Source organism: Gossypium hirsutum, chromosome A11, assembly GCF_007990345.1.
Source record: "Gossypium hirsutum isolate 1008001.06 chromosome A11, Gossypium_hirsutum_v2.1, whole genome shotgun sequence".
Lineage (NCBI taxonomy): Eukaryota > Viridiplantae > Streptophyta > Magnoliopsida > Malvales > Malvaceae > Gossypium > Gossypium hirsutum.
The window spans coordinates 32,132,427-32,204,142 of NC_053434.1; the positions used below are offsets into that span (position 1 = coordinate 32,132,427).

The following is a 71,716-nucleotide window of genomic DNA, read 5'->3' on the forward strand; positions in this document are numbered from 1 at the left end:
ACCCGGACTTTGACGGATACACGGATTCTAACCCAAACACACCAGTACGGCACATTGTGCCTAAAACGGTACATAGTACCTGATCAGTATACGACACATAAAGTGCCTAAAACGACACATAAAGTGCCTAAAACGACACACGAGGTACCTGATACGACACACGAGGTGCCTGAAATACGACACATAAAGTGCCTGATCAATAAAGCCGGCAAATCCCGTATACTTCCAGATCCTATGGCATGCCAATTATATCCGACTCAGCCCGACTAGTTAATAGGGTATTTCATCCACTTTCTCAATTTAATAATTCTTTCATCAATATACCATTCTGATAATCACATATATTCACCCATTTTCACAATTCATACAATTTCATTCAATTCAATAATATATTTCAATTATTCACATTAATTCATAATTCAATACAATTCAGTTTACTTTTCAATATCAAATATTCAAATATCACAATCTCATATATTCATATCAATTTCCTCATATTTCTAATCAATATATTTTTCAATATAATATTCATTCAATATTAAAATTTCTACATAAATCGTATATATTATATAATTCAATCAGTATAAATTCAATCAAAATAATTTCAATCAATATAAATTCAATAAATTCATCGCATACCAAAATCAATCCATTCCAATTGTAAAACATCATAATTCTAACACTAACAATTGCCATATGTATATAAATATAACAAATAATAACTAAGTTCGGATTATAGAAATACAAACCGTAATTTTTGAGCTAACTCCCGTTGACTTTGTCTTGTCCTTTCTTAGCCGAGATTTCTGGTACCACATTGACTACGAAATTAATACAATTCATAATCATTAATACATTACTAATTCATATCTTGAGTTATAGAATTCTAAATTAAGATCCGCTAATTTTTCCTGAAACTAGACTCACAAATCTTCTTACAATAAAATTTTCAGAATTTTTGGTTTAGCCATTAAGTACAGTTTATTCTTTAAATTCACCCCTATTCTGCTGTCTGACAGTTTCGTCCCTTCTTCACTAAAAATTAATTATCTCACAGTACAGAACTCAGATAATATTACCATTGTTTCTCCTGAAAATAGACTCATTAGGCATTCTAAACATATAACTTTAAGCCTCTAATTATTTTTCTTCAATTTTTGGTGATTTTCCAAAGTCAGAACAGGGGAACCCGAATTCATTCTGACCTTGTCTCACAAAATTCATTATATATCATAATTTACAATTCAATTGCTTATATAGTTTCTTCTATAAGAAACTAGACTCAATAATATTTAATTTCATATTTTATTCATCCTATAATTCAATTTCTACAATTTTTGGTGATTTTTCAAACTTAGACTACTGCTGCTGTCCAAAATAGTCTTAGTACAAAATGTTGATTTACTTTAATTTCAATTTAATTCTAACTAAATTCACTTACTTTTCTATCTTAATTCATACTTTATTTCTACTCAATTTTTAACCAAACTTAGACATAATTATCTATTTTTCATCATAAAACCATAATTTTGAAATTCTTTCAATTTAGTCCTTAAAGCATAAAACTTATGAATCACTTTACAATTCAATCCTTGTATCATTTTTTAACTTGAATTTCCATCAATTTAGCCCTTAATTCATCATTTTATTTAACATGGACAATATCTAGAAATCTAATAACTATCAAAATATCAACTTAATTTCATCAAAACTTTGTTCTAAAACTTCTAAAACATCAAAATTAAGTAAAAAGGGCTTGATTGACTTACCTATTAAAGCTTAAAGCTTCAAACCTTCAATTTTCCCTTTTCTCCCCTTCTTTTTTTCTTTTTCTCCACTGCTCTCTGTTTCGTTTCATTCTGTTTCTATTTCCTTTCATTTGCTTCTTTAGTTTATATATATAATATAATATAATATAATATAATATAATATAATTAAAACATAAATTATCTTTATTATATAATAATATAATAATATACTAAACATAAAAAAAATCTTAGATTTTCTTCACGGTAAACTGTCTCAATTTATACTTTTTGTATAATTGCCCTTTTAGTCCTTTTTATTTTCTTTTAATCTATAATTCAACTTTCACACTTTATTCAATTTGGTCCTTTTACTTAATTACTCTTAATTAAATTTAAATTCACTTAATTAAACTCTAATTAACCACTCATTTTACTTCGTAAATATTTTTAATAAATATTTACGAATCCATTTTTCAGAAACGGAGACCCGAAAATACACTTTTTCAGTAACGGTAAAATTCGGGTCATTACACAACCCAACGACGCTGCCTAAGATTTAACTCCTTCTGAGTGAGGAGATACTTGAGGCTCTTCTGATCAGTGTAGATGATACACTTCTCATTATACAGATAATGCCTCCAGATCTTAAGAGCAAAAACCACCGCTGCTAACTCCAAATCGTGCGTCGGATAATTAGCCCCGTGAGTCTTGAGCTGACGAGATGCATATACAACCATTTTAGCATCTTGCATCAAGACGCAACCCAAACCCACATGTGAAGCATCACTGTAAACCATGAAATCCTTGCCAAACTCAAGTTGTATCAGAACTAGAGCCTAAGTCAAGACTGTCTTGAGCTTCTCAAAGCTTTCCTACTGTGAGTCTTTCCAAACAAAGAGAACTCCCTTACGCAGTAACTTACTCAACGACGCTGTGATCATCGAGAACCCTTCTACAAAACGTCAGTAATATCTTGCCAATCTCAAAAAACTGCAAACCTCTGACATATTCTTAGGCTGTTTCCAATCCAACACAGCCTCAACCTTACGAGAGTCCACTCTAATCCCCTCTGTAGAAACTACATGTCCAAGAAATGTCACTTCTCGAAGCCAGAATTCACACTTACTGAACTTCGCATATAGCTGTTTCTTATGAAGAATCTGCAGAACCACTCGCAGATGCATATCGTGCTCATCCTCAGTCCTAGAGTATACCAAGATGTCGTTAATGAACACTACCACAAACTGATCCAAGTAGGGCTGAAACACACGGTTCATCAGATCTATGAATGCCGCTACTACATTAGTCAACCCAAAAGGCATAACTAGGAACTCGTAATGTCCATAACGAGTCCTAAATACTGTCTCATGCACATCGTCCTCCTTTACTCTTAACTGAAGGTAACCTGACCGCAGATCAATCTTAGAAAACACTGAAGCCCCTCTGAATTGATCGAATAAGTCGTCAATCCTCGGAAGTGGTACTTATTCTTAATCATCAACTTGCTCAATTGACGGTAGTCGATATACATCCTCATTGTACCATTCTTCTTCTTTACGAACAGAACAGGTGCTCCCCACGGAGACACACTGGGACGAATAAACCCACGATCCAACAGCTCCTGAATCTGAGCCTTCAGTTCTACCAGCTCCTTCAATGCTATTTGATAATGAGCTATAGACACCGGATTTGTACCAGGAATCAACTCGATCCCAAATTTTACCTCACGGCTCAGAGGCAATCCTGGAAATTCCTCTGGGAAAACATCTAGAAAGTCCCTCACCATTCGGATGTCCTTAACCGAAGAGTTCCTAGAATCCGAGACACTGATGTAGGCCAAAAATGCCTCACATCCTTTTCTCATCAGCTTCTCTGCTACCATCACAGATATCACATTACTTAGATAATTTCGTCATTCTCCAATCACGACTATCTTATTATCCTCCTCGGTTCCTAAAAACACTCTCTTTTCAGCATAATCCAAACTTACACGATGCTTCACCAACCAGTCCATACCCATAATTAAATCGAACTCCCCAAACGGAAGTTCCATCAGATCAGCCAGAAATACCATTCCTCGGACTTTCAACGGAACGTCTCTGAACAGTTTACAAACCCTAACAGACTGCCCTAACGGACTCACCATAGAAATTTCACTAGAAGTGCTCTCGTACTGTATTTCCAAAGTCTCAGACACCGAACATGCAACGTAGGAATGTGTAAAGCCTATGTCTATCAGTGCAACATAAGGTACATTAAGAATTAAGAACGTACCCGTGATGACATTCGGAGCATATCCATCCTCACGACGATGTGCAGCATAAGCAAGTGCAGGCTGCCTCGCCTCAGTCGACCCAGCACATCGGCCCGGTACTCTCTGTCCTCGACTCATACGTTACCACATTTAGCCTGGCCTCAGCCCTTAGGTGGCTGCTGAACTACCCTCGGTAGCTGTGCAATCTCAGTAGCTGGAGCTTGTATCTGGTTACCCCTCAGTGGAAAATCCTTAACTCGATGCTCAGTTGACCCACACCTCAAACAAGCTCCAATAAACCTCCAACACTCGCCCAGATGGTGTCTGTTGCAAAGCTGACAAATCATCACCCCAGCAGGTGCAACAGTAGGCCCAACTCTCACGGGCCCATTAGAGCTGGCCTTTTTTCTAGGCCTCATCCCAGTACCAGCAGACTCAGAATCCCTCTTAACCTTTCCTTTCTCATGGTTTTGGCACTCAGCGCGCTTGACCTCCTCAGCAATCTTGGCCTTCTCAACTAACATGGCAAACTCATATTTCCTCTGCGGAGCTATCAAGACCCTCAAGTTACCCCTAAGGTCGTCCTCAAAACGAACACAGTGCTCATACTCAGTCTCCACCATGCCTCGTGCATAACGGCTCAACCTCAGAAAGTCGCCTCATACTCGGCCACTGAACGATCTCCCTGAGTAAGATTTAGAGACTCATGCCTCCTAGCATCGATATAACTAGCCCTCACATACTTGCTCTAGAAGGCAGTCTTAAACAAATCCCACGTCAGACTGTCATGTTGAGTGTCATCCCTGACTATCAGCCACCACTAATACACTTCATTGCGAAGCAACGAAACAGCCCTCTTGAGCTTCTGCTCAGCAGTAAAATCCAGATCATCCATAATACACTCCGTGGCCTCCATCCAGTACTCAGCCACATTAGGAGCAACTCCAGCGATGCCCCTAAATACCTCAGCCCCATTGGACCAGAGTCGTTCCGTAACCGACCCAAAGCCTTCAGATCCAGCATTAGCCCCAGCAACCCTCTCCAGGATTCACAACATGGCCTAGGACAATGCGTCGTCCCCAGCTGCACGGTCTTGAGACTCAACACCAGTCTCACGAACAGGTGACACCGGTATCTCGCTAGTGTCCAAATTAGGGATTGTATCAGATGCGAAGGACTCAACTCGAATCCCTCTACGGCCTCTACCTCGGCCTCTAGTACCCCGTCCACGAGTACCAGGTGTGCTCATCGTAATTATCAAATTAATTTGTATTTATAAGTTTTATGTACATTAGTTTATAGCTTCGATAATTATTAGCAGATATTTTATGCAAAACAGTATCAGAGTTTCAGAGTCAGTTATCGCGAATAGCAAGTCTCACTATGGTTTCAGGTTACACTACCTAAGGTGTCTCAGTAAAATACTACCTACAGTAGTCTCAATATACAGCATAGCATATCAGACAAATACATATAAAACTTAATTTAGGCATGCTTCCAAATAATATACATCAGAGTTTCAGAGAACTTACAAGATCAGCGACGGAGACTCGGTGAACCACTTATTTATCAAAAATAATTTCTAATTATTTTTATTACTGATTTCCAAAACCATTTCTTTTTACCGCCCAGAACCACAGCCAAGTTTTTTACCCTCGCTTTGATACCACTAAATGTAACACCCCAAACCCGGCCCAGACGTTATGGCCGAATTTGGTGGTGTCACATGAGAGTGCTTTCATAAAAGCTTAGTAAGTCAAAATCATTCAAATTATTACCTTTACTTAAATCGTGAAATCTTTATTCCATTAATTATTTGAAAACAGTTCCTTTACACTTAAGCTAAAACATAGTTAATTCATATAACGATAATTTAATAGTTTAAAATCCCAAAATATCTATAAAAAAATAGTTTAAGTCCAAAGACATAATGATACTCCCAAAATTTAATATTTAGAATAAAACATATAAAATAAATGTTGCTCAAAATCTATAAAGTATCCAACGGTGGTCACCATCGAGCCCTCTGTTGCACCTATCCATCTACTACTGAGGATTACCTGACATAAAATAAATAAAAGGGGTGAGCTTTCGCAAACTCAGTGTGTACATCTCCCCAAACAACATGCATACAAGCAGATAACAGATTACAGATATTCGACGTTAGCCATACAAATATCGCATGCAGATCAAATTAGGTATCAGAGAACAGAAATCATGCCCACCAACCCTGTACGCCATCTCTGTCCAACCCAACATACCATGTAAGGATAAAATTGACCCACCCAGCCCTACACACTGAGTATGGGGATAAAATTGACTCATCTAGCCCTACACACCAAGTGGTACTATAAAACAGTACATAACAGATATATGCAGCGTAGCTACCCAATAATAGGCTATTCGCCTCTCAGAATTCCTTCTCTTCACAACAACCCAACCCAATGCAATGCATCATAAATATCGTGGCATGCTTATATGCAAAAATCAGATCATATCATAGTAGAACAAATATATGAAATCAGGCAGATATACATGCTTATTGTAACATGCTTTACATACAACACAGTAATCGTTCATAGTATGGGGTCTAAATAACGCTTACTGACCCTACAGGTAGGTCACAGTCGACTTAGGTGACCTGTGCAACCTTACAGAATATTTTAATAAAATTTGGCTCACACGTCCGTGTGTCTTGCCTGTGTGGGTCCACACACCCGTGTGGCCAACATATCCCAAATTAGCCTTGCCCATGTGGGCCCACCGCTCGTGTGGCCTACATAGCTTAAATTAGCCTTGCCCGTGTGGATCACACGGCCTGGCCCAAGGCCCACATGGCTGTGTGGTTCACTCATGTGACCCATACACCCGTGCGGCCTACTAAGCCCGTGCCTCGCACACGGCCTCACCAGCCTCACACGCCCGTGTTCGTCGCGCCCATGTGGCGCGCGCACAGCCTGGCTCGTCTATCACAAGCCCGTGTCTCGCGATGCAAGCTACCACACGGGCAAACCACACTCTCGTGTGGCATCGACATATTGGTTTTTTAGCTTTCACCAAAACTCGTTTTATGTTCAATTGGAGTACACACCTGATTCGTTTTCGCTACTAATCCAACCACGAGTACTCTAAAGCCTAAGATTGATAAAATTGAACCCAAATCAATCACTTAAATCATTTTACCTAAGAATAAACAAATCTCAAAACGCGAGATCTACTTACCTTGACGAAGAACGGTATTTCCTGGTTTGCTAAGAACTCGATTACTGATCTACTGAGCCTTGATTAATCCCTAAACAACAACCAAAGTCACTCTTAACAATCTCCAACAGAAAACACTTAACTTAATTTAAACGCTACTTACCGAATCGACAGAACCGCTTGAACACGCCTAATCTTATCGAAAAAGAAAAGCAAAACGAAGGAGAAGGGAAAGAAAGCAAAGAATTTTCGGTACAAGGTAAATTGGGAAAAAAAAGAGAAAAACGACAGAAAAAGCAACTGTTGATAGAAAAGAGGAAAAGAAGAAAACCCTAGGTTTTCCCTTAAGCCCTCAACTCAAAATTTACTAAAGCCCATCGCTTACTGGAACTTGCAGCAAAAATAATCCCATCACTACTACAAGGAATCGAACCCCTAACCCTAAGCATAATCCCTTACCACTTAACCACTAGACCAACAGGCCCATTCTATTAAGTCTTTACTAACAACACCTTAAAAGCCCACTGATCTCAAGTCAGGCTTTATTCCAATAAAACCCAAATTTAGCCTAAATTACAACTTGAACTTAGGACCTCCCAGACACACCCCAGAGCTTAAAATTACTTAACCCAACACATATTTAAGCCAGAAATAACATTAACCACCAATTCAGACACTTTCCAAGCCTAAAAATCGTAAAAAGTCGAAAATCAAAAATTTGGGGCGTTACATGAATTTTCAATTTTTTAAAATTTTCATTGTGACTAAAACTATTTTCTAAACTAGATTTTTCCAACAAAAACCCTATCATTTTGTTCGATATAAGGTAAAAGAAAGGTTGAAGTTTGTGAGAGTATGTTCAATGATTTAACATTGTTACAAAAGGGAATCAATGGCTTAATAGATGAAGGGGCAATCTAGGCCTTCATGGCTAGAATAAACCATGAGCATTTGAGGTACACATTAATAAAGCATCAATGAGAAAAGTTGTATACCTTAAATGAAAATAAACATCGATATGTAGAAACTAAATATTTGAGTGACTTTAGCCAATGATTTACAGTAATGACAAGAAAAAAGAGATCCAGAGTCGATAATAAGGGGAATAGATATATCTCAAAAAGGTTCACTTAAAAGGTCAAGAAGGAACCTTAACCTTAAATTCAATTTGGGAAAGCAACCCTTCTTAGGGAATTTTCAGGCAAGGAAGCAATCGTTGTGGCAAAGCGATGAATTCCACAACAAGAATGATCTCCCATACAATAGATTCCAATGGTATACTCCTCTAAATATTGCTCGAGTACACATCTTAAACCAAGTATCTTGAGAAGGGATATTAAAAGCTCTCATACCAATGAAACCTTTAGACACCTACATGCAATTGAGGGAAAGATACATATTTCCTAGAAAAGTCAGACATAACGCAAAAGAATGCCTGAACTTTATGAATTCCATAGAAAGGGCTAGTAGCTAAGGCTAACTAAAATAGTTGGTAGAGATGCAACCTAACCAGTCGAAGTGTCAAAAGGAAGAGGGATATAGAAGAGGAAAAGCATGTATAAAAAGCAATTGAAAGGGACTATCAACATGATAGTAGGTGCTATGAAGATGTGGGGTATTTGAACATATAGAAAAAGTCCTGAGTCGGAAACAACATGTCTACAGAAGCTCCTATCAAAAAGCCTAAAGGAGAACACAAATGGAGAGTAAACTTTGACGAGAGCAATAATAGGGCAATGGTTGATGAAGATGGTAATAATATTTTGGTAATAAAGGCCACCATTCCTAATCATATGGTGAAAAAGATCTTTATGGACAATGGGAGCGCATAGAAGTGTTGTTGGTGTTGCTAAATATGGTGGTGAAAATAGTAACAAAATAATATATAATTACAAGAATATAATTCTACTACTCGAAAGTATATGAAATCATTGTTGAGTAATAAATTACAAGAATATAATTCTATTGGATGAAGTATTCTAGGAATCGAACTCACGAAGAGATTATAATCACATTGAATAAACCAATAACTAACACAACTTAAGTAATTAAATTTACTAACTGCTAAATATAAAACTAAATAAGATTAACCAAATCAAAGAAGAGAAATTTTTACTAGACTAATTTAATCTAAAGAATCTAACAAAGATAATAATAAAAAATGAAAAGTAATTCTAGAAGAAAATTCGCAAAGATGTAATTGTGAAGAATTATTTTGTTAATGGAACTTAATAATTGATTTCAATAGATCTAGGATTCATAACTAAGATAGTCATCAAGGTGCAGATATCTTGAGTTGGTATATAGCTTACAAGTTTCTAAAGATTTCCTAAGTTAGTGTGTAGCTTATAGGAATTAACTAAATTGTTGGCTATCACTATCATTAATCCCCCATTACCTAAGTTGGATCTTGTAGGTAGCCTCGCAGTTGGTGTATATGTTAGTGAGTTGGGTAACTATCCAATTAGATCACTAATGTTAAGCCAACATCTCATTGCACTCTCCTTTAATTTTTTCCTTAACGTATCTGCCATCTATATTAATTACGAAGAATGATTTGAAATATTAATTTAGTTACAATATAAAACCATATTTAATCTACTTCAATTACTAATCCATAAACTTACAATATCTTTGCCACTTAGAGCAAATAGCTCATAGTGAAATTGAAATCAACACCAAACATAAATAAGAACATAAGCAAATCAAAGAAAACTATTAAAGAAAAGAGAAAAAAACCTTATTCGATTGAAGTAGGAGTCTATTTAATGATATGATTCAAGAGTTGATTGACTCTACAAACAAATTTAAGTCAATGAATTATTAAATTTGAGAGAAAAATGATGAATTTGAATGTAAATAAATTAATTAAAATTTCATATGAAAATTTTATTAAATTTGAAGTAGATTAATATAATGGTAACTCTATTTTTAGATATTAATTCATATAAACTTAAATAAAATAATATTTTTAATTTAAAAATAAAAGTTTTAGTAATTGAGACACAAAAAGAATGTTGAAATAAATTTGTTAGCAATTGAAGTAGGTGTTTTCCGTTAGGTTTGTCAAACTTTTGTGTTAGAAGGGAGTATCAAAGTTTGGTCCACATTTGAAAGGAAACAGTACATGATTTTGGTTCATTTTTATATCTTAAAAAAATATATATAAGTAATATGATTTTGACATTTCGATTCCAGTGCATCTCATCCCAATATTCTTTTGGATAAAAACACTATGTGGGAGTAAAGAGAAACAGGATGAAGGCTTGGTAGATATAATTTGGTCACCAAAACAATGAACACCAAATAATTGCACAGTAAATAACAATGGTTTGGTTTTCATCTTTCATACCACCTTCCATACATGTGCATCCAATAATTACATCTGACAATAACCCAATTATTATATCCAAAATATGAAACTTACAAGAAACCGTCCATCCCATGTGTTGTGAAGAACACGCCATTTAATGCTCCAACGGTCACTGAACGCCACCATCCACCACCTGAACCGACCGCCACCACCGCTTTCACGTGAGCTAGCAGAAGTGGTGCATGCAATGAGGTGGGAGTGGGACAGCAGGCATGTTGTGGTGGGATTTTAATTTCAGTAAGAGAAATGGATGTTTTGGTGAAACTTGGCCTCAATTTATGTCTAACACTTCACCTATATACATCATATAAGTATAAGATGAGAGTTGAATTAATTTGTGTATCTGGAGTGGCTCCTACAAGAACAAGTTCTGGAAAGGGTAGTACTGCGTCTTAACCCTTTACGATGACACTATCAACTCATTCAATATTCAACCGTCTTTTATTTTCCATTTAGAGTTATTTTAATATCACTATTGAGAATTGTTGTGAAAAAGTAATGTTAACAAGTGTTTTTAAAAAATTTAATTTAAGATTCAAGTGTTTAGTATTATTGTTAAAAAAGTATTTTTAAAAAATAAAATATTCATTTTAGATATAGTGTTATAAAATAATAAATAATATTTAAATAATGTTTAAATTAATTAATATTATGATGTTTTAATAAGAATATAAAAAATAATTTATTATAATTTGTTGTTAATATTCTAATAAAAAATAAAAGAAAAAGAAAAAAGAATATTTTGACTTTTTGGGTTAAAAAAGCGCTTCTAAATTGAAAGATTGTATGTTTGGTATTACTTATAAAATAACGGTAAACTAAAAAAGTGGACCCTCCCTAATGCGATAGAAGATAGATTACTAATGGACACAAAACACATGGGGGATTCACTTTCAAGCCTCCAGTTTGTCACAAACAATGAATACCCACCTTACATTCTCATTACTCTATTTGTTGGGTACATCCAACTTTTTAAAATTTTAAAAAAATTATTTATTTTTTTAATTTTTAAGGGGTGAAGGCTTTGACTCTAGTGCTGCCCTAAGCACTTCATCGTCAATAAATTATGAATTGATAGGTGTAGATACTTTACTAAATAAAAATAAAAATTTGGAAGATAAAAATGGAAAGAGTTGAAAGATTTCTCTAATTTATTACATTTAATGACTTAATGTAATGGATTTTAGATTGAGCCTTGTGTGGAATAACTGAGAAAAGTGTGAAAATTTTAGGGATGTATGATGAAAAATTGAATATATTGATTCAAGAGAAGGAGCGAATGAAGTTATTAGTTGATTGGTTTGAAAATGTAGGTTTTGAATGATATTGCAAACTTTTCATACAGAGGAAACTTAGAAAAGGAAAACAATTAATGGGTTTCTGATGGACTTCAGCCCACATAGTTTAAGTTAGAGTAGGGCCAGGCAATTGATGTTTTTTTGCTTTACATATTCATTGCAAAATTAGGGAAATAGTTGGTAGGAGCTGATGGGATTAAAAGCACGTAAAATGAGAGTAAGAGGTACCACATGCCCATTCTTTAACTAAGTCCCATCTCTTTTAGCTTATATTATGTTAAAAGAGAAGGATTGAATTGGTGCCTCAAGACATTAGAGTGTTTTTAACTTTTTACCATTTCTACCAATTGTTTTGTATGTAAATTTTTTATAGATATATTAGGTACATGATTTTTTTTCACCTACATCTAGAGTCTGCCACATTATCAATCCTCAAAATGCTATACAATTGCAATAAATTAGAGAACAAGAACTTCATAAAATCTTCACACAGCCTGAAGAAGTTGACCCTCTTCGTTATAGGCGATCTTTGGAGGCGATCTCATCACCTTTACCCGCAATGCTGCCTGCAAATTTTGCTCCAAACGTGAAACGGGGTTCATGTAGTAGCTTAGAGAATACATATAAATATGTTATTTATTACCTTCTTATCGGAACCAAACTCAATAACATCCGAGGGTCGAAGTCGAGTAGCAACATTTGAAGGTACCCTAGATCTTCTCCCTTCATGCCTGTATATACAGTTGTTTAGTTTTAGAGAAATTTAACGTTAAATAAAGATGGTTCCTCTCTGCTCATCACTTACTCGATATAGGTCCCATGTTCACTCTGCATGTCAATTAGGAAGAATGCACCTTCTTTATAGATGATTTGAGCATGCGTTTTTGATACCTGAGGTGAACGTATCACCACTGATTTTCCTGGAAAATTCTCATTCTTTTCACTTCTGCAATGACCAAAAGTGTATCAACAGAAATAAATTAGAATGAAAGAAAATATTACAGTAATCAGTGGGATTGATTAATGTGTAACCAAACACATACCCTATCACAAACGATTTGTTCTCATCCCTACTTAAACAAATATGTTGTGAGGCAGCTGCTTCGTCCCCAACTGACAATAAGAACCACCTGAAAACAGACAAGAAAGAGAAGAGATATTATAGTGTTGAAAAAACTTTCAGAAAATATGACGAAATTCACATATTTAAGAACTATCATACGCACTCTCCATTAATAGTCTGCTCGAGTGCGTCATTGTCTTCAAACCATGTCCGCAATTGGTCACTTGCCTGAAGAAATTATAAAAATATGTTTCAAATAATTTCCATAGCCATTTATGCAGAATCAGTAGGATGAAAGGCAGCATACCTTGTCTGAGAGTCTGCAACTTAAGGACCTCCCTTCAAGATTTGAGCTGCAAATGAATCGGTTTGAGTTTGAGAAGGAAGAAGAAAAAGACAGAAGACATGCATTTACAAGGTCTAACCTGTTACCACCTAAGACCCAATTGAGCATTATGGGCATTGCTAAGTTGATAAAAAATCTTCCACCAACTCTTCCTGGATGTGGTATCCGAAATTTTGTCAAAAACTGTAAAGCAGGTCAGACGCCATGGTGAATTGGTGATTATCCGTTCAGTTGTTAACTTCAATCATTTTTGCTTACACAAAACGGATTCTTACCGAGAAGGGACCTAGCCCTACACCTAAATAAGCCTTGTAAGTTGAAGCCATGATTGCAGCCATTCTTGCCATTCCATGGATGATGGCAACTCGCAGTCTTCTAGCTCTCTCATAGCTGTGAAATTGAGTCACATGGTAGAATCAGTTTTAGATTGTAGAAAGTAAATGTAGTGGACCAGTGACATCCACTGCATAGGAAATTCTCAGTTCATGAAAATTTTGATGAGTGAATCCATTGACCTTAATAAATTTCAAGGATACAAAAAGTATTACAGACACCAGAACTAATCCTTAAGTTACTCAGCTAATGGTTTACTTAAGAAAATCAGGGAATGCTTAGCTCCAATGTCCAGTCTGATAGTATTTTCTTGATATATTTTGTTGATTCAATATGTTTTCACATCTTTAAAATTTACCCTTTATGAAGTATCTAGAGAAAAGGGAAAAATTTGATATAATACCTCCTTAAAGAGGAAACAACATCAATAGGAGTCCCTGACTCAACACCTTGTTTCCATGCATTATCAAGTTCCAATGCTAATTGGTAACTGTCCTGCAAAGATGATGGAGTAAAAAGTGCATAACTCGGCATCCTTCTGATTACAGGGAAAACATGATAACACTATCCAATTTACATGGTTTTAATTGATATATATATATGTTTATCTTAGGTCTATAAATTGGAACATCGTTTGATCTAGGGCAATGCTTGAAGCCATACCTAAATGGCTTGAACTAGGGACAGGAAAGTGGCTAGAAGTCATACCTCGATGGCCATGCATCCCCCTTGACCCATATTTGGCTGCATTGCATGGATAGAATCCCCAAGCAAGGTTACACGCCCTCTTCCCCAAGTTAGTGAGGGTGTTCGGTCATATATGTCTCGTCGAAGAATTGCATCTTCATCAGTAGCATGTAACAAATCTGTCACATTGTCACACCAATCCCCGAATATGTTAAGTAGCCTCTCCTTTTTACCTGAAAAAGATAAAAAAGAATGTAAAACTTAAATATACTATACCATCTTTGAAATTAACAATCAAGCCTGTATTAGATAGAGAGCATTCAAAAGGAGCATTTCTTTTAGTTGAAAATTTAACAGAAAAATGCATGCATTTAACACTTAAGCAAAAAAAAAAAAAAAAAAAAAACAAAACAAGCATTTGAAATTATCTACCATGGCTATCCACACCACCAGCTGGTTCCTTGTAAAATGCATACCACTGCATCTTTCCAGCACCAACATCTGAGGAAACAAAGTACTGCTTGTGTCCCAAAAATACACGGTACCTTCACAAGAGAATGTTCCAATTAAAAAACTACAAGTAGCAAAGCCCCAAGACAGTCTAATCATATCCCAAGGTTTGACCAAGTGAACACACACTTAACAAATTTAAGTCAATATAGGCAAAAATACATGGAACTTACCCGACAGACTCAATATCAGCAGGCACAAAATCTGCAATACCGGTATAGCAAGTGTAGCCAGAATATACAGCTTCCTTTGGTCCGAACAAGTTCTTCCTCACCTGAAAAGGAACGTTCAACATTTCAAAGGCTGAACAACTAGTTTAGTGAAAGCTTCAAGTTGCATTCAGAAGCTGATTTGATTCGATTACAGAAGATTGAATAAAATAAATTCATGTAGCTAATGAAAGCTCATGCTCTTAACAAACACAGACTATGTCTTGCACATACAATAAATTAAACAAAAAAATGGCACCTTGGACCATATTCCATCAGCTCCAACTAGAAGATCACCATCATAGCGGTTTCCATTTTCCAGTACCACAGTGACCTGAAGAGGCACAAAGGAAAAAACTTACCAAAACCGAACATAAAAGGAAGACTAATAAACTACAAGATTTAAGGGTATAATCTTCATCTATTAGCAACTCATATTACCTTATCTCCATCATCCTGAAAATCAACAACATTGCTCTCATTAAAAATTACGTCTTCCCCAACTGCACGAGCCAGGATTTGTTGCAAAGTCATCCTACTAATAACTCTTGTTACTGGAAGCCCCCTTTCTGCCGCAGGTGTGAACGTATCAAACTTGACATACCTGTTTTAAACCATATATATACCAATACCAATATCAACCTCAACTTTTCTCTTGGAATTCTACCTTTGTTAGTAGAAAGATAACATTCAATTTCAGATTATGCATAAACTGAGTCAAATATATAGGATATAGCAAGCATTAAGCAATTGCAAAGAATAACAGTAGATATTCAAGGCAAACAACAGTAAACAACTCACCAAGTACCGGAAACCCCGTCAACTAATCCATTGATTCTATCACCTGTGACGCACCCTGCTTCCATGAGTTCCTCAGCAACTTCCATATCGATAGCCTCTAAAGCAGCCAATGCATTGCTTTGTATCTGAATTGGACCCCTATATTGCCCCTCACCTCTTATAGCACTCAAATCCTTCTCAAACACCACTACATCAAAACCTTTCTTTTTTGCAGCCAATGCAAAAACCAACCCTCCAATACCACCCCCAGCAATCAATATCTTCAGCTTCGTCTTCTTCTCCAACTGGTTTCCATCCAAATCTTTCGTCTCACTTGATTTGGAAACACTCTGGGTTCCAGCTCCCACTGTAGCTTTGACTTGTAAAAGCCCCTTCTTTTGGTTGTTTGCTTTGCTTCTAAAATGGTAATTGAAATGTATACAAGGAGAGGGTTCTATTGGAATATCCTTAGAAATGGAAACTGGAAACTGAGTTCCTGTGAAAAGAATTGCTGAAGGCTTTTGAAACAAACTTGCTGCCATTCTGCAACCCAAAAAAAAAGACTTTTCAACTTTTAAGGCCAAAATACCAAGAAATTTGGCTTTGCTTATGTTCAAGGTAAATGGAACAGATAGATACTGGACATGGAGAGATACAGAGGGAAGTGACAGATTATAATCAAATTAGTCACCAATGTTAAGCAGAGAAATTGTGGTGAAGCAGCACCGATCATGGAGATCCCACCACATACCCACCATCGGGGGAAGAAATATCTTACACAAATATTAATTTTTTCTGTGGCTGTCTTTCGGTTCTAAAATTATTAAAATATTTCCACTACATAAAAAATTACGGCTTAATGTCAGATTTGGTACTGAACTTTAACAAATCTTTTAATGTGGTACCTAAATTTTCAAAAATTCGGATTTGGTACTTAAACTTTAAATCTGTTTATAATATGGTACCTTTGAATAACGGTGTTAATTTTAAACTTGTCAGAACTTGTGGCCCAACTGCAATGTGCCACATGTCACCATTTGATAGAAAATTTGAATAGTCATGTTAAGGGACCTGAAAATAATTATAACAAGTATTGATAAAAATATTATTATTAATATAAGAAATTTATTATTTTCTTTGGAAAAAAATCTATTACTCGAGGAAGCCTCTATTCTTCTGCAGTATACAACCAACTTTCATAATGACAAGAAATGAAACAGATGGACAGAGTTTGCTAGAGCAAAAATGGAAGCTAATAGTAATGTCGGCATCAAACTCATCCAACTTTGGAAGATTGCTTTGAAGCCCTTTGATGTAGTGCCACAAACAATCTGGAACAAACCCATAAGAAAATTCAAACAAAATTATTCTCATGTTCAAATAAACTGGAACAAATCCAGAAGTGTTCATTAGCAAATCTGAGATTGAAGATTAAAGAAAGAGGGGGGGGGACCCAGAAATGTTCTTTCCTGCTAAACCCAGAACTTTTCTACCCAAAAATGATTACTTAAATCGATTCGTTGTATAAAGGGCTGCTTACAAAATATTACCAAGAATTGTCCAAAAAAAAATTGATGAAATTAGGATTTGAATTAGGCGAAAATAATATAGAAGATGAATTTTAAGAAATTTAAGGAAAAAAAGGATTAACATGATTTATAATGGGAAGAAGAAACATGGTTGAGGGCTTCTTGGACGGTGGTTTCTTCAATTTTTGCAACAAAACCATTCAAAGAGGGTATATTTATTATCAGGTCCTTGATGGAATTGAAATGAGGAAATATCTGACATTAACTGCCACGTGTCACTTTCTAAGTAGGTCACGTGTATTGAGAATATCAACTAAGACAGGTACCACTTAGTAAAACGGACTCAAAATTCAGGTACCAAAATCAAATTTTTAAAAGTTTAGGCACCACGATAAAAGATTTGTCAAAATTCAAGCCCCTAGGCCGTTCCCATTTCTAATGATACATATATAACTTACAAGTTTTGGAAGCAATAAGTCTGTCTCCGCAGAAAATTGGGTGATAGTTTATTATTTAAGAAAAAAATGAATGGTTTAACTTCTTCAGCAATGAGAGTTTTCAAGTAGCAAGAAATAATACGTGGAAGACTATCAACAAATCCCTGTCGCATAATTAGTTATTCCTCAACATTTAATGTAGCATTTGGCATTTTGCAAATGCCATCTCAAATCTCAATGGAGCAAAGCGACCCTTGCCTGAGACGCAAACAAAAAATGGATAATTTTCCTTGCAAGGAATAAATTAACTTGAAAAAGAAAAGAAAATTCAGCTCTCAAAAAAAGTCTAAATGACGACATTTGAGACCATATTCCTTCCTTTTCTAGAATTCAGGTTTATAGGGATCTGTGTTTTACCAGCAGCCAAGTTTCATGCTTTGAGGATGTAAAAAGTTGATACCATAGTTTTAATTGGAGACTTCAACAGGAATATTCCCTACACATTGAAAACTAAGGCTCCACACTATATGATTTATAATCTGAATAAATGATATTGATAATGACATCAGGAAATAATCTTTAGATAATTTAAGTTTTGACAGTGACACTTTTGACTTCCCCACTCCATCTTTTAGTATGGCCTGTACCGCCAATCTGCTCTCGATGGCCTCCCACTCCCAATTGCATAACCCCACTGTTACAAATAAATTACATAAAAGAACAACTTAATGAACCCCGTTTTTGAATAATTGCATGATCACGTACGTATGTATGGATATATATACTCACATCATCATAAGGCAGTCCTCCATACATCCTACCAAAGGGGCGCATTGGACCACCAAAACCTCTAAATGGTCCAGCAGGATTCATCATGAAACTAGGGCCAGCATCATCAACGGGTGTTGCTGAATCTATTGCCACCTGAATACCATATGTAAAATTATAAATCTACATAAGCATTTTATCTGTGTTTTGGAAAATTCGCAGGCGAATATTAAGTTCAAAATAAAAACTTGAATAAAGGAACATCATTGATTGCAGATGAGCAGGCTTCACTATAACTGTAGACCCTGTCTTCAAACCTTACAAAAATGACTTGCACAAGATATCTTGTAACTAGTATAATGTTTTCGGACTAAAACTTATATGCTATAATCCTTGGTAAGTTACCATATGAATTCACAGCAGTAAAATAATAAAATCGCAGTTTGCCAGTCATTTATGGTAGAAAATCATAATTGAGAGTCCTAAAAATCTGTAGAGCATCACCTACTGGAGTTAATCCTCCTAACCAAAATAATGGTTATTATGGTTGGATAAATAAACATATCATCCAAGAACTTGGCCTTTTTGACATTCTATCAAGCATAAACCCATAACTACGAGGAAAAGGTAATCTATCAAAGATCAATTTCATAAGTAAGACAATCAGGTATGAGGCAAGAACATAAAAGTTTGTTTTTGTTACCTGTTGTCCACAAATCTCGTGAGACCTACGAGATACTCTATCTGCAACTCCATCTTCAGCAAAAGTCACAAAACCAAAACCTCTGTGGCCAGATCTCTTGGGGTCCTACATTAAAGGAGCATTAAAACCTTCAAAAGCTAACTCCAATTCAACTCTCATTTATATACGATATTCATCACATTACCTTAGGAACATAAACATCTATTACACGGCCAAATCTACCAAAATACTGACGCAGATCATCAGCAGTGGCTTCCTGAGGAAGTCTGCCAACAAATATCTTTTTGCCCATCCCTCGGCTGGACTCCCCTCCTACTTCAACATAAAAGGAAAATATAACGACGTTAATAAATGATAATTGCATAAATCAAAGTCTCTGCCAAGAAACTTACTTCCATACATGGGGCCAGGATGGTCATACAAGGTAGGAGCACCAAGTGCAGCATACCTAGTGGCAGCAGAAATGTAAGCATTGTATGCACCATACCCCCCCTGTGACATTCTGCCTATTGGCTTGAAGTCATCTTCCTGTCAACAAAATATCAAATTAGTGTCTTTTACAACACATACATTGAGTAAGTATGTGAAATTTCCAGGGAAATAGATCACGAAAACTAATTTGTTCTTCATCATGTACTAATAGATCAAATTTGAACTTTAGGAAGGTAAAACAGATGAACTGTTAAAAGCCTAAACACATGAAAATGATGTTTAAAAAAAAAAAAGACACTGATGTCAACTTGCCTTAGGTGTTGCTCGATCAACTACTACTGTAGAACCACCCAGTTCATGAGCATCAGCCATCAGATTCTCCACAGATTCTGTAACAATGAACAGGTTTTAACATTCTTATCACTGTTAGACATAACAAGAATGGAGGATTAGAACCAGCATATAATTATATTCTATCAAATAGCATATGATTCTAAAAACTCGGAATTTCATTGGGAAAATAGGCAAGGATATAACTTCTAGCACTTTTATCTTGTAGTTGTAAACAGCCAAATAAAATAACCCATAGGTCAACGGAAACATTCAAACCATTAGACGCAGAAAATTAAGTCAAAGGTACTAAGCTAGGTGTATGATAAACAAACCTGCACTAGCAAAAGTGATAAAGCCAATTCCACGATGAGCTTTTGAGACTTGATCCTGCAGAACTCATGCTCAATAATCATCTAAGAAAAGTCTACCAAGAAAGCTAATACATGCAACCATATGCAGAACGCACACATGACCTAATATAGAGAGAGATTACCTTCGGCATGTATAAATCTGTTATCTCACCATACTCCTCAAAATGCCTGTGAAGAAGAATATTTGATTGTTAATATCACTCCTGAAATAGCTGACAACCAACTCCATGTTCAAAGAATAAACAGAAAATAGATAAATAAAAGAAGCACTGCCATGATTCATATAGCAGTTACTTACCTCCGAAAGGTTGATTCATCCACTGATGGTGGAATCCTGGCCACAAATATCCTGGTAACTTTCTTTATGGGAGCTCTCATCTCCTCCTGTTAAGTGAAACAAAAAGAAAGTTATGGGTAAGGAATAGAAAAAAGACTAGTAAATTGAATTTTTTTTCCACAGAGAGAGAGAAAAGGCATCTACTAAAGTTTATATAATCAAACCTTTGGAGTAGCTATTTTAACTTCCAGCATTCTCTCACCAAGAAAATGCTCAATTGATAGCACATTCTGTAGAAAATGGAACGCAAAGCAAGATTATTATCACATGGTCTAGAGTTTTAAGCTAAAGAAAGGAAAAAGAAAACATCAGAGAGAAAGCAGGTCAATGTTTACCTTCGCATCATCAGCCGATGCAAACGTTACATAACCAAAACCACGGGATCGACCCGTAGTTCGCTCCTGGACAATAGAAAAACATAATCAATGAACAACATTAAATAAAAAAAGAATCGAATAAAGAAAAGAAATGAAAGAAAGTTAGGTTATTTAGCAGTTGGTCAAGCTCGCAAACTAGCAATAACACTAGTAGACAAACTTGTATAGAAGAAAGCTTAAAAGAGTTCATGCCCCAGCTTGGGCTATTTAAACATAGAGTGAAGGTTCTAAAAAGCCGATGCAAACGTTACATAACCAAAACCACGGGATTGACCCGTAGTTCGCTCCTAGACAATAGAAAAACATAATCAATGAACAACATAAAATAAAAAAGGAATCGAATAAAGAAAAGAAAGGAAAGAAAGATAGGTTATTTAGCAGTTGGTCAAGCTCGCAAACTAGCAATAACACTAGTAGACAAACTTGTATAGAAGAAAGCTTAAAAGAGTTCATGCCCCAGCTTGGGCTATTTAAACATAGAGTGAAGGTTGTAAAAGTCCTAGTATCCAGCTCGTCTTTAACACATCAGCCACCACTACTTTGAACAAATAATTAACATAAAAAAGCAATTACTGGTTAACTATGAACCTTTTTTACCATCAAGATTTCAAGAGCCAAACAACCTCACAAGAACCTTAGAACATCAAAATGGTCTATTACTGACAGAAAAAAAAACACATACTATGATACTATTTCGCATTTCTCAGAATTCGTGATATCCAGAAAAATTTATTAAACCTACAAACAAAATAAATGAGGGAAAAAAAAGACGGATACCTTCATGACAATACAATCCTCCAAATCACCATATTTACTCATGTATTCCCTCAAACCTTCAGTATCCACCTCCCAAGGGATTCCCAAAACCTAGGAAAAGACAATTCAACAAAATTAGGAAAAAAGAAAGGACCCTGCAATTAACCAAATAACTCACCAAATTAAGAACAGAAAACTAACCACAAGCTTCCGTTCCATCGAGTAAACAGGATAAATTGAGCTGAGAAATGAAAAGCGTTGAAATCCCTAATTCACTCAAAACAAAAGATCTCACAAATCCTCTCTTAAAAAAATCTCTCACACTCTGTCTCTGGCTCTTTCTCTTCCTGCATACAACAAGCACACGCTCTTTCTCACACATAATCATCACCAAAACCGAAATCAAATTCACCACTTTTTTTTTGTAAAAAGAAATTTCAATTCTCAAAACAGAAGATCAATTGTGGTAGTTATTAACAGAACGTATAAGAAAATTTTCTCCTCTTTTTGGCGCTCACTGACCTGACCTTCCCAATCCAAAACCCTAAAATTTGCAGACCCTCTAGCGCTCGCTCGCTCGCTCGCTCCCTCGCTGGCTGGCTGGCTGGCAGGCTGCCGCTTTGAGTCGTTATCACAAATTCGGACATTGGCCTCATTCCCTTCCTATTTTATAGCTACTTGGGCTACAAATTTGGGTGGTACACCGACTGCCATGAGCCAGCTCGGAGTCCACCCACCTGCCTAGCCCTCATGGGTTTTAAAGTACCCAACCCATTGTGCAAGTTTAAATAATAATCCCCAATGCCATTACATATACATAAGGTGAATCATAAACTAAAGAAGGAATTTATCATCAGGAACATTAAATTTCTTTTTGTACTTTGCATATATAATGGAACTTATGACATAAATAGTCAAAAATTTTAAAATTACTGATATTAATACATTATTTATTATAAATGAATGAAAATTTTAAAAACCTCTAAATCAGAATTTTTTTTAAATTAAAATATTAAATTATTTATTTTAGTTAAAAATTAGGGTAAACTACACCACTAGTCATACGATAAGTTTTTGTTTTGGTCACTTAACTAAAAAAATTATAATTTGGTTATTAAACTTTTCAAATTTGTTTTTTATCACCTGACAGTCAAGTGACGCTTTTTTAGTTATTATAATAATAATTTTAGCCCTTATTTTTTATATTTTTGTCAATTTAATCCTAATTATATAGAAAATAATAAAATTGAAATTCTTTTTTTAAATTTTAAAAAATAGATAAAGTGAGGGAAAATTGTTTTGAACCCTCCAAATTTTCTATCTGTATTATCAATATAGAAATATCCAATTCATGTTCTTTGAAAAACATAAAAATAAAAAATAAAAACATTAAGTAAATTTATTGATTCTCTATTTTTTTCCCTTTTTTGTTTCTTGACATGACTTTTTCATTATAAGAAGAAAAAATTTGAATATAGATTTTTTATAATTTGGGTTTTAAGAAAATAATTTAAATTAAAAGAAATTTTGAGTTGAATTTGAAAAAGATAATGTTCTGGCATATTTCGTTTTTATTCTTTTTTTCTAAAAACAATAGCATTAGAGTTTATTTCACAACGCTATGTAATATCAGTTCTAAATGTTCTTCGAGGATATGAAGCTCGATTTGAAAATATTACTAATTTGGTTTCCAAAAATATTGAGGAAGCATGCAATGATCTAATTTTGTTTTTGTTCTATTATTAATTTATTACTGGGTTCTATTAGATGGTAATTTTCTTTGTTTCTCATACATATTAATTCTTCAACAACATTATTTTCAAGATTTTATTTTTCTAGAATTTGTATATAGAATTTCTATTTGTTTAAATAATTTTGAGTTTTTAATAATTTTTATATAGAACCAGAGATAAATTAAAAAATATATATAAAATTGAGGACTAACATTATTTTTATACCACTTAAAAAGTACCACTTGATAGTGGAGTGACCAAAAAATTAACTTTAAAAAGCTTAATGTCTAAGTTGTAACCCTTTTTTAGTTAAATAATTAAAACGAAAACTTACCTATAGTTTAATGGTTAATGGTGTAAATTACCTTAAATTTTAATATGCTTCTGAAAATTGACAATAAGAACATTGTTTTGACTCATAGCTCTAAGATTACTAGCATGAATAAGCCAGCTTCAACACCACCTAGACTCTTAATCATAGACAGACTTACACTGACCACAACATAAAAAAAAAAAGGGATGAACCTGGTCTGTCTATTTGTACCCATTGGCTTAACTCACTCCTAACCTTCCTAGACACTACGAAAAACACATAATGAAAACTACCTGGTCAATGCGGTACAAGGGAACGAGAAAGGGGTTTGATAAGGAGTTTGGGAATGTCCCGCTTACATCAAGTTTGGAGTCAGGACAATATGGATACGAGACTATTGATTGAAGTGATGTAACGACCTAAATTTCATTGGTGTCGGAATAGTGATGTGAGATCACTAAATCCGACATGTGAGTTTAGATATTAGTAAGAAAAAGTTAAGTGTGATTTTAGAAATGTTTTTGAATTAGTGAAATTGTGAATTAAAGGAAATTTTTAGATAAAATGAGATAAAAAAGAGGTATCTAGACCTCTAATTCCTAAACCGAGCCATAAATATTTTTAGAAATATTTATGAAATGTTACTAAGTTAGTATTAAAGTTTTGTTAAGAAATTTTAACATTTTGATAGACAATTGAATAAAAAGGACTAAATTGAATAAGATGTAAAACTGTGGGAAGTGATTAAATAGCTTAACTAATAAATAAGATGGATTTAAAGAGCAATTTGACCCAAAATAAAATGGGCTGGACGGTTAGGTAAATATTAGCTGAGAAATGGTGTGAACTAAGCGTAAATTGGTAATTTAGTTAAAATTGAATAGTTAAAAATTGGATTAAATTAGGAAATCTAGAGTTTTCTTCATTTTCTTCATCCTATCTAGCAAAAACACCATTGAAGGGTTCTTTTAAGTTGGTCTCTCATATTTTTACAACATGTAAGCTCAATTTTTTTATTATTTCTTGTAAGTTTTTGTTTTTGAGACTTTTACAACTAGGTCCACTTGTTTAATTCATTAGTTTTTTATTTCATGGGTAATTTTGATAGTTTCCATGAATAAGTGATGAAATTTTATGATGATTTATCATGGAATTGGGGTTTTAATTTTATTATATGATGATTTTATGAAGAGATTTTTATAGGAATTGATTTTTAGAATCTAATTGTGAAAGTTGTTGGAATTAGGGTTTTGTGTTAAAATTTTGAATGTTAAAGGCTTTGAAGTAGTTTATAATGTCTTGATAAAGTGTTATTTGAGGGGAATTAGCTCAATTGATGAATAAATTGAGTAGGGACTAAATTATAAAAATTAAAAAGTTTAAGGTAATAGTACAATTTTAAAAATTAAAGGGCATAAATTGTGAAGTAGAATAGAATTGAAATAGATGCTAATGAAGGAATGATTTTATAATTATAGATAAAGAAAACGAAGTGAATCGTGGAAAGGAGAAATTGCAAGAATAGTCCTTGAATTTCTACGACTTTTACAAATTTGCCTAGGTAAGTTCATATGGCTAAATTCAATGTTTTGGTAGGTAAATTTCATACATGTCATAGTATATTATGGAATATGAATGTCATTAAACCGTGATAATTGTGAAATAATATTTGAGTAAAAGTGCAAATTAAGTGGGACGATGGAATTGGGTACTTTTGTTCTGTGTTCAAGATGAATTGACGGAAAAGACCATGGTTAGACCATGGCAATTATAAGACCATAGCTAGACTATGGCATCGGTGTGATGAGATATGTGCTTCCGTATAAGACTATAGCTAGGCTATGGCATCGGTGAGATTTGATTATTGGCTTCCGTATAAGACTATATCTGAGATATGGCATCGGTGATATATGTGCTTCTATGTAAGACCATATATGGGATATGGCATCAATGTGATTTGTGATCCGTGTAAGACCATAGCTGGGTTATGGCTTCGGTGTGTGACATGTGACTAAATGCAAGACCATATTTTACTATGACATTGTGATAACGAAGTACTCAATTCCGTAATTATTTCCTAAATTGGATAAGAAAGGTAAGTGATAAATGAGCCCAATAGAATAAAAAAATTTGTTATTATGTGACATTGAATCAAAATAAGTGAACTTATAATTGAATTTGTGATTGACAGGAGGAATCAGTGAATTATATAATATATTATTATTGTTAAATGTTCGGTAAGATTTATTTTCTATACCTATGAGCTTATTAAGCTTCTATAAGCTTACTTGTGTATGTTTATTTATCTTGTAAATTACCGTATATGCATTCGGAGGATCGGATCTACATCGAGGATCACACTATCTAGATTTACTCTGGCAGATTTTGTTAAACAACATTTTGGTTTATATGGCATGTAAAGAGGTCGATTTGATAATGTAATAGGATGAACGATTAAGTATGCAATGTAGTTTGAATGTGTTAGTTATAATAGATAATGAAATATACATGTTTTGGCTTTAATTGGCTAATTGGTTGGACTTTATTGGAATATAAATGTGTTTTTATGCAGGAGGTTAGTATGAGGGTGAGAAAAGTGATCTTAAATGGCCTATTTTTGCCCACACGGGTAGGCACACGAGCGTGTGTCTACACACGGCCTACCATATGGGCATATGATAAGGTCATGTGTCCCCTGCAACTTAAAAATGAGAAACAAAATGTCCAGGTTTAGGCACAGGGGCTAGCACACGGGCGTGTGGCTTGGCCGTGTGACGCACACGGGCTTTAACATGACCGTGTGATATGGCCGTGTGAAGTCTGCACCTAAAACTTGAAATTTAATTATCACACGGCCTAGCAACATGGGCGTGTGCTCAGGCCGTGTGACTCAAGTTTCTTCTTAAATACAAGTCAAATAGCTCCATGGGCTTGGGACACGGGCATGTGTGACTACACGGCCTACCCACATGGGTGTGTCCCTATCCACACGGGTGTGTGACCCTGTTTTATGAAAAAAAACTTTATTAAGTTTTCTCAAAACTCTAAAAGTTCTTGGTTTGGTCCTAAGCTATCTCCAACGTATGTTTGAAGCCTCATAGGCCCGTATAAGGAACTTTAAGCATGTGTTTGAATAATATTTAATTTGGAATGAGTTTTATGATCCGAATTTGTGTATGTTTAATTGTGTTTAAGTCTGGTAATGCCTAGTACCCTGTTCCGGAGCTAAATACGGTTAAGGGGCATTACAAGTGAAGTTTGGAATCATTGTGGTTTTGTATCTTCAAATTACCAAATTGGATAATCACCAAGGCCTTTCAGCAGTTTGACGCACCCCCTAAGCTAGACGCTTTACTTACCTGACCTCAAAGAGAATAGAATGGTCGCCCTAACTTTTACTAAGAGTTTGAATTTTTTTGGAGGCGATGGCTCCTTAGTTGCTAGGTTTGTCTTTTCTTTTTTCGTAATGAAAAATTGGTAATATTTACAATATTATCAAAGGGGAACACTTCTTAATAAGTTCTTCAGAAGAAAAATGGTAAAAAATTTGGTAGTATTTACAATATTAAATAGCAAAGAATTGTTACGTCAACATGTAATGATTTAATTAATGCAAAATTTGATATCTTCTAATCCAAATCTAAAGTTTAAATTTAGTTTTTATTTGATTGTGTTAGAATTAAATGACCCGAATTCTTATTTAAATAAAATACAGTAGTATAATAAAATAAAAGTAAAATCCATATAGAACTACACTTCTTTTATTTTATTTTAGAATAAGGTTTTTTAAGCCTTATTAAACTCTATCTATTTTATATTGATTAGAATAAGTTGTTTCAATCTTACTAGAATATGGCTTTACAAGCTTATAAATAGACATAGTCTATTCCTCTTGTAATTATTTGAATTCGACATAGTGAATTTTCTTCTCCTCTGCCCGTGGTTTTTTTCTTGAAAGTAGTTCTTTATTTTATTTTATTTTCACAAATTGGTATCCGAGTTTCCAGGTAGTTCATCTCGATCACGGTAATGGCGTCTTTGAAGTATGAAATTTTATTGTTGGATCGCAATACCAGATTTGCATTGTGGCAGATTAAGATGCAAGTAATTCTTGCACAGATGGATCTAGAGGATATCCTGTTAGGGATAGATAAGATGCCTTCGATTTCGATATTAACAGATGAAGAGAAGAAGCGTAAGGATCAAAAGGCGTTAACACAATTACATCTGCATTTGTCCAACGAAATTTTGCAGTTGTGATGAAGGAGAAGACCGTCGCTGCATTATGGAAGAGGCTGGAACAAATATGTATGTCGAAAACTTTAACAAACAAGTTGCATATGAAGCAACGTCTTTATGCTCATCGTTTGGAGAAATGTGCATCTGTACATGAACACTTAACAGTGTTTAAAGAAATTCTCTTAAATTTGGAGGCCATGGAGGTTCAGTATGATAAGGAAGATCTAGAGTTGATTCTACTTTTTCGTTGCCCCCATCTTATTCAACCTTTATAGACACGATTTTATAGCCGCGAGTCTCTCACAATTGATGAGGTTTATGATTCTTTGACCTCGTATGATAAGATAAAACATCTTATGGTTAAACCCGATACTCAGGGAGAGGGTCTCATTGTTCATGAGAGACAAGATCAGAATGTTGATGATGATTGTGGAAGGACACAAGAATGGAATCCTCGTAGTAAATCTAAAGATAGATCGAAGTCTTCAAATAGAGGTAAAACTTGTAACTTCTGTAAGAAGAAAGGGCACATTAAATCTGAGTGCTATAAGCTACAAAACAAGATTAAAAGGGAGGCTGCGAATCAAAAGAGAAAACAACCAAAAAATTCCAGTGAAGCTGATGCTGCCACAGACTACAGCGATAGTGAACTTCTAGTCGCTTCTGTCAACAAATCTAAAGTGAGCGAGGAATGGATACTTGATTCAGGCTGCACCTTCCACATGAGTCCCAATCGGGATTGGTTTACAACTTATGAAACAGTGTCTGAAGGTGTTGTTTTGATGGGAAATAATGCTTCATATAAAATCGCAGGTGTTGGAACAATTAAAGTTAAGATGTTTGATGGAGTTGTCAGAACACTTAGTAACGTTCGTCATGTTCCAAAATTGAAGAGAAATTTAATTTTTTTGAGTACTCTTGATTCAAAAGGGTACAGATACACAGCAAAAAGTAAAATTTTAAAGATTTCCAAAGGTTCTCTTGTTATAATGAAAGGGTAGAGAAATACTACCAAGTTATATGTTTTACAGGGTTCTACTGTTACTGGTGATGCAGCTGTCGTTTCCTCTTCCTTGTCAGATGATGATATTACTAAACTTTGGCATATGCGCCTAGGGCATATGAGTGAGAATAGCATGGCAGAATTGAGCAAAAGAGGAATTCTTGATGGGCAAGGAATTTAGAAACTAAAGTCCTGTGAACACAGTGTTTTTGGAAAACGAAAGAGAGTTTGATTCACCAGAGGAATCCATAACACGAAGAGAACGTTAGAGAATATTAATTCTGATCTATGGGGGTCATCCAGAGTGCCTTCGAGAGGTGGAGATAATTATATGCTAACTTTTATTGATGATTTTTTCTAGAAAAGTTTGGGCGTTCTTCCTGAAGTAGAAAAGCGATGTGTTTTCTGCATTTAAATCTTGAAAAATTATGATTGAAAAATAGACGAGAAAATAAATAAAATACCTCCGCACAGACAATGACTTAGAGTTCTATTCTGATGAGTTTAATAGATTGTGCAAGTCAGAAGGGATCGTGAGACACTTGACAGTTCGTCATACTCCACAGCAAAACGACGTTGCAGAACGAATGAACAAAACGATCATGGAGAAGGTTCAATGTATGCTGTCAAGTGCCAACTTACCAAAGTCATTTTGGGCAAAAGCAGCATCTACTGCATGTTTTTTTATCAATCGATCTCTATATATTACCATTGAGAAAAAGACTCTACAAGAGGTATGGTCTGGTAATCTTGCTAATTAGTCTGACTTAAAGATCTTTAGGTGTCCTGTGTATGCTCATGTTGATAATAGAAAATTGGAACTGAAATCCATTAAATGTGTTTTTCTTGGTTATAAAGCCGGTGTAAAAGGGTATAAGTTATGGTATTCTGAAAATAGAAAAGTTGTGATTAGTAAAGATATCGTTTTTGATAAAACTGCGATGCTACCTAACTTATCTCTTAAAGACTCTTCCAATAAAGAAAATAAAAAAATAAGTGGAGCATCAGATTAATACAGAGTCGACTCTTCAAGCCAGTACAAAAATTGAGAATAGAGTTGTTTCTTCACCACAGTACTCTATTGCCAAAAACAGAACTAGAAGAGAAATTAAACCTCCAAAGAAGTATGCCAAGGCTGATCTAGTTGCTTATGCTTTAAATATGGCTGAAGATATAGATGCAAACCGAGAGCCATCTAATTATTCTGAGGTAGTTAGCTGTGAAGACTTAGAAAAGTGGATGTTTGCCATGCAAGAGAAGATGGAATCACTCCACAAAAATAGAACATGGGATCTTGTGGAACTTCCTAAAGGTACAAAGGTTGTTTGTTGTAAATGAGTGTTTAAAAAAAAGGGGGACTCTAGGAATTGAAAAACCCATATAGAAAGCAAGGCTTGTTACAAAGGGTTACAGTCAAATTCTAGGAGTGAACTTCACAAATGTGTTCTCCCTAGTTGTGAAGCATAGTTCGATTCGAGCTTTGCTTGGTATTGTGGCCATGCATGATTTGGAGCTTGAGCAGGTAGATGTAAAAACTGCATTTTTGCATGGAGAACTTGAGGAGGACATTTACATGCAACAACCAGAGGGTTTTACAGTCTCAGAAAAAGAGGACTATGTTTGCTTGCTGAAAAAGTCCCCTTACGGTTTGAAACAGTCACCAAAACAGTGGTACAAGAGGTTTGATTCCTTTATAACTTCTCATGATTTCAAAAAATATAGTTTTGACAGTTGTGTTTACTTTAAAAAAAGCTGTGATGGTTCTTTCGTGTATCTACTTCTTTATGTTGATGACATGTTGATAGCAGCAAAAGATAAATGAGAGATAAGAAAGGTCAAAGCCCAACTAAGTGAAGAATTTGATATAAAAGATTTGGGACCAGCAAAGAAGATACTTAGTATGGACATTCTCAGAGATAGAAAAGCAAGTAAATTGTACCTAAGTCAGAAGGGGTACATTGAGAAAATTCTTTGCAGGTTCAATATGCAGAGTGCTAAGCCTGTTAGTACTCCTTTAACAGCCCATTTCAGACTTTCATCGGCTTTGTATCCACAATCAGATGATGAGATTGAGTACATGTCACATGTTTCATACTCTAGTGCAGTGGGATCCCTCATGTATGCTATGGTTTGTCCATGTCCAGATTTATTATATGCAGTCAATGCAGTTAGCAGATACATGGCGAATCCCAGTAAAGAACACTGGAAAATAGTTCAATGGATTTTAAAATATTTACGAGGTACTACTGATGTCTGCTTACAGTTTGGAAGAACTAGAGATGGAGTCATTGGGTATGTTGATAGTAATTTTACTGGAAACTTTGATAGAATAAGATCTCTCACAGGTTATGTCTTTACAATCGGAGGTTGTGCAATCAGTTGGAAAGCCACTTTGCAAACTACAGTCGCTTTGTCTACCACTGAAGCTGGGTACATGGCGATTACTGAGGCTTGTAAAGAAGCTATTTGGTTGAAGGGACTCTTTAGTGAACTCAATGAAGACCTTCAAATCAGTACAGTATTTTGTGAAAGTCAAAGTGCAATCTTCCTTACAAAAGATCAAATGTTTCATGAGAGAACAAAACACTTTGATGTTCGGTATCATTTTGTTCGTGATATTATTGCTCATGGTGTTGTGAGCAAAATTAGTACTCATGAAAATCCTATAGATATGATGACTAAGTCACTTCCTATAACCAAGTTTGAGCATTACTTAGACTTGGTTAGTGTTCATTGTTGAAGTTAAACCCTTAAGGGGTTTTATGAAAAAGTGGAGAACTTGTTCGTTGAGAGTTCGCGATGAAAAACTTGTTCATTGAGAATTCCTGTCAAGGTGGAGATTATTAGAATTAAATGACTCGAATCTTTATTTAAAAAAAAATACAGTGGTAAAATAAAATAAAAGTAAAATTCTATGTAGAACTGCACTTCTTTTATTTTATTTTAGAATAAGATTTTTTAAACCTTATTAAACTCCATCTATTTTATATTGATTAGAATAAGATGTTTCAACTTACTAAAATATGGCTTTACAAGCCTAAAAATAGACATAGTCTATTCCTCTTGCAATTATTCGAAATCAACATAGTGAATTTTCGTCTCCTCTGCCCGTGATTTTTTTCCCGAAAGAGTTTCCACGTAAAATCTATGTGTTCTTTATTTTATTTTATTTTCACATATTGAAAGGTGAAATTTAAGCATGCCTTGCGAGGAAGTAATAAGGTAATTGATTGTTTAGCAAATGCGGCAATAGGAAAGCTAAACCAAGTAGTTCTTTTCTCAAATCCACCATAGTATGTTATACGGCTACTTGAAGAATATGCTTATTGTATAGGCCCAAATCTGCCCAGGGCCCAACAACCAGAATAAAACCAAATATTAAACCAAAAATCCATAAAAATAAAAACAAATTAATAGTCCATCAAAGTCCAAACTACATAACCCAAAACCCAAAATTAATACTAACCCTAGCCCAAGACTATACGGCCCAGCAGGCCCAAAAAAATTAAAACATTAGAAACCTAGGGTTTCTCCCCCTCACGCTGCAGCTAGGCCACCATGCCTCCATACGCTCCAGCGCTTCAGCAGCCACCGAGCTCCGTACGCCCCATGCTGAGTGCCACGTACCCCCACAGCTGGCCCCGTACCTCCGTACCTGCAAACCAAAGAAGACAAATGCACAGTGAAACGAAAACAAAAAGAATATTGTATTTTTCTTTTATTTTTTTTTCTTCGGCTATAAGGCCCAAAAAAGAATCATCTGTAAGAGGTTACGCACACTGAGAGAAGCATATTGAAAAGAAAAATTCAAAAGCAATTTAAAAGGTGATTTCTGTTTTGAGTCTCGGGATCTTTTGCGTTTTTTATCTGCTTCTTTCATTTTTTTATGTGCATTTTCTTTTATTTATTTGCATTTAAAAACAAAAAAGGGAAGGGGAGTGCTTACCTTCGCGAATAGGCCATCGGAATCTTCATCTCCTTTGTCGAAATCAAAGGTCAAGATGAGATTTCAAGGGCTGAGATTGGTAACCTTTGAACCAAGGTTCTAAGTGTGGTGCGCGCAAGTCGGTAACCACCTATTACAGTGGTGGCGATTGATTTGCTCAAAGTTTTGGGGTTAGCCGAATGGGGTAATGGCTTTTAGATTTTTTTTTACTCTATTTTTTAGAAAAGGGAAAGAAATGGTGGCTTTGCTTCATTAGGGTTATTTTTTTTTTACTTTTTAAAGGACATAAAGTGACAACGTTTTGAGCCAATATTAATGGCTTTGAAATTGCACCATTTGGTCCTTGAGGGTTAATTGTATGGCAAATCCCTCCCTTTGCGCTGGTTTCCAATTAACTTTTATTTCTATTTTATTTGTTTTAAATTTTCCCTAAAATTTATGTGTTGTTGCGATTTAGACCACGCCTGAGCACAATGTTTTAAGATTTGGAATATTTCCAAATTTGGTCCTCGTACATTTGCACGCGTGGCGCATTTGTCCTCAATTTAATTTCAAGAATTTATAAATTTTCCCTTTTATTTTAATTTTATTTCAATTAAGTTCTTTTCATTATTTTTAAAATTCGTTTCACATTCATTTTTTTTAAATTTTGGTTTGATAATTTGATATTTTAAACTACTTGGATAATTGTGTTTTGTTTTAAAGTTATTATTATTTTTAATATCTCATTTAAATATTTTTGTATATTCGTACGTACATATATTATTTTGGTGGAGTTTTCTATTTAAAATTTACTTAATACTTTTATGTATATAGGAAGCTATTTTAGAAACTGCATTTTTCGTGTTTATAATATTATTATTTCAAGATGCTTCTTTATATTATATTATTCTAATACTTTATAGTATCTCATTTAAATGCTTTTATGTATAATGGCATATATATAATTTATAGCAAAATTAATTTAATCTTATACGCATTTTTATTCCCAAGCTTTTTTTTTTTACATTTAATTGCTTCTAAATTCGTTTATATATACATATGTTTTTTAAATCTATTGTGTGCATAATTATTTTCTAAGATCATATTTTATCATGTATTTTTACTATCCTTTTATATTTTGTGTATCATTTAAATTCTCCTCCATTGTGTATATTGTCAATCTTTTTGTAAATATATATATTTTTTAATATTTGGCATATTATTTGATTTAAATGTTTTCTTTTTGCAACATCAATTTAAAAAAAATTTATATACGTGTTCCTTATTTTTCTTATAGATTATTTCAAGTCCTAACACGTGTTATTTGCTCATCAATGCATCATTCTTTAGAAGTTGTTTTGTATCATATTAATTTTACGTTGTTTGGTATCTCATGGGTTAGTCGTTTTTGTATTATTTCATGTATATTTGTCGTATTGTTGTTCTCCATCCATGCTTAGAAGTTCGATTACATTTGTCTTAGATTAGTTATACTTAATTATTGGTTTTGTTAATTTGTTAATTACTAGTTGGTTAATTGGCATTGTATTTTATGAGTGCATGTTACCCCATGTTTTTTTTATTTTTTCCTTTAGTCTACAAATGTTGCATTATAATTTTCAACTTTTTAAAAAAAATTAATTATTCCATCTCATTTCAAGTAAAATTAATACGTTTTGAGCTAGTTCTACAATTGTTTATTTGAAGATTCACTAAAACAAAAGTAATAGTTTATGTTTGGGAACTCGAGGAATCGTGCCCAACCGTGCTGGGTTTCGATTTTCTGTTTGCCCAAATAATTAAATATTCCTTTGAAATTTCATCCGTACTTTGAAAATTCCTTAAAACGAAGACAATGTTCGATGTTTAGAAATTCGGGGAATCGTGCCCTATCGTGCTGGGTTGCAATTTACCGTTTGTTCGAAATAATCGAATATTCCTTTAGAATTTCACTCATATTTTCTAAATTCTAAAACAAGGCAATGTTCAATGTTTAGAAATTTGAGGAATCGTGCCCTACTGTGCTGGGTTTCAGTTTTTCGTTGGGCTAAATAATTGGGCATCCTTTTGTAATTTTCAACATATAAACTTTTGGAAGTCAAAATTTATCGTGTTTTCGAGGGTATAAAAAATCGTGTCCTATCGTGTTGGATGTGATGCTGTATTCCTCTGAAATAAGAGAATTTTAGCAACCAACTTGAGCCATTCAAATGCTTCCAAAGGAACCATATTTCAAAAATAGCTTTAAAACATAGACATAAGGACAGTACTTAATCAATTTGGTACTAATTTTGGGCGTACTGAGGGTGCTAATCCTTCCTCATACGTATCCGGCTCCCAAACCTGTTTTCTCAAATTTACGTAGGCCAAAATTGATTTAAATGGAATAAAATATTTTATTAGGTGATCTAATCCCACCTAAACAAAAAAAATTGATGGCGACTCCACAATTTGTTTTAAAAAGTCGATCATCCGTTTTTTCAAAAATCAAAAATAAAAATGATTTCGACACTCATAATTCTCTATATGAAGGGATCACTGTTTCTATTCATTCCTAGTTAATAGGCGTATTTTTTAATCTACAAAAAGAAATTAATTTTAATTTTTATACAGATTTATTAAAAAATTATTTAATACAAATTTAAACTGCACTACACTATCCTCACTCTCGATATTAAATTAAAAGAAATAAAATCTAAAATTTTGCACGACATAGAAATACTAAAATAATTCAGGAATAACAATGTAATACATTTAAACTTACTTAATATAACATGCTTAGTAATTGAAGTAAAGACTTAATTGCTGATCTAGACTATGTTGGGGACTTGCTCTCCATTAAGCATATCCATAATTACAATTAATTTATTATCTACATGCGAAATCGATAATTACAAAAAAAAATTCAATATTGTACAAAATATTTTTTTATGTTACATTTGGTTATTAGTGTAATTAAATAAGAAAAAGATTTATTTAATATATATGTTAAAAATTAGACATAGAACAACTAATAATTTGTACAAGTTTAAATTTGATATTAGAAGAATTAATAAAAAAATCTTGTAAAAACTAAGATCTCTTCAAAATAAGTAAAAAGATATTCATTCTATTTACCACAAACAAGTCAAGTGAATAGTTAAAAGTTACTAATGAAATATGGGCTATGTGGAGACTTGTGGTTGGTTGTCATTGCTGCAATTAGTGAAATTAATGTATGCAGGTCTTGCACTAGTGGCATAATGAAGAAGACTTAAACTTCTTTTATTAATAAGGGCACTTCTCCATCCATTCTCCAACAATTTTAGAAATCTCTCCTACAAATTTATTCTTGAAGTTGCTTTCTTTTCTTTGTTTCTTCTTAGAAGTTTGTTGGCTTGTTTGTAGAGTTTCCTTTAGGTGAGTATTCTACTTCCCTTCTATCTTCTTTATGTTGTGTTTTGTTTGAATCACTTTGATGGTTGGCCAAGGAAAGGGTAAGGGTAAAGATAGTTAGGGAGTTCATAACACTTTTCTTCTGGGAGTGTGTGTGTGTGTGGGGGGGGGGGAAGGGAAGAACATGCCCTTCGATAGTTGACATATATTTGTATACTTAAGTTTGGTTTCCATCTCTTATTACATTCTTTCTTTGTCGAAGTGTTGGATTCATACAATGTTATGTTCAGACAATTAGTAGGGTTGTCAAAATGGGATTAAAATAAACCAACATTGTGAAAATGGGATCAGAAACAAAGGCAGTGATGAGGTTTAGTAGACAATATATGTCACATGATTAAAAACGATTAAGTTCCACTAGTTTGACCATGAGATTTTTATGGTCTAAAATTTCAGAATGACAACCATGCTCCACAATTAATGTTTAAACTAGCATTAAAAGAGAAATAATACGTTGGAAAAAAAAAAAAAAGAAGAAATTTATAAGTCTACATGTCTTCAGGTGGAAGAAAAATTTCGGATGACCCAAGACGAGTAGAGTTAACATAATCTTGAGGTGAATGAGCTGAAATTCCTGGGATCACCAATCCAATCATTCTAGAAACCCTTAAGAACCACCCTTCTTTGTAACCTGGTCCCTTTGAATAATGTATTGTGAAGCTTCTTATCAACTCAAAGACAGAGTTTATCCTCATCGGCACTGCGTATTGTGAAGCTTCTTATCAACTCAAAGACAGTTTATCCTCATCGGCACTGCGTGTAGTACCGAGAAATAGTTCTTGTTTGGTAATACATGAACAAACTGCAATAATCAAGTAGTTTTGGATAAGAAAACAATTGTTGTAACCTCAAAAATTAAACATTGTGGTTACCTTTCCATCATAGTGTCTGTTATAATAGAGACAGGTGCCAAAGTGCTTGTACCAATGCTCTTTGTCATCGTAAGGCAGCCTTGGGACCATATCGTTACAGTAAACAAACCTGAAATATGGAATTTTGTGCTCTTCCAGCTTGTTCTCCATGAACTTGCAAAATTCCTCATCTCCAACCCTGGGTTGACGATACGTGTAAACCCCTTCCAATCTCTTCAACAACAATTTCTCATCATGGTATAACAAAATTGCAGGAAATAGAATTGCTAACGCCCCACCCAAACTGTGGCCTGTCATTATATATTTTGTTTTCTCACTTTCGCTCAATAGTGCCTTTAACTTGTCTCTTATGTGATAGTAAGCCAAGGGTTGTTTCCTGGTTTCGTCCTTTTTGCATTCAACTGGCCATCCGTCACCATCCTTTTGCATCCCTAGGGCTTTCATGAAACCGCGATGGACATGTCCAATGTTGGGAACCTTGTGATAAGAGAGATCGATGTCTGTACACCATGCATCAGCATCAAATGGCTCTGTTCCCCTAAAGGTAACAACAACAGTATCGTGGTCATCGCTTTTATCGCGAAGAAAAAAGAGTTCAGTTGTGGCTTTTCCTTGGAAATCTGCCAAACAAAAAAAAAATCACATTAAATCATCAGTTCATTCGATGTCTAAGCATGATTAACATGTTTTTTAAGGGTTGATGAAGATTGATATCTTGAAGTTACCATTCCAGCATTTATAAAATCCCAAGTACTCCATCTGCCAAAAGATTGAAAATTAAGTAATTATATATATTCAGCAAAAGTGTAGGGAACGGAGATGTTGATTCAAATTAGATAATTTGTACCTTCCAATGATCCTTGACAATAGTTTCAATGTAGGCTTTGTTCTCATATGCTACTTTGGAAGCCATCATAGACAGTGCGGAATAATACTTGCATTCGTCTCTAGGTTTGATGTTCCTATCTAGCTCCTTTCTTTTATCTATATGTCCAACGCAAGAGATGAATGCTGCTGAATCTCTATCCGGTATCAAAGTCCCTGTACCAAAACATTACGTTTTCACTAATTTTTACTTTCCAATGCGATATCATAAACCCTAAAAATGATTTTACAATGACTTATTATTATTATTACCTGATACTCGTCACACTAAGTAGCAAGGCAATGTATAATTTTTATGCAAGCCTCACAGAAACAAGTAATTATATCATATGATGAAATGCATGTGCATATATATAACAAAGAGTTAAAGAGGATGGGTAAATAAGGCTCCCGCAAAACTCACGTACGTTTCACTTTTCAGTGTAAACGCACCATACTTTTTGTCTTTGGATAACATAAAATTTATTCAGTCGACTGCAGCACTAATTCTCTACTAGTCAACTGAAAAAATTCCCAGTTAATTAGAATTTCTTTCTTTCTTTCTTTAACCCTGTTCAGAGCTTAGATGCATGTGATGATTGAAATCTTAGGTAATAATTTTAATAATAATTTATTATTTAATATAAACATAGTTTAAAATCCAACCATCCCACTAAAGCAATGAGGTTAAGATTTTAAGTATTAGCACCCACACATTTAGAGTCAAACCCGGTCATAAGCCCACAAAATATTTAAAAAATTCAAGATAAAAAAGTGCTATTACTTGAAGGAGTCATAATCATAAATGAATGCATAAACTTCAATAGGTTAGATTTTAGTATTTGTATTTTTTTATTTTGATATCTAAATTTAGTAATTAGATTTATTTTAGTCTTTTATTTTAATTTTTGTCAAAATTTAATGATGTAATCAATATTCTTAAAATATGTCTAAATTGGTCGATCCGACTGATTACCTGAGAACCAATTGGTATACTAATCCAAACAAAGAGATTGAACCGATTAAATAAAAAAATTGCTCAAAATCGATACAAATAAAAAATTATGACAAAAGACAATAGTTGAACAAGTTGATGCAGTTTAATAAAAATTTTTAATTATTTATTTAATTATTGTTAGTTTAGCAATTGAACTGAACAAATCAATTGAATGAGGAACTAGTAGTTTAACTGGTTCAACCACTAGTCCGATTACTATAGCATTGTATTTGACGCTCTAAAATTGTACCATATCATCACTTGAAACTTTATAGAATTTTTTTTTTAATTTTTCAAATTATGATGTAACATAATCATTACTACATCATTAAACTTTTATATCTTTCAAATATATATAAAAAAAGTATAGATATTAAAATAGACTTAATTACTAAATTCAGGGACCAATAATTATATTATCCCTAAACGAATATATTAAATGTACCTAGGAAGCAGGGATGCTCTAGATTCTTGTGTTTAATTTAATTTAATTTTTTTGTTACATGTGTCTCTAATTTAGTTTGGTACTTACATATTAAATGGCTCAAGTTGCTATTCAAAAAATAATAATCAATACAGGTTAATCATTTTATTTATTTATTTATTATTCTTTGGGAGTAAAATGATCATCAAGAAGTCAAAAATCAGATCGGAGGAACACTGATATATAGTTGCTTTAAAGAGAACATCATACATCAACTACAGCTATATGTGTATGTATACATACCTTTAAGGACATTGATGATGAAAACAAAAAGGGTGGGATTGTTAGAGAGAAAGTTGAGCCACATCTCGATCAATGCTCCCATCCATGCCATTGGCCTGGAAATGAAGATGAGCAACTTCTGCAACACAACCGAGATGAATATCATCCATCTCCGCCTGAAACTTACATCTCTGTTACCTGAACTCTCCACAAACTCCCTCTTCTCCAAGTTACTTGAAACCAAGACTGAAATGAGGTCCACCACTTTCGCTTCTTCAGGTTTTAATACCATATAACTAGATGAGTAAACCTTGTAATTTTCACCCATTATTATGCTGTACTAACAAGAAAGAAGAAGAAAAACTCAAGGACTATGGCTGAGGGCTGATTGTTTAAACCCCTTTTTATATATATTAAAAAAACCAACTAAACCTACAAATACACTTACAGCACCTTTAGTTCACTGTAATAAAATAGAGACATAATCAATAATTCAATTATATAGTTGAATAAAATGAAATAAAGTTGTAATAATATTATTATATTTAGTTGAATGAAATAGATCTAATAGCATAATGAAAAAAACTGAAATGACCAAATTAATCTTAGTAATTTTTTTTTAAGTAGATGATTATTATTGTTATTAAATTTTAATATAACTATTATTAAATATAATTTAATAAAAATAATATATAATGTAATAATATTCTTAATATAATTATTTTTATATTAAAATAATTTATTTTTAAATTATATTTTATATTACATTAATTTAATATTTTATATTAAAGTATTTCAAATATTTTATTTTTATATTTACTGAATCCAAGTTTTAAAGGACTAATTTAGAAATTAATTTTATTTTGATATTCAAAGTTGGTGATACCAAAAAATAGTTATTACATGAGGATAATGAATAGGAAAATAATGGATGGTTATTCCATTAAATGAGTATTACGTTCAACCAAACAAAAGAATGATTTACCATTTAATGAATAATGGGAGGTGTTATTTCATTTCCCAACCAAACATGGTATTAGTGCTCGGACAATAGAGTTAGTTAAACTTCACAACTGAACCTACCAGGTTTTCATCACTTATGCTAAAATACTTAAGGCATAATTATGCTTCAACTTTACCAACATTCTATTTAATTTTTCATTATTTTTAATCTTTGATTTTGCATAATTTATCAAATCATCCTAAAATAGATGAAAAACTTAACGTTTATTCATTTTGCTAATCACATCAGCAATTAATTTATTTTAAAAATTAAAAATATTTTTTCTTAATTTTTATATTTTTTCATATTTTTAAATTTTTTATATTTAAAAATTAATTAATTATTAATGTGACATAATGCGGAAATCCACATTTACAACACCTTAATAAAATTAATGTATATTGATTTTTTCATCTATTTTTAGATTATTTAACAAACAATTCAATATAAAAACTAAAAAAATAAAAATTGAAAGATTAAATATTTTTTATATAAATTTAGAGCCGAAAATAAATCAATATGTAAAAATCAAATTGAAAAACACATCACAGCATTTTGTACCCATTTATGGAGTTTTTTTTCTTTTCATTTTGGTACATGAATAAATAACAGGAATACCGCCCTAACTCATCATGCTCCAGTACATGCTGAATCCCGACCTAAAATTCCCAATAGTCTGGCATCCTAGGGTGAAATAACCGTATATGCTGATTTTTAATCAAAATTATTGGATTAAGCTAGATTTTTTAAAATTCATCAGAATAGCTCGATTTTAAATAGAGTGTGAAATATATCTAATTGGATGTATTTTCAACGGATTTTGCAAGAAAACGCTTTTAGATAGACGTGCTGACCATAGAGGTGAAACTAGAATAATTTTTTAAGGGGGCCAAATAAAATTTTATTTTTTTATAGTTTATATCTTTATAATTTTTAAAGGATTAAATCGAATTTTTATAATTTTAGGGGTCAAAGTGTAATTTTATGTTTACTAATTTAAAATTTTAAAATTTTTAAAGGGCCTAAATAGTATTTTTTTTCCATTTTAGGGGGGCCAGGGCCCCTCCTGACCCTCTTAAATTCGCCTCTGGCTGAACAAGTTTTCCCAAATTTTTCCCCTAATCGGTTTAGGGTTTTTAGGGTTTTTGATATTAGGGATTTTGTTTTAAGGTTTTTTAATTTTAAAATTTTTATATATTTTTTAGGATTTTTTTATAGTTTTTATATTTGTTAAAAAATTATAAATTTTAGAATTTTATAAATATTTTGAACTTTTAAAATTACCCGTGTAATTTTTCAAAATTTTTGTTGAGAGAGTCAAATTTTTTCATTTTCGAAATTGATAGGAATCAAAAGGGTGTTTACACCAATCTGTTATTTGAATTATTCGAATTGTAAAATTTAACTCGATTCGAACTCAAAACTCGAATTACTTATTGGAGTTATTTTTCGATATTTTCGAATCAAATCGAGTTTTTCTCACCCCTAGAAGAACAAGTAAATATGCTAAAAAACGTGCATATTTTTGAAAATATTATCCCGAGAATCTCGAAATATTTGACCAATTCCATGGTGAGGGGCAATTTTGGGGGGTTAAAATTGAAGAGTTTGGGACTCAGAATTTTGTCCAGCTGAATGCATTTTCACACACACTCTCCAAAATCAACCTATTCCGACAAATTTAAAAAAGAAATCGACCTAATCCAATAATTTTAATTAAAAATTAATATATATGAGTAATTCACCCGGCATCTTAAGGTTATACCAAACAGTTATGGAGTTAATTAATTCTATTATTAGAGTACATCATAAAAATTCATGAGGTTGGTTAATTATTTATTAGTAATTAAAAATATGATAAAAGTCAAATAAATCATTAATTTGATGGTAAAATACTTTCATTCCTTTTAAATGCTATTTCACAGAATAAATCTTAAAATTACAAATTAAATTTGATTAATTTAAATGTACAATGTTATAAATATATCATGTTATAATGAAATTATTTCCCTATTTAGACCATCAATTTCGGCCTTGAACAAGTTTCATTTATATTGTCCACTTGAACGTGGCATATTTAACTAAACTTAAAGTATGGATCCATTAGGGTGTTAACACTTCCAACCAATTTGATTGAGATGATTGGATAAATATGAAAATTTTATTATTAAAATGTTATTTTTTAGATATAAATATCATATTTATTCAAGATAGTTTTGGAGCGGCTAGAATATTGATTTATATAGACTTTTATGAAATAAATATTCAAGATAATTAATGAAATAATTTCATCTTTTAAATAAGAGTTTAAAGCCTATCAAAACATTGTTGATTGACCACTTGAATAGGTTATTTTGTGTCGCACGTCAAAAGTAGTTTTGAAGTGTCTTTGTCGACAGTTTTGTTGTGTTCTTGTGGTTATTTTGTGACTCTTTATATATTCTTTAGAGAGTTTACTAATTGTATTGTGAGGTATTTGGGTGAGTGATTTGTGGCAATTTGGGTCGATATTGGGGTTGTAATTACTTTTTTGTGTAATGGTAGATTGGACTTAAGCTAATAGGTGATTTTGACTGATTGTAGAATAAAATCACTCACTGGACAAGACTCTGCAGACTTAGTACTTGTGTCTAAACTGCATTAACAAAGATTGGTTGTGTCGATTCTTTTCTGCTCTTATTTTTACATTGTCTATTTTTTTCTAACTGTTGTTACAACAAACGTTAAGTAAAGTTGAATTGTCATATCGACAGAGTAATTATTTTTCAACTATGATCTTTTGTAATTTATACCTAAAATTTTGATTTAATTAAGTTTTTACAAATCATTGACACAATTATCACTATAGTACCATTTTACGTTTAGATATCGCATATGTAAATAAGTATATTTATCTAAAATTAAAATAAAGTGATGTATTTATTTTAATATGTACAATTGAATCAAAATTAATGTTTATTGTATACATTAAAATCATAATCAAAATTTAATATGTATTATTACACAAAATCATAATTTATATATAACATCACATATTTCACCATAGTTTAACATATAATTTTGAAGTTTATCCAAATTAATAATAATACCATAACAAATTAGTAATAAAAGCCAAAGGGTTGGTTGTTTCAAGTTGAACATGTAATGAGTAAATTGATATGGAGCAGTCAAATTAAGAAGTTTTCACCTTACATATAGACATAAAAAAAATAAAATAAAAAAGTTTAAATCTATTTGTGGATATTTACATTTGTATTTCAACTTTCAAATAAGTGTCCATTTGAATGTTCCTTTAGCGTCTGTGCGGCACGTTTGAAGTATTTTTCCTCACAACAATTTATTTGGATTGTAACGGTTGAGTGTAGGGTAAATTTAGATAAGTAGTGTGTTTATTTATAATTAGTATAAAAATAGTAGTGATAGTGAAATTAAATATTGTACTGTAATAAAAATTAAATTAAACACAACGCACTCAATCGCTCATCCAAATTTATCAGCAATAATAAGTTTTATCGCACTGGAGACTTTTTTTTTTTTCTACCGGTGCTCTTTGCTCCAGCTAAAAGTTTCAACATCAAATAATAGATCATTTTACATTTATATCCTGTTTTGTCTTCTTTGCCATTCTTTTCATTTTTTATTGTTTTTTCCTTCACATTCTTTGTTTTTGGTTGCGGCTTCACGTTCTTTTCTTAATTCTTAATTTAAAAAAAATATTTATTATATAATAAATTAATACATATTATTAACAATACAATTTGTATTTATTATATAAAACAAAATTAAAAATAATTATCATTTTATCTAATAAATAATTTAAATTATTATATAATTAATTAAATTATTTATAATAAAATATCGGAACATACATTTTAATATATTTAATAATTTTATAAAAGTAAAATAATTTTAAAAAAACTCCTATCATATATAGTTTCTAATTTGATGTCTTTAATAGTCACTTTCTATTCTCACCTCACTGTTATAGTTGCGTTTGAATCTAAACACACATTACCGCTGTTTCTAATCTCACTGCTACTGTATCCAATCTCAGCTCTACAATAACTAATATCAGTGTCACCATTGCTTTTAACCTTCCCAGAGGTAAACACACTACTCATCTAAACTAAGCCTAAATTTCTTTTTCTTTTTTCTATACACGTTGGGTTTGGCAATAGTGTGGCCTATGACTCTGTTAAGACGGATAGGGATAATCCTTTGTTATTAGATATCAATTATATTGTAATAGGATTTGGATTATATTTTGTCTTTATTTAATTCAACATCAATTATATTATACTAAGATTTTTATTATATTTTTTCTTTATTTAAAGATGAGTAAAGTCAATTGAGTCTTAGCTCGATTGGCATGGGTATTGTTGTCAACGCAAGGAGATGTAGGTTCGAGTGCACTGAAACATATTATCCTCCTATTTATGGGTTGGGGAGGAACTATGAGAAATTCTAGACATTGTGTCAGAAAGAGCAGATATGACCAAAACCTGTAATAATATTATTAAATAAAATTAGTATAATTAGAACCAAATCAAGCCCTAGATATGAAAATTATCATAATTCTAGATGGATTTGATTTATATTACATAATTAATATTTTTCAAATGAAAATAGTGGAAGATCAACATTTTCTTTCTATATGGTAATAAATTGTACTATTTGAAATATTCTAGTTGAGTCTATGTACTATCAAAATTTATTAAAATTAATTCCTCTTCTTTCCATGAAAAATTAAATTTTGGTATAGTATAAATGCAAGTTAGAAATTATATTAAAATTTCGATATTAAGTATTAAGTGTAATGGTAAGATAAATTATACTTTCAAACAAACATATAAATTTAAATTTTAAAAATAACACTGGTGAAAAATAATTACGAATCCCAATTATGAATTTCAATACTGAAGAGTATAATAGGATTAAATCCATATTTTTACTTGGCCAACTTTATATTAAGCGTGTAAATAGTACTAATTAGCACAACCCAGGGTCCAAGGTTACTTTCAAGGCCTGCTATAATACAATTTGTGGGGGCCTTTAGGTTGGAGTGATAGAACTGGTTTTTAAATGGCTTAAATCTACCAAAGACCCCTATATATTTTTAAAATTTAAATTTATTTTATATTTTTATTTTTTTGAGACATTGAGTCTTTATAATTTTCTAATTTAAAATATTGGTTCCTCCATCAATTTTTCCATTAGATTTGTTGGTGTGGCTGATAAAAAAGGTTAAAATAAATTTTCTAGCCCTTAACATTTATAATTTTTTATCAATTTTATCTATCAATTTTGTCATTACTATTTAAAAGTACAAAAACAATACCAAAAAAAAAAATTGTTTTAAAAATTATAAGTTCTTTCATGCTTTCAATAAAAAAATATAAAAATTTATAAATTTTGTGAAAATTAAAAACTCTTTAAAATTTAAGAATAAAAATAATTTTTAAATACATTTTGAATAACTTTAAAAAAAGATGAAAAATATAAAAAAAAAAATTCCAAAATGTGTTATTTGCTCCATGAGTGTTTATGAGATCTCTCTAAACCTTGAGCTATTTATTTGGTCCATATTAAATCAAATTTGAACAGTTTTTTTTAATGTTAGATTAGATTAATTATATATCTAAAATATTTTTATGTAAATTTTGTTATATTTTTTTATTTAATATTAGTATAAATTAATTTTTAAATAATGATATAAATTTGGTTCAAAATAAATTTAATATAATTATTAGTTCAAAATACAATATATTAAAAGAATTTTTATATAATGCATTTTGAACACAACACTTAATGTAGCAAAAGGACCAAGATTTTTGAATAAAAAAGTACAGGGATTCAATGTCTCAAAATTAAAGTATAGGGACTAATTTAAATTTCAAAAGAGAAGAAGGATCTCTAGCATAGTTAAACAATTTTTTATGTAGTTTTAAAGAATAAAGATCAAATTAATATATATATATATAAACACTGAGGGCTAAAAATGTTATTTTTACCACTTTTAATTGTTACTAAATAACTTTAATGGTAACACTAAACGGAGGGATTAAGATTTTTAATTTAAAAAAGTATAAGGACCCAATGTCTCAAGATTAAAGTATGGGAATTAAATTTTAAATTTTAAAAGAATACATAGATCTCTATAAGAAAAAGGATCAAATTAACAAAAATTATAAACGTTGATGGCTAAAGAAATTATTTTACCATTTTTTAATTGTTGCACAATTGACTTTAAAGACAAAATTAAATGAAGAAAACAAGATTTTTAAATAAATATAAATATATATATATATTCAAACAAAAGTAAAAATAAATTTTAAATTAAAAAAAAAGTGTACAGACATCTTAGCATATTTAATCCTTTTAAATCCACAACATTGCTAATAATTCATATCTTTTTAATTTAATGTCTGGAATGACTTAAAATCTCACTCACTCCTAAATATGTTTCAGTGTGTGCTTAAACTAATGTCCTATTTCACTAATAAATTGAATCCAAATAATATTATGTTTGGAAACTATCCAACCCAATCAACCTTTCTATTGTCTTCATCCATTATAAGATGCGGAAACTTACAGCACGTTTGGTTCGCTGTATTGGAATAGAGGCGTAATGGAATAAAGGCGTAATGGAATAGAAGTGTAATGGATTAAAGGTGTAATAGCAAATCAATTGTTTGGTTGAATGTAATGGAATAGAGGCGTAATAGTATTCTTGTGTTTGGTTGAATGGAATAGAGGTGTAATAGCATAATGGAAAAAACTAAAATGACTAGAATACCCTTAGCATAAATTTGTTTTGGTAAATGATTATTGTTATTGTTATTTAAATTTTAATAAGATTATTAATATCAATAATAAATAATTTAATCATATTTAAACATAATTATTATTAAATATATTATAATTAAAATATATAATTTAATAAAATTCTTAATAAATAATATTCTTATATGAATTTACTGAAATCATAATATATGATACTATAAATATAAATTAACATAATTATTATTAAATATATTATAATTAAAATATATAATTTAATAAAATTCTTAATAAATAATATTCTTATATGAATTTACTGAAATCATAATATATGATACTATAAATATAAATTAACATAATTATTATTAAATATATTATAATTAAAATATATAATTTAATAAAATTCTTAATAATTAATATTCTTATATGAATTTACTCAAATAATAATATATGATACTATAAAATATAAATTAACATAATTATTATTAAATATATTATAATTAAAATATATTATTTTTCATATTATTTTTGATATTATTTTTATATCATGTATTAATTTATTGCATGTTTGTATTATTGTATTTAGAAGTTGAGTGATTCTGAACATTATATCGAAAAACCTTCCAAGTTAATTTTCTTGAGTCAAATTACTATATATTTATATATCTTATTCAAAATATGACCAATTTAGAATCAAATCATTATATTCCAATATAAATATCTTAGTCAAAATATGACTAATTTTCTGAAGCATGGGAAGAGAATTTATCTAGTAATTTTAAAATTTATCTCAAAAATGCTTAAATTAATAAATTGCAAAAAGAAAAAAGAAAAAATCGAGAGGTATTTGGGTCAAACTCAAGTTATTTCCAAAATGTGTTCCAAAATCACATAAGCGATAAAGTGGCAAAACATTTGCATATTATACAGCTTTAAAGAAACTCAGAATACACAACAAATGATGTTTGCATTCTAAAATATGGTAAAAAATATATTTCTTTAACGAAAATACAACAAAACAGATCCCAATACCATGCCCCATGGATCTAAATTTACCCACTCTTACTTCGACTAAGTGACCGTATCGATTTCAGCTTATGCACTCCTATATAATTCCAGTCTCTTCGCAAGAGCGGATCAGCGTTCCATGATTGCTGGATCCTTATTCAGTAATGCCGATAATCGTTTTTGCTACAAAAGAAATTTCCCAGAAATCATTCACTGATCATCTGTTTCACCAAAATAAGTAACAGACGGTAAGTTGGTTAAGAGAGGACATTTCTCACCTCCAGTTTACCCAATTCCGTGTAGAAAAAGTCAAGCAGGCTTCTTTTAGCTTCACGGACTTGACAATAAACAATAGACTTTCGAATCGAGTGGCGCAAAGTAGCGCAGACCATATTTACGTAAGACAAAACTGTACTTCCTGCTCACACATTGTTAGAAACCCATTATCAGAAATAAAATACATTGAATAATAATATCCTTCGATTAAGTTTCAAACAATTGAGATCCATCCTCAACTTTTTGTGTATATGAACCTACCAATTCTCCTCAGGTAGGAGTCATTGTATCGGTCAAATATTGATTGCGTAGCACTGCCACCCTTATCCACATCTTGAGGAAGCTTTCGGAAGAACTCAACTGTAAGGTAACAACATTCCATATCAACCAGTTGAAGTGTTGCTTTTTTGCTCTGAACCCTCATTCTTTCAAGAGACTCGATTGCAGCATTTCCCACCTCTACTTTGAGTGCAGGATATTACTTTAACTCCTGAAAACCAAACCATGTTGACTCTTATAAACCTTGAAGAATACTAAACTCAATGTCAAAAGATAGAAAAATAGCAGGCAAAATTTCTTTGGTACATGAACAATATAAGCAAAGATGGGAACATACCGGAGTTTCACTCATAGCCTTGTGAACCAGATCCTTCAGAATGGAATGAGTCTGAAAAATGTAACAAATGAAATCAATCCAATTTGAAGCATCAGTCTATGACCAACATGATCCCTAGTAAACCGAGACCTTAATAGCAGTTAAAAATTATCAACATTTTTTATGTAAGACAACTAAATAGTAGAGGATAGCAAGAATCTTGATACTTGAAAGAAGTTTTTTTTTTAAGAATCACAACTGAACTGATGCTGAAAGAAAAAGAAAACCAAATGATCTTGGCATGCCAAATTGAATATAACAGATATAGCATTTTTTCTAAAATTTACTTTCATACCGCATCAACAGCAGCCTCAGCTGGACTTCTGATAGTAATTAAAGTAGATTCAATCAAACGACGGTATCCTTGTTCAGGAGCTATTAAATGTGGTTGATAGCCATCAGCTTCCATCAGCTTCAGTAATGAGCTTCCTAATATTCTTCATTGATAGTTGCCTGTCAAATTGCAACATTTTCAAAGCAGCAGGAAGTTGGTTGTCGAAAATATTGTAAACCTTATCACCACCAGTACGCCTGTGAACAACATTGAAAGTCAAGACAAAATCTCTAACAAAATTAGCAAAATTGAATGATGTTAAAGACAGGTGTATTAAGGAAGGTAAAACAAGACGTGATACATACACCCCATCCAAATGTTCTCTGAAATTTTGATAAAAAAGACGGCAAATCTCCATAATTGTGTACAACTTCCCCTGTATAAGCATCTCAATCATCAGTAATTCCTAAAGAGCTTATAACTAATAATCAACTGCAAGTGGAATAGCCAAAGAATTCCAAAATCCACACACAAGAGCACACTTACACCCGCATCAGCTGCAATAGGATTTCCAAGGCGACTCGATTCGATTTCAAGTTCAGCAATTGTTTTATTAATAAGGGACTGAATGCCAGGGATTCTAGACTTGATAACAGTTTCCAAATGCTGAGACATTAACCAGTATGACAAAGTTAATACAACTTAAGAAAAGATAGCACTAAACCCAGTATCATCTTGTCCTTTACAAGAAAGTATAGGATAAAAAGTACAAAAAAAAGGAAAAAAGAAATAAACGCCCTATAGATTACCTTTGAAAGCATCTTAGCAAGATGCTCAGAACCCATTCTATGAGCAAGATGCCTATATTCAGGCGTAGTAGAAAAATACTCATGCTCTCTACGTCGAGCAGCAATCATATCAACATTCTTGTTAATATCTGCTTGTGAGCGATTCACGACACCAACCCAAGGGAATTTCAGCCGATAAGATTTGCCTTCCAATATCTAAGTCAAAGGAAACATGAATCAAAACATGATAGCGCCTAAGATGAATTGGAGCACTGGAGATTTGCTTGGTTCGGCCAGTTTCTCTATCTATCTCATCTTGAATCTCCTTCCTGACGGCAAAGGGGAACAGAAGAGGCAGAGGGTAAAACAGGGAGGGTAAAGTGAAGCAGCACCTAAACTGAGCAGAAGGGGCGGATTAGAAATCGGTGGATTTCACCGATTAGGGCAGTAATGGATTACACCCGTAATAGCATTACCATGAACCAAACAACGGAATAAAGGGAGCTTAAGTGGGGCCCACCGATTAGGGGTGTATTGGCATAGCCAATACACCCAACCAAACATGGTGTTAGTTTCTGTCCATTTCTTCATTTACAGCCTTACCTCCCAAATATCCATCGCTCTCTCCCTTCCTTGTATAAAATTCATAAATATATATAACTTCTTAAATATTGATTCATAATGTTTTTTTTAAATGACATTGATCTCATTATTTTGGATTGAAATAAAAAATAAAGATTTAGAAATGATAATATATAGCCATAGCTTTTCCAATCCACACTATTGTTATTATAAAATCAAAAAAGACATTGCTTAAACACAATTTTTTCTCATTTTAACTATAAGTAGGTATTGTTAGTAATAACTATGAATTTATTTCTTAAAAAAGCTTTAGAAGAGATAATTATCAATCATTGAAGTAATATGGATGATTAGAAATTAATCAAACCTAGAAGTAACACTAAATATAGCAAGTCATGAATATATGCCATCTTATCTGCTTTAATATGCAATTCATTCCTGCAATTTATCATTGAAATTGATATTCCATTAAAATAAATTTTAATATTTAAAATTTTGCATTTTTTTTTATTTTTAAATGTAATAAAAAACATAAGAACATATGCTAAAGGAAAAGAAGTAGATGGAAGCAATGGATAATAATAATATATATATATATATATATATATAAAGATAGAATGTGTCAGAGGGAGGGATACAATGAACGTCGCTAGGGTGGGGAATTGAGATCTAGGAAAAATGTCCTCAATACTTACCATATTGAATAATCAGAGGCTTTGTTGGGGGGCCTTAGTGGGGGCATCTCACATGGGTCTACTTGATGAGATTATGTTTTGACCATTTCATTTTTTTTCTTCTTTTAAAAGCATTATAAATTCTTATTCTAAAGTGTCCACTATATGGAATTCATTAAGATAAGATGGGGGGAATATGGGTGTGTTAGTGAAGCATGACCCTTTAGACATCAACACTAACACTACTCGACCCTGCCTTGGGAGGCAACCTACCTCCCACCTTCCCCTTATTTAATATTACACCACACACAAAACTAATTTCTTTTCTTTTTTTTCTTTAATAAATCAATAAACGTGCCATGCTTGGTAATACAGAGAAGATTATGAAATTTTTTAAGGGAACTGTTTGGAGATGGCATTATTATTTAGGTGTTGAAATTATTCCTAGCAAGAGAGCAGCCCAGCCTCTGCCTTTGTTAAATAAATGAAAATGGGCAGAATAAGCTCATTATTGCATCACACGCTCTATTAGTAGTAATGGAATACATACTCCACAAACCAAACTTATTCGGCCGACCTCCTTTTAGTGAAACCTTATTTCTGCTCCTTCATCAAATATATATGACAATAGCAGTTTATCTGTCGGCCCATGGCAGATCAAATTTTGCTAATCTCATACACATACAAATATAGATACATTTGTCTAAGGTTTAAGTCTTTCAACTTTGTAATTATTTATATTTTTTCTTCATTTTGGCACATGAAACCAGATTTCGTTAATCACGTAATATTTTAAGATTGATTATATTATCACTTAAAAATTTTAAATATATATATTTTTAATTTCAAGCAATGACGCTAGATTCACTTTGGTACCTAAACTTAGGAAGGGTCCATTTTGATCTTTGAAGTGAGAAAATATAAAAATTTAATGATGTGATATTTTGATGATTGTGTTATATCATCACTTAAAAATTTTAAAAATATATATTTTTAATTTCATGACATAATCTCAAATTGTCACTGTCATCAATTTTTTTACATTTTCCCACTTAAATGATCAAAATGGACTTTACATCAATTCTATTATAAAATGGGTTATTGAGTATAAGATCACAGATTGAATGACATGAATTTAGTTGGTTAAGATAAATAAAATCTCAAATTTGAAAAACCTAAGAAATAAATGGTATAAATATTATTCAACATAAAACTTTGTTAGTAATGTTGTATTTGTAACATGTGATTAATGTGTGTGTAGATTTGTAAGCTAGCTAAGAGTTAGTTAGTAGTTAGCACATGTAACTATGAGTTAATTGTATTTGTTAAATGTAATTAATATAATCAATTTATTTTACAGAATAGAATTAGCTAATTGAGGAAAGTTAGTTAGAAAATTTATAACCACCAATTGTTCTCAACAGATTCTATTCTCTCAATTGTATAAACTCAGTTCATCTCTTTTGAGATTTTACAGCATTATTAATAAATGAAGTAGCCTTTGTTTTCCCACAACCTTAATTGTTCATGGTAGCAATTTCTTATTTGTTCTTCATTGCCATTTTGTTCTTCTTTCTCATTCTTGAGAACTAAACTTAGTATCATAGCTTAGATAAACCATTAAAGATTATTGATTGATTGTTATTTCTTAATTGATGATCTGCTAGGGAGGAATGATATGAACTTGATCAAAAGTTTTGATAAATTGTTATTTTTTGTATTCTCTAATTGTTGATGGCCCCCTCTTCTTGATCAATTTCCTTTACAAATTTGAGTTAGCCTCTATATGGCAACACATTAAGATTCATTAATTGTAATGCCTTAAACTTGGCCAAAAAGTCTAGTCAGATTCAAAGTGTCACTAAGCTTGGTAGAGAATTTTTTTCTAGTTGAAGTGTTTGAGGAGTTGTAGAAGAGAGTTTGACATGAAATTTGGCTTATAAAAAAGTCTAGGAAATTTGCTATTTGATCCTAAAGTTAATGACATGATAAAACCTTCTCTTTTCCTTTTTTATTCACTTTAGTCCTTAAACATGTAATCATGTAGATTTTGTCATTTTTTCCTTCAAATTAGTTTATTACCCATAAATATACTAAAAATCTAAATCACCCTTCTATCTAAATTTTCTAAATAATTTATTTTACTAATATTATAAAAATAATATGGCATTACAATTCAATTGGCCCAAAATTCGATTTTCATGGCATTACAATTTTCCTCTCCTTAAGAAATTCCATTCTCAAAATTTACTCGATTTGTACAAAACCTCAAATAAAAAAGTAAAAGTAAAAATAAAGTTTAATATTTGAAACATTTAATGAATTGTTCAATAGTATCAGTGAAATATTTAAGAGTTCAAAACATCCTGGAAATCTTTAAGAAAATCCTAAATTATGAAATTGTCGTCTTATCAAACTTCTCACGTTCACGATATGAAACAAAACTATTAAACATCTCGAATCTATTCAGAAATAAGGAAAAACAATGTTAGAGTCTAGTGCAGTTCGAAAAATCACAGTTCAAAGTTCCTATTTAGCATGTACTCTAGACTCTCTATCTATTTATACTTGATTTAAATACAGGAGTGGCTAAATCTAGGCTCTGATACCAATAATGCAACACCCTAAACTTGATCCAAAAGTTCGATCAGATATGGAGTGTCACAAAAGTCATCAAAGCAAACCCAATAATTCTTTCTTTTAGAGTTATTCAAAGAATATTGTGTATTGAAGCATTTGATCACCAAAACATATACAAATAAATATGATTGAAAACTAGATTAAAATGAGCTTAAAATATCATTTGGGGCTCATTTAGACAAACTGCAAGTTAGGTATTAAGACTTTAATACAAATACCCATTATTGTGTACAAGTATCTATACTTTAGTAAATATACCTATACTTGAGTAGAAGTATTGATACTTGAAGCAAGGTATGGATGCTTGGCACCAAATTTTGAAAAAGTAAGCTATTGTTTGAGGAGTATGGATACTCCAAGGGTTTGTATTGATAGTCAGAGCTCAAGTATCGATTACTTGGGGGCCATTGTGTCCCCTTTTTCAAAAGCTTGGCTACTAATTTCAATAGTATCATTACTTTAAGTTTGGGTTCTAATACCCAACTTAAAAGGTATCGATACTCAGGTTTTAGGTACCAATAGTCGAGCCTAGAATTGCATAAAATAAGCCAAAATATGATACAAACTCATATCTATTCTCTTTTTCCATAATAATTTCATGTTTTTGAATTTTTGGACTTTATTGAACGAAATGATTTTGTTGTACGGCTTTTGAACATTATTCAGTAAGTTTCAAAGTGTTTTTTTATTCGGTAATTTTACACCCTTTCGTGTCTCTTTGTATAATTAATATTTTAATGTTTCAACCATCATATTTTATATTTCATTCATACAGATCATGCATGTCAAATTTGATATAAACTAAAAATTTCTAACTATATATTTTATGTAAAAAAATTAATCTTTTAATAAATATTAATATATATAATATTTTAGATTGATATTATAGAAATACTAAATCAGTTCAAAAATTTACATGTATGACAAATATAATTACATAGATAAATTCAACTATTAAATCGTTAAAATATTAATGATACAAATAAATACTAAACAACGTAACCCAACTTTAATTTTATCTAAGATCCTCCTAAAAAATTATATAATATTTTTATTCACTGGAGATTTTATTTTATTATTCATACATGATATAGCATGTAGAAACAATATGATATACTGGTTATCTGCATTTCAGCTGGAAGAAGATATTTTCCAAAAATAAATTGAACCTAAAATGTTGAACTCCAAGAAAATAAAAACTGAAATGGATGCAAATATCACGTAAAGTTCAGAATATGATGGTTAGACATATGCCATTGAAAGCCAGGTATCGCTAAAAAAGGAAAGGAAAATCCATGCATGGATGGAGAAACATTGAGTTTGAAAGTTAAAATGCTAATATATTCTCCCCAATCACCGATATTACCTTATATTAATGTTAGAGTTTCCGATCCCTGGGAAACTGTCAAAGGATGACAATAGTTTCTTTCAATTTGCTAATCAAATTCCTAGTTAATGATTCTTAGACTTATTTCATCATTTTGCAGATAAAATTAAGTTTGAAATGAATTGAAATGATATTTTTCTCGGGGTTGAATGGGGTGGCTGCAATAGAGATATAAAGAATATATTCAGAAGTTTAATCTGATAATGAACGCATAAGTTGAACTTCTCTGTGGCATTAATAGTAACAAGTAAATTTCACACTTTACAAGTAAACCAAAGACATAATCATGGCTACCCATTACAGGAACCAATAAAACTCTGAACTCTATCTTTTATCTAAGCATCTGCATATTGCCCACAGCTTGATGATGGTGATGAGATGGCTGGCAAGCTTTAACCAGGGAATTAGAGTACCCCATGTTAGCCACTGGTGCACTTGGAATCCCAACTTCCATCGGCCTGTTAACGGCAGCTTGTTCCAAAGACTGCACTTGTTTCTTCAAAAATTTGACATAATGAATCGCCTCGTCCAACATTGAAGCTGTATCCATTTTGGTGCCTCCTGGAACAAGCCTCTGCAGAATCCTTATCCTCTCGCTTATCCGTTCTCTTCTATGCCTGGCGGCCACGCTCTGAGGATCCTTTGAGATCTTAACGTTTCTTCTTTTTGGAGGCTTGATGGATTCTGGGTCTATATGGATAGGTTGCATTGCTGCTATACGGAATATCATCTCCCTCATTGCTGCCATAGAGTTCTTCTTATCTACTGAAGAAGGGTATGAATTTGCATTGTTGAAAGGAGTTGGATATTTGAACTTGCGGTTGCTACTGCATATATTATGGGGTTGAAGAGGTGGAGTCATGGGTTCTTGAACTGGGTTGCTGCCATTGCCAAAAGGCAAGGTCATGAATGTATTAATGGAAGAAACATTGGGGTTGGGGTAAACGGGTAGTGTGGGAAGGATGGTGGTGCTTGAAGTCCCATTGGAGAAGTGGGTTTCAGGTGGCAATAACGTGGGAGAAGTATGGAAAGCAGGCTCACAGAAATCGGGAAGCTTTTCTTCCATTTGCATCATCATTGTCATCACATCCATGTGATCATCTTCTGTTGAGGATTTCACCATGTCAACATCCATTGAATCTACTGAAAGACGGAATGGCAGAGGGATGGGAAGGAGCTGAAGATATATAATGGCTTTTTATAGAATTAGGGTTTTTAATCGGAGATATGTGCAGAGAGATAAGGAGATGAGATTAAAAAGTGTAATAAAAAAGCACCCACCAATGTCCAACAAGGAAGTGGAAAGGCCTTTATATAGCAACTCGTGACCATTTTTTCTTAAAAAAAAAGAGTAAAATTTCATGCAAAGATGATATAGGAAACTCCACTCTCGGCCAAACCTCATTTATGATTTGATTATTTGATGTTAGATAGTGACCGCCCATTATGTGGGACTAACTCCAATCGCTGACCCTATCAACCATCCGATCTATATAGTGAACCTTAAAGGATCAAAGCTAATAACACGTGTAAAACATCAGAATAGCCACGCGTTTTGGCCCACAAATTCAATGGCTTGGATTGAAGGAATTTTCTCAAATAAGATGCATGAACCACTTTATTTCTACACACTGACCCTTTGAGTACCGAAAGAAAGAGCTTGCTTTGCATGCTTTTTTGCCTTTATTTATTTATTTTTACTTTGTCCAAAGAAGACCATGAAACCCCACAGTCACATGACATTTCTCAGAAGTTGCCCGACTCCGGCACCGGATAAAGATTCCGGTAACTGTGAAGTGGGGTTGAGAGGTCAATATCTCAATTTATATAATATTATATTAGCAGTGGCAGTAGATACAGTTTGGGTCTGTTTGGCACGCTTTTTAAGGTGGATTAGAAGGTGACGGTGATGCAGACCTCCACTGCAAGTACGCAAATTCTCCTTTCGGGTGAAATTTATTTTCTTTTGTTGCTAACTGCTACTGCTTGGCATTCCTCAGCCTGCCCTTTTCAGTTTTCATCCATTCAGGGGAAATAAAATGTCACACGAAGGACACCATATGTGAAGAAAATTTTAAGTGACGTGAAAACATGGTTTGCTTCATACTTAACTCTACTCTGAAATTTGCATGTATAAATATAATGTGTCAAGATTAATGTAGTTTAAAATGAGAAGCATGACAAGTAGTGAAATGCACATGTGGGGGGCTCTCAGACCCAACATTTTTCCTCTAACTTTATTCAACATTCGTGGAACCATATCAGAAAATTACCCAGGGACCGAGTTGAAAAGATAATTAAAAAAAAAATTGATTTCTAGTAGAAAAACAGTATTTTGATTACAACTTGTTATTCAAAAAAAAGTACAGAGCAGATAATCACAATTTTCAGAAAGTGGTCCCATTTTCCTGAGCCTACAGGTTTTTTTTTTGGTTTCATTTCACTGATATTTTTCGATGTTCGCCAAAAGATGTCTCTTTTTTACACAGCTTTCTGAAACGAACAAAACAAAAGCCGCAATAGAAATTCAAATTTTATCAGATTGTAAAGCTTTGACCTTGGTGGATTGGCATTAACACTACATGCATCGATCATTCAAGAAAGAGAACCTTCCATCTTTTTAATGCACTCATACAGAAACAAAGGCAACACAAGGGGAACTTTTTAGGTTCCCATTAAATTTGGAGTCGAAGTAGGAAGGGGGGGTCGGTACCTCCAAATTTCCAGGCTCCTACAAGCACTATAAAACAGTAGTAACCCATTCATAAATGCAGTATTGATTCATCTCTGCCAAAGAGCCAACTCAGGGCCTGGCGGTCCAACTTAATTTACTGAAAACATTAGGTCAAGATTTAATATCACACATCCAAGTAACTCGGATAACCATTTTTGGGTCCAGTCTGTGCTAATTGTTATCCAATTGAAACTGGACTAAAATGGCAAGTTCTTGAGGATTTCTTTATTACTAGCTTAGCTATTCTGTGCATAGCGAAAAGGAATCTAAAGATAAAATGATAATATATATATATATAAAAATCGGAAGGACCACAAGAAGAGATAAGATAGTCATGCATGCTCAATGAAATGATTGAGCTTATCGCACCGGTTGTCATGATCTGTTACGTGATTCTTAAGGTGTTGATGAGCTGATATATATTAATGAAGAAGACTCGAGACATATTGCTTTGATGTATATACTGTTCATTTGTATGAGTTTTTCAAACATCTAACATTATACATATAATTGTATTTATTAATCAAAATATAATTTATTTTTAAGTTAATATTTCAAATATTTTAAAAGACTAGAGAAAAAAAAAGAAAGTAATCAAAATGAAGAAATTGAAATACTATTATTTAAAATAATATTATACTACCTTTTTTTTAATTTTAAAAATGAAAAAATTTATATATCTAGTTATCTTAAATTTAAAATAAATAATACATACTTGATGATAATTTTTAAATTTAATAATCAAATAATTAAAATAAAATTATAATGATTTTTTTATGATAAGAAATTTAAATATTAAGATAAAAAAGTATCTTTATGATAATTAAATAATATTTATATTTATGATAAGGTTAAAATGTGTTTGTAGTACTCCTTGCATTTTTCGAAAATTAAGAATTTAGTCTCTCTACTTTTCAGATTTCAAAACTCAGATCTAACTGTTAACACTGTTAATTTTTTTTTTGTGACATTTGAAAATAAAAAAAAAACTACTCACTTGGTAATTGGTAGCCATGTAATTAAAAAAAAGATGTTGTAATCAACCTAAATTTTACAAAAAGTAATTAATAGTATTAATAATTGGATTTAAATTTTGAAATCTAAAAGTAGATGGAGTAAATTTCTGGAAATACAAGTACAGGGACTAAATTCCTAATTTTTGAAAAGTACAAGGACTATATGAATATTTTAAACTTATGACAAATATTAAATTTAATATTATTAATCCTTAGGATATTTTTTTATATTTTATTTTATTTCTGAATTTTAAACATTAAACTATATTTTTTAAGGATAAATAAAATATATAAATTAATTTTTCTATGAAAAATTTAACATCTTTTTTTTAAATTAACTATTATATCTTCAATAATTAAATTATAATGATATTTTTTCAAAAAAAAAAGTAAACTAATGAATACATTCATGTATAATTTTATACATGCATCTATAAACTATATTATATTTAATGTACAAAAACGCTACAATGTTTATTTTATTTTATTTTACAATGAGATTTATACACTTTAACATATTCATAGAAATATTCTTTTCTATAAAAAATCTAAAAGCCCTTCAAACCCTACCGCCTCCTTTTGTCATCCATCTAAACACATTGGAGTGAAGTTTGTTTGCGACTCAAACATCACCTTTGTTTTGCTAGAATCTAACTTCAACTCCAACAACACCAAGGTAACTACATGCGAGAAGATAAACATATTGAAATCATAGGTTGAACCATCGAATAAGGTAGATCGGAGAAGTTTAATTTGGGTTTTCAATTGAAGATCTGAAGTTTTCATGTCGTTTTATAGAGATCCTAGCTATAAGATGAGAAAAGGATGAGAAAGGGCTTCGATCTGGTGTTCGGAATAACTAGATAAGGCCATGGATAGTAGTGACTTACAATAGTAGCTAGGGTTGTGAAAAGAAAGAAAAGAAGAGAAATAGAATACATTTTTATAATTTAAATGCAACCCCGGCCTTAGGGGTCATTTAGAGGTGTGGTCGCCCAGGGCGTAAAATAATTTCACTTTTAAAAGTCAAATAAAAAATTTACCAATTTTTAAAGGCCCTCCAAAAAAACTTTTAACTTTCAAGGGCTCAAAATTTTTTTATTAATTTTTAGGGAACTTAAAAAAATTTTTCTCCAACTTTTAAGGAACTTAAAAGCTCCATTTTATTGTTTTGCCTAAGCCCCAAAAATGTTAAGAACAGCCTTATTTAAATGGAATCATTTAATCACAACAAATGAAGTCTTTATAATTGATTTATAACTTTAATTAGGAATTAAATGCATATAATAAAAAAATTAGGTAAATTTTAAATTTGTCAATTTAGATTTTGTGAAATTATATCACAAATAATTATCAATTTTTTATTTTTTATATTTTAAGAAAGAAAAAAGGATGATGATAAATGACGAGCTTTAAAGTTTTTGGAATGAAAAAAATAAGGAAGAAGAAACATGATGTAAGCAATAACAAATGGAGAAAACTAATAACTTATAGGAAAAACAAGATATCAATACTGTTGGGTAAGAATGTAACAGCCCTTACTCATTCCGACTCATTCCGATAATTGATATGGATTGGAGATGTCACTAGAGCACCATTAAAGTGATAATTTTAAAAATATTTAAGATTTAAAACTTTGAAAGTTTTTAATAAAATTGTACAAATAAAATAAATTTAAATCAATTTAAATGTTTGAACACCAAGTCCAAATTATTTAGGAACAATTAATGGGTGATTGGAGGTGTTTGGGACCCAAAACAAGGTTTGACGAGTTCAAAATTTCCAAAACAGTGCAGGGGCACTATCTATGGGCTAAGTATCAATACTAATACCTAGGCTCCATGTTCCAATACCTTTAGGCAGGGTATTGGTACATAGATGCCAACTATCGGCACTTGGGCCAAAGTACTATAGTTTTTTAGCTATTTACTCCCTAAGGTTCGATACTTAAATAAGTGTATCTGAACCTGGATCCCTGAGATTAATTTTTTTGCCACTAACTTGCAAAGTTCCAATACATAAAGTAAAGGCACGAAACCCATAATGCAGAGGACCCAAAATTCACATAGAAAACACCTCAAACACACTCCAAATCACTCTTAACCAATACGAACATAAAATTTCCACAAAAGATCAAATCAAGGCATATATTACCAACCATAATCACATCCTAACTTACTCTAATTCCATGGTCATTGAAGACAATTAAAAAAATCATGTCAAGTCTTCCCAAAATGAATATCATATACTTCCACAAAAGGCTAAAATCAATTTAATTAAGTGTATGTATGCTTGATAAATATTTCATACAACTCAAAATTAAAAGTTTACTAAATGAGCCTCCAACTCAAGAATTCAATTCCCAATATTTCAAAATACTAAGTAGCTTATGAAACTAGTATATATACATGTTGACACCCTAAGTACATGCTACAAGCCATGTATACACTAATTTCATACTCTCAAGAGTCTTGCGATAGTATGAATAGGTCATACGCAAAAGCATAAATTCTTAGTAATTTCAAATGGAAAACATTGTACTAACCTTGTCATAAGGATAACCAATTAATATAACCTTACATAATTACCAACTGATTAAAAGGATTAACATGGATAAGTCAAAATGTAACAAGAGAATGGGGGTAAGGAAGTCTTTATCAAAGCTATTTTGCTGGCTATCCCAACTTACTCGATGTCATTTTTTTGCTCATGATTCTCTTTGTTTGGAGATGGAGCATATAATTAGTAAATTTTGGTGGCAGAAGCATCATGGTAAGCGTGGGATTCATTCGTGTGAATAGACTCGATTATGTGATCTTAAAGAGAATGGTAGCATGGGTTTTAGGTGTTTGTCAAAATTTAATTTGGCATTACTTGCTAAGCAAGGGTGGCGACTACTTTGTTATCTGAATTCTTTATTGTCTCGTACATTGAAAGCTAAGTATTACCCGAATTCAAATTTCTTATGAGCAAGTTTAGGATATCACCCTTCACATACTTGGAAAAGTATTTGGGCTACAAATGGGCACCTTCAAGCTGTTAAGTGTTGACGAGTTGGAACAAGGACTCAAATCTTGGTCAAGGCTGATGCTTGGGTGCCAGGGTCTACAGATTTGAGGATCCAAAATAATGTTAGTAACTCATACATACGATTGGTTACTGGTCTAATTTACTCAAATACAAGACTTCGGAAAGAGGGTTTGATTAATAATACCTTTCGTGCTGATGAAGCAGAAAGAATTATATGTATTCCCTTACATGAGTTCCACATGATGATAAACTTGTATGATGAGGCAAAGCTTCGAGTGAGTATTCTGTGCAAAGTGGATACAAACTACTTTTACAAGGTTTTCACACATTTATGCCTAATTACAACCAAAATACTTATACACTTTTTTACAAAAAAACTTTGGCTCCTTAATCTACCAGCTAAAATAAAGATTACAAATTGGAGAGTTTTCCAGAATTTCCTTCCTGCTTTTAATAACTTACACTACATAAGATTGGTTGGTTTAGCTAATTGTCTCAGATACTCTAATGGAGTTGAAAACTTAGAGCATGTTTTCCGTGATTACTCCACTGTAAAGGAAATATGGCAGATGTTAAATATCATTTGGCCCCAAGCAGTATCCGAGTTAGAATACAAGGAATGGTTGGCATATATATTCTTGAATAATTCCATTTACCAGTGTAGGATAGTGGCTTGTGCAATTTAGATTATATGGACAACTAGGATTAAAGTAATTCATAAAGGAGATAGACAAACGCCTTTCGACACAGCCCACTTTATCATTACATATGTGCAGGAGTTATGTGAAGATTAATTTTGATGTTGCTTTCCAAAATCATTCCAAGAGGTTATGCACGGTAATTGTGATTAAAAATTCAAATGGTGTGGTGTTGGGTTCCAGAATGATAATGAATGACCACATATTTTTGGCATTCGCCGCGGGGGCTCTTGCGCATTTTCAGGCGGTTCAGATGGACCTGGCATTGGGATTTTTGGAGGTGGAGATTGAGGGGGACGCGCTTACTGTAGTGAAAAAGCTTCATGCAATCAGGGAAGACAAATATGAAATCAGTGCGTACATAAGGAACTTAATATCGCTCAGTGAAAGTTATCAAAGTTGTTTTGTCGGATATGCACCGAAACAGGGGAACAGAGTAGCACATCTATTAGCTATAGAGGGCATAAAGAGAGGAGTATCGACTTATCTGACACAAGGGGTGCCTTTGTCCACTGCTATTGCGGTGGAAAAGGACTAGTGGTGGATGGATCTGCCAGATTAGGTCGTGCAGCTCGCCGGTTATCTACAGGAAGTCTCTGAAATTTGTTCATCTTCAAGGGACAATAGTGATTTATATAGGCTTCTCTCTTTTTTTTTTAGATGGTTTGAAAGTAGGTTTCATGTCATTTGTTTTGGTTGGGTTGCTTTTATTTAGCATTAAAACGTTTCAGTTTTTTAATGTACTTTACAGCTTTCCTTTATTATTTGGAAACTGTCTTTTTTTTTTTTAATAATAATAAAATTCGGTTGTTCCGTTTAAAAAAAAGAAATTAAACATGTTACAGAATCATATTATGTAATAATAAAAATCAAACATTTATAAATGAATTAATTGGTCAATAGACTCAAGTTTGATTGACAAGTTATTAATTTATAAAGCAAAACTTCCAAATGAAATTCAAGAGCACCCATGGCCTAATGGATGAAGCGCTTGACTTCTAATCAAGCGATTGTGGGTTCGAGTCCCACTGGGTGTGTTCATTATCTTTTTTTCCCAGTTCTCTCTCTTTCTTTTCGGTGCGACCAAGTTGGTGGCAGAGCTTTAAATGGTGTGCATTGATGACGCACAGCTAGAACCAAATCACCTCTCTGCTCCACGTGACCCCCTTGTCCCATTAACCTACTTTTTCATTACCAGACTTAAAAAGTTTTAAAGCTGCTTCACCTTTGCAACTTGTTAGCTGTTTACCAACAATGGCTTCTTCTTCGGTTCTCAGCAAGCTTCTTTTGCCCCTTTTCCTCACTCATATTGCCGTCTCGATCTCGAAAACCGAAGCTCAAGTTGAAGACACAAGGTCGAAGCTGGTGAGAGATGCTTTCGAATGGCCACTTTCAATGTCGTTTCAGGGTGACTTACACGACAATGAAGAAGGCGATGAGGAGGTAGATGATGAAGTTGAAAATGGGTATAGTGGTAGATCTTTGTTGTGGTGGAAGAGAATGAGGTATTACATTTCGTATGGGGCGCTTTCGGCTAACAGAATCCCATGTCCACCAAGGGCAGGCAGGTCTTATTATACTCACAACTGTTTCAAGGCTCGTGGCCCTGTTCATCCTTATACCAGGGGATGTTCCAGGATCACTCGCTGCAGGAGATGAGGTTTTAAATTTAGCCCTTTTTAGAATCTGGGTCTGTATTAGTTAATCATTATTTTTCGAAATGTGGAAGATTTGAGTGTTTTGGGATCTGGGGCTTCTTTTTGCCCTCCTTTTAGTGTTTGAAGAGCATCATGTGTCATAAGGTTAAACTACTTTATGGTTATGGTAGTTATTATATATAGTTTTGGTCTGGAAGGGCGGGGGTGTTCATTGGCAGTCGCTATTTTATATCATATATGTGATCTCATCAACCTACATGTAAATGCTTGTAAGACCTGAATCCTGCTGTTGCGTGCTGCAACAGACGCCGCAGCTTGAAAAGGTAATCTAGTCACCAAGATTTTCTGCCTTAATTATTAAATAATTTGAAATTTTTTATTATTTAAAATAGCTGTTATATACTTTTTCTTTAAATTTTCATCTTCTTTCTCTTTTTTAATATTTAATATTGATACTTAGATCAACTTAGATTTAAGATATATTCTTTTACTTATTGATGAGTACCGATTTACTGTCTTTAGAGTCTCTTTTAAAAAATACTTAACATCTTTTTAATAGTTTAACAACTTTTAAATAATTAAATAATTATTTTATAACTTTTAAATCAAAATATAAATTTATTAATAATTTAATAATTACTCAGAAAGGAAAGCAACGACATAGATGAAAACTTGTCTACTCTTCAATGTGGTAGGATAATAATAAGATAATAAGTAGCCGAAGCTGTCCCAGCCACTTTCCAACAACTTACTGAGACAAATTTAAGTGCCATCCATGGGCATGGGGCTTGGACGGATCTCGAGGGGATGAGAATTGGCAAAGGTGTTTAAAGTTTGCTAAAAGAAAGGAGGGTGAGGAAATTTCCATTGATCAAATCAAGTAAGGAAGTTGAAACTTGAGAATGGTATTTGCTTCAATATGTTTTTATCACTTAAACCCAATTAAGTATATAGTAAAAAATGGGTGATAAACCCATTGCGGAGCGAGGATGTTAATATTAATTAAATGTGTTACATAATAATTGATTTAAATATTTAAACAATCAATTTTTGAGAGGGGTATAGTATATGTACAAAGAAGAAAATTGTAGAAAATGTTAAACTTTAGGGAGACTTATTTATATTTTTAGGAGAACTAGAGCTAAATTGTAAAAGAATTTAAACCTTGGGACCATGACCCTCTGGCCTCTACTAGGCTCCACCATTGGTATACTGGTAGGGATAGCATTTGTTTGTGAGATTATTCGGCATCAACCCATCAACTAAAGGACATCAAGTCAAAAGAATGAACTAAGGCCCACTCCAGGAGTAGGATACATATTGGTTTTGGGCCTCATAAAAATGATATCTTAAACAATATTATTAAGTATTTTAACCCTAGCCTCAAAATTGAAGAAAAAAATTATTTATTATCTATGTATTGTAATAGTTAGATATAAAATAAATAATAATTAGTACAACCTTAGATTTAAAATTAGAATAATGAGTAAAAATTATTGTAAAAATTAAGACATCTCCAAAATAAACAAAACATATTTCTTCTCTTTTCTAAAAATAAGTCATGATCGTAACTGGATATTGCCAATTGAATTGGTTTATTTCCATTTTATATACTAAAACATGCAATAAAATAACAATCTTACCAAACGTAGCAAACTAGTGTCTTATTTTAAGGAGAAAAAAGGTGTGGTGTGGAATACATTTCTCAATATTTTTAAAGTGCAACAAGTACATTACAAGTTCGGATAACCCCAAAGTATTAAACTATTACAAACAAATTGTCCAAATAATCACCAAGTAAAATCAAACTATTATAGCACAAACACATTTAGAATTACTACAAATTAGACTAAAACCAACAACTGGAACTAACTAGACTAAAACTCTTAAACAAGATAGGATTCAGAAATTTACACTATAATTGTGCATGATAGGTCTTAAATTTGAATACTCAAGACTTGAGTCCTCCACCTTTACCAAATAAACCAAGGCCTCATTGGCACATGTGATGATTTTTTTTAATGTAAAAAAAAGTAATTATTTAAATGAAATTACTAACTATATGGAATTTTATATTAACTGAAAATTTGCTGTTATGGATTTTACTTTGAATATTTTCAGACTTTTAAAAATAATTATATTGTTGATATTTGATTTCATTTGTTTATACAACAATTATCAAATACTACACATTGGTGCATGTTGATACAATATAATTTTTAAAACTACATTCCTAAACTTTTAAGTACATTAGTAATAATAAAAGTAATATTAAAAGTACGAATATTTGGTACATTAGTAATGTAATTTTTTTTCTTTTATTATTAATTTTAAAAAATTGACACGTGCTTTTTATTTATTTAGATATTTTACTATATCCTTGTAAGTATACTTGTCAACCCCTAACTTTACTTGTTAAATTTAAAAATTTCATTAACAGTATATTAAATAATCAAAGAAAAATATTTATTCGTTAAATCTAAAAATTCTACTAACAATATATTAAATAATCTAATAAAAATCTTTATTAGAAAAAAACTAGGTTTGTTAAAAAGATAGAAGGTATTTATATGTTGTTTAAAAGTTTTTAGAACTAAAAATATAAAAGTGAGTATCAAAATATGCCAAAGAAAACACTTTAAAAAATACAGTCAAATGCATGCAATAATAATTCTGCTTTGAAGAAAATAATTTGGATGACGAAATAAAAATTCAATTTTATATTTTTGAATTTTAGAAAACCAAAAATTTTAGATGCTTCATAGGGTTTTCTAACCCTCCCAATTCCTTCTTAATATCACAATACAATGATAGCATAATAAGAGATTTGAGTATTTCAGTTTCCTTTTCTTCAAAAATAATTTCACAAATTCGTATTTAAATTATATTCTCTCTCTCTCTTTTTTTTTTTACCTTAATACCTAAACTATTTTTTTTCCCTAAGTTGTTACTTTCAATAGTCAGACCTTTTAAGTCTGTTTTTTTTTAAAAAAAAAACTTAAATTCATAAATTGGTAACTAAACTATGTCATTTTTCCCATTTTGGCACCTAAATATTTGTTTGGTCACAAGTGGATAGGGGTGAACAAAACTCAATTCAATTCTAAAAAAAATAAAATAAAATCGAATTTTGAGTTATTCAAATTATTCAAGTCAACTCAAATAACTCGGTTCAAGTTTCGAGTGCAAGTCGAGTTGAATTTCACAATTCAAATTGTCAAAACTATTTTTTTGAAACCGAATTTTTATTTTAAAATGAAAATGGGAGTCGTCACCAATCTTTTTTTTTTATGAGGTCTGAACGGATCACCTCGTAAATTGATCGTTTTTAATAATTGACTAGATTTACAAAAACAACAGTTTTGGTCCACGAAAATTCAGGAAATAGGTTCGGGAGTCGATTACGTATGGGAAAGGATTAGTACCCTCGTAACGCCTAAAATTGGTACCTAATTGATTAATTAATGTCTTAGTGTCAAAAGTTGAAAATTTGAGAAGATTTGAAATACAATCCTTTATTAAAACATTACTTAACTGAATTAATGGCTTATTTCGAGTTAATCGAAAAGAAAGGATTATATGTCATAAGTTAGGACATAATGCCTTAAATCTCCAAAAACAATAACAAACACTAAAATTTTATTTATTTTAAAAGATATTTAAATCATCTCGGTTTTAGAAAGAAGTCGTATTCCGTAAGTTCGGCACATGACTTTTCTTAATTCCCAAAAATATTTTAATTAAAATTTCACACTTTAAAAAGGTTGTTCGGTTATTTGAATTTAATGAGAAAGTCAAAGCCCCATAAGTTAGGGAACTACTTTTCGGATTTTCAAATGCGAAACATTGCCTATTTTTAATTTTTTTTGTAGTGATAACAATATAATATGCTTGATAAAATAAAAAAGAAAGTAATAATAAATCACGGTACTAATATGTATAACGAAATAATAATGAATGCGATAATATAAATAACGATAATAACGAAAAAATAAAAATAAGATAAATAAAAAATAAAATAAGCCAATTAAATAAAAAGCAATAATAAATAAATAAACAAATAAAAACTAAAAGAGGTTCAATTAAAAAAAAGTAAAATAAAGCAATATTGGGTAAAACAGTTTAAAAAAATAATGATAAAAATAATAATGATAAAAATAATAGTAATAATATTATAAAAATATAATAATAAATAAGTAAATAAAACACACACGCATAAGACTAAATTTAATGATTCTAAAAGTAAAAGAAATAAAAAATAAATTAGTAAAAGAAATATTAAAATTTAGTTATAAAAAAGATAAATAATGGATATAAAAATAAAAATAATATTAACTAAAAAATGAAGAATAATTAGATAAATTAATAAACAAATAATAAAATAAATTAATCAAAGGACTATATTGAAATCAGAATAAAATTAGAGGCAAAAATCGTAATAAATTTAATGATAAAATCGAAATAGGATTGATAATTAATGCGCTTAAAGAGGGAGGGGTCATTGGGGAAGTTATTCCCTTTCCCAAAACAGCGCCGTTCACTTTGGGACCAAAACGAAACACAAATAGAACTATGTGACAAAATTAAAAGGAAAGAAAAAATAAAAAAAAAAGACTAAACTAAAACAACCCAAAAATGCGAAAGGACCAGGAGTATAAATAACCCAGAAAATGAAAACACGCGGATTCCCCTAGAGCGGGTCGGGTCACGCACGGGTTGACTCTAGTCGTTTTGGCATCTGCGTCCCTAGCTCAAAATGGCATCGTTTTGCATCTTTATTTAAATCAATTTTTTTTTCACAACTCATTTTTACTCTTCTTTCTAAAAAAAAAACTTTCTCAACTCTTTTATCCTCTCCCCACTTCGGCCATCCTTCGGTCGTGGCCACCGTGGCGGCCGTCGGTCGTCGGCGACGATGCTACCGTCTACGGTGGTCGAAAAAATAAAAAACCTTTTTTTTTGCTTTTCGAGTACCCGAGCCCAGAAGACGTCATTTTTCATCGGAACCAACAAACCTCGGCCGCATACAGCGGCGCAAATGCAAAAAAGAGATAAGATTCGACTCTCTTCTTTTATTTTTTTGTTTATTTTCTTTAAAATGAAAACAAATATAAGGTGAAAAGAAAAAAAATAAAAACAACAATAGAAAGGCAACCTTTTTTCTTTTTTTGACTGATTCTTTTTCGTATTTGATTTCTTTTTTTGTGTTCGTAAAAAAGGAGGAAGAAACATAGATGTTGTTGTGGCTCTTTTATAGCCAAAATTACAACTTTTAGTTTCTTTTTTTTTTTACTATTTGTTTCTTTTACTTCTTGTGTTTTGCTGTTGCGTGTTGCAGGTGATGGCAGAGAATGCGTGTGAGGAGGCTGGCATGCATGGGAGGAGCGACGACAGCTTTTAGGCTAGGGTTTCTGCCTCTCTTTTTTTGTGCTGAAAGTTAAGGTTGTGGGTTTGTATATTCGGCTGTAGGATTAGGTTAATTTTAGGGTTTTTTTTTATTTTGTATTTTGGGCTTTGTAAAAAAAAAACTGGATTGTTTAATTTTAGTTTTATTTTAGTCTTCGTCCGGGCAAATTGGGCCTACTACGCAAATAACTCGAATAATTCGAATAACAGATTAATATAGATACCCTTTTGCATCCTATCAATTTTGAAAATAAGCAAATTGGTCTCTCTCAACAAAAATTACAAAAAAAAACTCAAAATAATTTTCAAAAATTTAAAACAATTTTTTAATTTCAAAGTATTTATAAAAAATTGAAAATTTATATTTTTTAAAAAATTATTAAAATTCTAAAAAATATATAAAAAAGTTAAAATTTTAAAAAAATTCTAAAATCATAATTTTTGGACCTAACTAATGCTTCTAATCGATAATACTCAAGTATCTTATTTTTTATTATTTTAAAAAAAATTCAAATATATATGATTCCAAATTTATATTCTCTAACATGTAATTAGTTATATAACAATATTTTTATTTGACATGTTTAATTTTTTTAATTTAAATTGATTTGACTCGACTCGATTCGATTCGAAAAAATTTTAAATTGAGTTAGAATGATAAAATAGGACTCGTGAACTCGAAAATTTTCACTCGATTCGACTCAATTCGATTGAATGCTCACCCCTACAAGTGGAATCTAAACTAATTTTTCCCCAGATAAGTACCTCTATTGTTAGTCAAACCATTAAATTTCTTTTTTTTTTAAATAACCAATTAAAAATTGTCATGTAGCAAAAAAAAATTAAGTTTATTCTTTATATATATTTAAAAAATCATAAAAATTAAAAAATAGAGGTAATTAGTTTAGTGGGCTCAACCAGTTTTTTTAGCTCGGTTGAACTGATTTGTATTGGCTCGTGAGTCAACCGGTTCAACTCCTATCTTTTGACTGATTTTTGATCCAACTAATCGCTCTAATTTGGTTTTGAAAACACTACCTTTGATCAATGAAGAAACTTTTTTAATCCTGTTAGGTTAAGCAAGTAGACAGTGAAGCTTAAAAACAAATTTAGTTGCCAACATTTCGACCTTGCGTGGGCCAAATTCAAACATTGGTAACATTGGCAAACAT

The 71,716-nt window shown here is 32.0% G+C and overlaps 6 protein-coding genes, 1 long non-coding RNA gene, 1 other non-coding gene and 1 pseudogene across 13 annotated transcripts; 2 read left to right on the forward strand and 7 right to left on the reverse strand.

The window, feature by feature from the left end:
- Positions 1–12,192: 12,192 nt before the first annotated feature.
- On the reverse strand, positions 12,193–16,720 carry LOC107897837 (zeaxanthin epoxidase, chloroplastic). Of its 2 annotated transcripts, XM_041081576.1 has the most exons (16): positions 16,494–16,620; positions 15,824–16,345; positions 15,464–15,626; positions 15,282–15,356; positions 14,987–15,087; positions 14,736–14,848; positions 14,325–14,536; positions 14,020–14,111; positions 13,559–13,673; positions 13,363–13,466; positions 13,245–13,290; positions 13,101–13,165; positions 12,918–13,004; positions 12,680–12,820; positions 12,518–12,605; positions 12,193–12,440 (listed from the first exon to the last, which is right to left on the reverse strand). In XM_041081576.1, the coding sequence occupies exons 2-16, from the start codon at positions 16,342–16,344 to the stop codon at positions 12,360–12,362; spliced, it is 2,004 nt and encodes a 667-aa protein (XP_040937510.1). In that variant the 5' UTR covers position 16,345; positions 16,494–16,620; the 3' UTR covers positions 12,193–12,359. The 2 variants fall into 2 exon arrangements, with proteins under 2 accessions (XP_040937510.1, XP_016678906.1); XM_016823417.2 differs by having other exon boundaries at positions 15,824–16,720.
- A 1,492-nt stretch (positions 16,721–18,212) lies between these two features.
- LOC107897845 (heterogeneous nuclear ribonucleoprotein 1) lies at positions 18,213–22,706 on the reverse strand. Of its 4 annotated transcripts, none has more exons than XM_041081581.1 (14): positions 22,368–22,706; positions 22,047–22,192; positions 21,867–21,956; positions 21,048–21,113; positions 20,877–20,942; positions 20,674–20,759; positions 20,498–20,543; positions 20,337–20,391; positions 19,984–20,060; positions 19,632–19,767; positions 19,424–19,551; positions 19,240–19,344; positions 18,558–18,692; positions 18,213–18,462 (listed from the first exon to the last, which is right to left on the reverse strand). In XM_041081581.1, the coding sequence occupies exons 2-14, from the start codon at positions 22,062–22,064 to the stop codon at positions 18,400–18,402; spliced, it is 1,071 nt and encodes a 356-aa protein (XP_040937515.1). In that variant the 5' UTR covers positions 22,065–22,192; positions 22,368–22,706; the 3' UTR covers positions 18,213–18,399. The 4 variants fall into 4 exon arrangements, with proteins under 4 accessions (XP_040937515.1, XP_040937514.1, XP_040937513.1 ...); XM_041081580.1 differs by having other exon boundaries at positions 22,373–22,576; XM_041081579.1 differs by having other exon boundaries at positions 19,424–19,554; positions 22,373–22,576.
- Positions 22,707–32,527: 9,821 nt separating this feature from the next.
- Positions 32,528–33,460, reverse strand: LOC107897867 (uncharacterized). The gene is made up of 2 exons (XR_001684292.2): positions 33,080–33,460; positions 32,528–32,788 (listed from the first exon to the last, which is right to left on the reverse strand). It is a non-coding gene; the product is annotated as an uncharacterized lncRNA (long non-coding RNA).
- A 3,433-nt stretch (positions 33,461–36,893) lies between these two features.
- LOC107905540 (triacylglycerol lipase OBL1) lies at positions 36,894–40,293 on the reverse strand. Of its 2 annotated transcripts, none has more exons than XM_041081582.1 (4): positions 39,957–40,293; positions 38,216–38,409; positions 37,478–38,127; positions 36,894–37,298 (listed from the first exon to the last, which is right to left on the reverse strand). In XM_041081582.1, exons 1-3 carry the CDS (start codon positions 40,261–40,263, stop codon positions 38,059–38,061), a joined length of 570 nt encoding a protein of 189 aa, XP_040937516.1. In that variant the 5' UTR covers positions 40,264–40,293; the 3' UTR covers positions 36,894–37,298; positions 37,478–38,058. The 2 variants fall into 2 exon arrangements, with proteins under 2 accessions (XP_040937516.1, XP_016687698.2); XM_016832209.2 differs by having other exon boundaries at positions 36,912–37,298; positions 37,369–38,127.
- LOC121203378 (triacylglycerol lipase OBL1-like) lies at positions 36,985–37,812 on the reverse strand. Its single transcript, XM_041082058.1, has 2 exons — positions 37,369–37,812; positions 36,985–37,134 (listed from the first exon to the last, which is right to left on the reverse strand). Exons 1-2 carry the CDS (start codon positions 37,810–37,812, stop codon positions 36,985–36,987), a joined length of 594 nt encoding a protein of 197 aa, XP_040937992.1.
- An 8,324-nt stretch (positions 40,294–48,617) lies between the features above and the next one.
- On the reverse strand, positions 48,618–51,337 carry LOC107958850 (dynamin-related protein 5A-like; annotated as a pseudogene).
- A 4,879-nt stretch (positions 51,338–56,216) lies between these two features.
- Positions 56,217–57,296, reverse strand: LOC107905548 (transcription factor HEC2). The gene has a single exon (XM_016832220.1). The coding sequence runs from the start codon at positions 57,135–57,137 to the stop codon at positions 56,334–56,336; it is 804 nt and encodes a 267-aa protein (XP_016687709.1). The 5' UTR covers positions 57,138–57,296; the 3' UTR covers positions 56,217–56,333.
- Positions 57,297–64,444: 7,148 nt separating this feature from the next.
- On the forward strand, positions 64,445–64,517 carry TRNAR-UCU (transfer RNA arginine (anticodon UCU)). Its single transcript has one exon. It is a non-coding gene; the product is annotated as a tRNA-Arg (tRNA).
- Positions 64,518–64,617: 100 nt separating this feature from the next.
- On the forward strand, positions 64,618–65,522 carry LOC107897879 (protein RALF-like 34). The gene has a single exon (XM_016823464.2). The coding sequence runs from the start codon at positions 64,735–64,737 to the stop codon at positions 65,137–65,139; it is 405 nt and encodes a 134-aa protein (XP_016678953.1). The 5' UTR covers positions 64,618–64,734; the 3' UTR covers positions 65,140–65,522.
- Positions 65,523–71,716: the final 6,194 nt, after the last annotated feature.

What these genes read in the sequence shown, in the direction of transcription:
- LOC107905540 (XM_041081582.1), bottom strand. Translation starts at nt 40,263, where the DNA reads ATGGGTGAAAATTACAAGGTTTACTCATCTAGTTATATGGTATTAAAA. An exon ending in CATCATCAATGTCCTTAAAG is followed by an intron (nt 38,410 to 39,956) that starts GTATGTATACAT and finishes GTTTTGGTACAG; the next exon opens with GGACTTTGATACCGGATAGA. An exon ending in TTGTCAAGGATCATTGGAAG is followed by an intron (nt 38,128 to 38,215) that starts GTACAAATTATC and finishes ATCTTTTGGCAG; the next exon opens with ATGGAGTACTTGGGATTTTA.
- LOC107905548 (XM_016832220.1), bottom strand. Translation starts at nt 57,137, where the DNA reads ATGGATGTTGACATGGTGAAATCCTCAACAGAAGATGATCACATGGAT.
- LOC107897837 (XM_016823417.2), bottom strand. Translation starts at nt 16,344, where the DNA reads ATGGCAGCAAGTTTGTTTCAAAAGCCTTCAGCAATTCTTTTCACAGGA. An exon ending in GGGGATGCATGGCCATCGAG is followed by an intron (nt 14,112 to 14,324) that starts GTATGACTTCTA and finishes TCATCTTTGCAG; the next exon opens with GACAGTTACCAATTAGCATT. An exon ending in GTTGCAGACTCTCAGACAAG is followed by an intron (nt 13,166 to 13,244) that starts GTATGCTGCCTT and finishes TAATTTCTTCAG; the next exon opens with GCAAGTGACCAATTGCGGAC.
- LOC107897845 (XM_041081579.1), bottom strand. An exon ending in TTAAAATAGCTACTCCAAAG is followed by an intron (nt 20,760 to 20,876) that starts GTTTGATTATAT and finishes TTCACTTAACAG; the next exon opens with GAGGAGATGAGAGCTCCCAT. An exon ending in TAGATGTTTATGTTCCTAAG is followed by an intron (nt 19,345 to 19,423) that starts GTAATGTGATGA and finishes CCTTTAATGTAG; the next exon opens with GACCCCAAGAGATCTGGCCA.
- LOC107897879 (XM_016823464.2), top strand. Translation starts at nt 64,735, where the DNA reads ATGGCTTCTTCTTCGGTTCTCAGCAAGCTTCTTTTGCCCCTTTTCCTC.
- LOC121203378 (XM_041082058.1), bottom strand. Translation starts at nt 37,812, where the DNA reads ATGAAAGCCCTAGGGATGCAAAAGGATGGTGACGGATGGCCAGTTGAA. An exon ending in ACAGACACTATGATGGAAAG is followed by an intron (nt 37,135 to 37,368) that starts GTAACCACAATG and finishes CATTATTCAAAG; the next exon opens with GGACCAGGTTACAAAGAAGG.